Source organism: Crocodylus porosus, unplaced genomic scaffold, assembly GCF_001723895.1.
Source record: "Crocodylus porosus isolate Cpor-Errol unplaced genomic scaffold, CroPor_comp1, whole genome shotgun sequence".
In the NCBI taxonomy this organism is placed as follows: Eukaryota; Metazoa; Chordata; order Crocodylia; family Crocodylidae; genus Crocodylus; species Crocodylus porosus.
In genome coordinates this window covers 14,116,695-14,188,060 of record NW_017728943.1, presented here as the reverse complement: position 1 = coordinate 14,188,060, position 71,366 = coordinate 14,116,695, and the positions used below count along the sequence as shown (strand labels likewise).

General features: G+C 45.8%; 2 protein-coding genes across 3 annotated transcripts; both read left to right on the top strand.

Annotated features, from left to right (window-relative positions):
- Positions 1-35,509: 35,509 nt before the first annotated feature.
- Positions 35,510-42,950, top strand: CUNH3orf30 (chromosome unknown C3orf30 homolog). Of its 2 annotated transcripts, XM_019548761.1 has the most exons (4): positions 35,510-35,620; positions 38,154-38,642; positions 39,080-39,142; positions 39,929-42,950. In XM_019548761.1, the coding sequence occupies exons 1-4, from the start codon at positions 35,603-35,605 to the stop codon at positions 40,010-40,012; spliced, it is 654 nt and encodes a 217-aa protein (XP_019404306.1). In that variant the 5' UTR covers positions 35,510-35,602; the 3' UTR covers positions 40,013-42,950. The 2 variants fall into 2 exon arrangements, 1 of the variants encoding a protein (XP_019404306.1); XR_002103453.1 differs by lacking the exon at positions 38,154-38,642.
- Positions 42,951-55,475: 12,525 nt separating this feature from the next.
- UPK1B (uroplakin 1B) lies at positions 55,476-70,675 on the top strand. Its single transcript, XM_019548760.1, has 8 exons — positions 55,476-55,581; positions 62,314-62,401; positions 63,238-63,438; positions 65,418-65,492; positions 66,176-66,298; positions 66,892-67,071; positions 69,317-69,400; positions 70,428-70,675. Exons 2-8 carry the CDS (start codon positions 62,333-62,335, stop codon positions 70,476-70,478), a joined length of 783 nt encoding a protein of 260 aa, XP_019404305.1. The 5' UTR covers positions 55,476-55,581; positions 62,314-62,332; the 3' UTR covers positions 70,479-70,675.
- The last annotated feature ends 691 nt before the right edge of the window (positions 70,676-71,366 follow it).

The following is a 71,366-nucleotide window of genomic DNA, read 5'->3' as shown; positions in this document are numbered from 1 at the left end:
TTTACCAGATGCCCAAGGAAAACCCTCAGCAGCCAGAAGGAAGGAGGAGAATTTTTGGTCAAGCATTTTCTGTGATGTAGCAATAAAGCAAGAGTCACAGGTAGATAGGGGAAATTGTACCAGTTCAGCACCTCATTTATTGATTGCACCAGGAATAGTTTGCTAACATTTCCCAGGCAGGTCATACCACTGGTACTGGCAGCTGCCATGTTAGGCATGTTACTAACACATGCCAATAAAATGATAGTGCAAGCAAAATCCATTTGCATGGCATTTTCATGAATGATCAGGAGTGGAAAGCATGTATAGGATTGTTAAGACACAGGCCTGGATGTCACAAGAGCTAGTCTCTCCAGCTCTGTAACTGAAGCAGGTGACCTCACAAATCATCTTCCTGCTTCATGCCTCAGTTTCCCCATCTGTGAAATGATCTCCTTGTCACAGGCAATATGAGCCTACATTTTTAAAAGCCTCTGGGATCCCTAAATGGAAAGTGCTTTTAGAGTGTGGTATCATATCCAAGTGTATTACCATACATCCCCATTGAAAATTAATGCAGGAGAATTTATACTGTACAAGTGATGTGTCTGGGGCTGACATTCATGCTTTAAAGACAGAGCATTATTTTGAGGCAAAGACTGCAGCCACATTGCCTGTTCTTTACCTAGTGATTAATGATGACCCTCCTAATTTACTACTGTCATTTCATACAGGGTTTCACTCCTAGAAAACACCAGATCATATTCTGCATACTCTCCTTACACAGATCTCCCACTGACTTCAATGGAAAATCCAGGCCTTGCAGGATTGTGCCCAGCAGTGAGAAACTGGAGTGCAGCCACAGCTGGGAAGTGTCTCTCTCTGATTAATGCTCTCAGCCTGTATCTTGACAAAAGCAGCAAGAGGATTTGCAGTGCCTAAGCTTATCATCATCACACTTGGAGAAGGGCCCCATCCAAGAAGCACTGTAAATAAGTAAAATTTTACCAACCAATGAACTCTCTTAATTGAACGTATCCTAGTAAATTAATAACACTGCAGCAAATGTGCAACAGCTCTGCGGGAATTTTGGAGGGTATGTACTTAAGGAAGGAGTTTTCAAAGGCATCCCAAGTCTCTTATTATTCATAGGGATTTGGGTTTCTAATTCCTATGGAATTTTAGGGAGTTCTAACATGAGTGAATAAAGATCACTGATAACGTCTGATGTCAAAAGTTAAAGGTCAAACCTAACACCCTGATTCACTTTTAACCCCTACATGCCAGACAGGTGTGTGCATCTGACTGTTAATACATTCAGGATCATCAGGTTATATATACATCAAATGACCTTCACACCTCCATCCACCTCACACAGGTTCTAGCCCAGTTTATCTCACCCTGACAATGGGAGAGCTACACTTCTACAGTAAGGGTATCCTCCAGTCTCAAGAAGACCATGTGCCATAAGAGTCAGTGAGTTTAATGGTTCAATACCCATCAAGAAGACATGAAAAGCCACTTGGCTCTATTAAAGTTTTGTTTGAGTTCCAGCCCATTCTATTTCAGTCTCCCTGATGATGGAGCTGCAACTGAGCGAATAATGTAGCATGAATATTTGGTTTGATGAACTTTATATCTCTGCTCATGGACCATGTGGATAGGTGGCAGTTTCATCACTTGCATTCTTGATTAGAAATTATTAGATGGTGGTTCTTCCCGTCTTATATTTTTCTCTAGAGCTCGTATGAATATTCACGACTCATGTTGTTTTGCCTACATACAAGGTCATTCTGATTTGCATTACTTTATTTAGAGTGGTAAAGGTCCCTGCCTGGCCATTCTTAGAAAAGGCTGTGTTGATTTAGCTTAAGTCTATAGGCACTGACAAGCTAAAACTTTTCTTAAGCCTATGCTGAAAGTTATCTCCAGGCTCCTTGGCCCTGTTTGTGAGCTTCATACTTATTTACAAACCACCCTTATTTGTCATTGGTAATACATGCCAATACCTGCTTATTCCCATCTACCCTGTGCTTATTGGAAGCCATCCTACATCTACAGGGTACAAAGCCTATTCCAGGTTTCCTAGTACCATACAGAGAGGAAATCTTCTAGGAATCTACTTGTCTTTCCTCAGTGTCCCTGCAGAGTGAAAGATGTTTCAGCCTGCTGTTGGCTCCGCATGCTACTCAGTAAGGGTATTTGTACTGGACCCATTAGCTCCTCATGATAGCTTCGCAAGTGTTCATGCCCACACCCACCTGGCTTTGTGGAGTCTCTCTCATGCAGCTCTGGAGCAGGAGCTCAGAGTCTGCCACGGAGGCAACCCCAGTTGTTGCGCTGTTGGATCACATTCTTCCCAAGGGATGCCCTGATACGTACCTGCCATGTCTTGCAGCAGGGAATGCATTGGGTGTCATCACCAGTAGATGCTCCTGGGGCTCCACCTTCCCTACACACCAGCCATGCGCCAGCCTGCTGGGATGGCCGGATGATGGGTGTCCAACCCTGCTTAAGCATCACATCCCAATATCCTACTGTCTCTGGTCCTCAGTGTCCTGTCACTGTGTCAACTCTGCATGTTGTTTTCTTCTTGAGGGCTACAGCCTGTGGCCTATAGGCCATGACTTAATTACACTTCTGACACCCATCTCACGGGGTACATGGGGCGGAAAGGTGACCCCAGTGATGGGCTTAGCTGTCCACATTGAAAGTCCCTGAGAGGCCCCGGGACACTCAGCCCTCGATGTAAGTTTGGTAGTCTTTTTGCCTGGCATCAGGAGCCTTAAAAAAGGAAACCAAAACAGAATGAAATAACAGAAACTCCAGAGAGGGGCCTAAGCCTCCTCCCCACTCATGTGTCCTGCCTCCAGAGACTCTGTTATCCCTCTGCACACTCTGGTAATCTGGCTCCTTCGCCAGTCTGTGATGGGCCCCTTTAATTAGACCTGGACCCTTCCACTGGGTCCCTCATTGGCCTCTTCCTGCAGTGGTCGGGAGGCCCCTGGTTGGCACAGGAGGAGATCCTGCACTCCTTCCCTGCTGTGTTCCCCAAGCTGTTTCCTCACCGCCAGCTTTTATCCCAGCCAGGTGGCATTCACCGGTGACATCACTCTTTCATGCCAGCTCCAGCTGCATAGAAAAGTGGCTGACAAAACACATGGCGTTTCTTCTCTCCATTGCTCGTCCGGCCCAGCTGTCCCTGTTGGGGGGCGTTTGCTCAGTTAATGGGGGTCTTTTTCCTTGGCATCGCAGTGGGCTGTCCCCACCGCAACCCACAACACAGGAGGGGTATTCCGCCCCTATCTTGTCGTCCCCCTGGGACAATGCCAGGAGGCAGCCATGCAGAGGTGTGGGAAGACCGTTTGCAAGCTACAAAACCTGCAAATCTAGGAGGTGCAGAGAGTGGCAAAGTCATAGAAGTCATTTAGAAGTTGTAACAGGTGGCACGCCTCCAGGGTGGTCATAGCACCTCCTATGGCCCCACTACATGTCTTCCCACCTAGTTTTGGCCATTCTCCCTCAGACTTTAGATCCTCTCAGCCCACTGTGTCCAGGATGCTGGCAGGGCTCTGTCTAGACTTTAGCCCTTCATTACATGGAATGTCTCCCAAGCACTACACCTGTGGCCCCCACTTCTCTTTTAAGCTACCCTGAACCTTACAGTTCTTCCTCTAGTTCTGGTCACCTTGCTTGGGCATCAGCCCTTTGGCCTCAACCGTCGTTTACCTGGGCAGCCCCTCAGCCTCACCTCCCCCTTTGCCACCTTTTGGGGCACTTACCACTCTAGGCCTCCTCCTCTTGCCTGTCCCAGACAAGGTCTGGGTATTAGTCTGATTCAATACTCCAGGTTGCAGGCCAGACTGAACATGTCAGGCCCCTGAGTCCGCAACTTAAGATGCCTCTGTGTGTGTGTGTGCGTGTGCATGTGCGTATGGTCTTCACCATGCTCTCCTTTTCTCTGCACTGGGTCCCTGGCCCCACCTCACTGTGCGAGCCCTTGGATCACAGCTCTAAAATGCAGGGCACCTTACTAGCACCCTCTGTAACAGCATCCTCCCTCAGGCACCTGTTCATGGCCTCCTCCTCCTCTCTTTTAAGCCACCCTGAACCTCACAGCCAAAGCCCTGCCACTCCACTTTCTGTAAGCTCCCTTCCCCCAGCTTGCCTTCTACAACACTGCTCTCTCTTTTCTCCAGTAGCAGAAATATTTGTCCCCTGCTACAAAAACATCTGACAGAGTTGGATGAAGCACTGCCTCATGTGACTGGTGCCCTTCCTCCAAGTGCACACCAACATTTCTGGAGCAGGTGAATTGGCATCAGTGGGTGGTGGCATATTGCCCTGCAGACACGGGATCTCCAGCAGTGTCTCCAGGACATTCACGTAAGGAAAATGACCCTAATGGAGCAAGGCAAAAAGCTTGTCCCATCCTCTGTTCCCAGAGCACCTAAGGAAATTTATGCTGGTACAAAAGTGGGCTGCTGTCACTACCTGGAAACCCATTACTCTAGATAGCTGTCAGATCTTGACTAACCAGTTTGGATTAAGTCAGTTCTTGTGCTGGTGTTCATGATGGGAGTTCTGAAGCAAATATAAAAATTCATTTTCCCACAGGTAATCAGTAGCAGAAATGTACCAGAAATAATAGCTTTCAGAGAATGGGGTTTCCCTTTGCATGGGGGATGCTGATGGTACAACTGTGGGAGTCGGTGACTTGGTTAATTACAAGTTCTACTGCTCCTCTGTTCTTCAGAGTTCAGGGGACCACAGAAGAAGATGTACACACTTCAGCGTGCGAATCCCTGCAAACTACAGAATACCAAGGTTCTAAAGAGACCTGGCATTTACAGGCCTGGGCAAACTGGAACATTATTCCCTTCCAATAATACTGTTCTCAGTGGGGTGTGTGTGCCTACACATTAAATGTTTTTTTGGCAGGGGAGGTCCTATCTATCCACTCACGCCATGCTTACACAGCCATGCTCAGACTTCGTGGGGCTTCACAGAACCTTCCATTACCATCTTTGCAATTTCAGAGTGGTAGCAGGGCGTGCATTTGGAAGGCTGAAGACAAGATGGCGCTGCTTCCAAAGCTGTTGGGATGCCAGTGTAGCAAATGCTGTACATATGCTTTTGGCATTTTGTACCCTGCATAATGTCTGCAAAGCTAGAGGTATTTTCGCCTGGCATAGAACCTAGATGCTGACGGGCTTCTTTGCTAATTCATGCAGTCAGAAAGTGCCCTTGTATATAATTTGGGCCTTGGGTCAAGGGAGACCAGCAAAATTAAGAATATCATATATGCTCAGGTTAATGTTACAAATGACAGTTCTAATGCAGAATCACCTGCTAACTCATGTGCTGCTTTATCAGCTGCAAAAAATACCTTGTAACATGCTGCACTAACTTGTTACAGGGCCTGGCATTGCCAGCTGTAATTATTAGCAGTGCAGGATCTCAGAATGTACGTAAGATATTTTGTCCCTGATGAACTATATAAACCAGTGGACCAAAGCGTTGATGTTTATTCTGAAGTATCGAAGGGTAACTTTCCATGCTAGGTAGCATGGCTCCTGGGTTCCCATTTCAGTGGATTGTGTAGCTAGATTGTTGTAGATTCTCAGATCTGTTCTGATGTGGCTATGCCATCCTGTTTTATTGCAGATGAGTGGGCAGCAGCTATTGTCACAACAAGAAGAGAGCTTTATTAAGCTCACCATCTTGAACAATGAGAAGCTCAATGAGAACATTCACACCTGCCCAAAAAAACTAAATCTAAAGTATGCTTATGCAATAACTGAAGTACAAGAGAAGGAAGAAGGTAACACCTGTGATAGTTCTACCTTACCCCTCCCCCCCATTCTCTTCTCCCCTCTTACCTCCTCTTCCACATATGGTAAAGTAGGGGGCAGGTGTGGAGTGAGACGGGGTTGCTTCGTGTTCTGCTATTCCTCATAATGTTAGAGAACCAAGGGGCGGCTCTCAGCTCTACCCTTTGACTTTCTCTACAGCAGCTGGTAGCACACAGAAAGGGCTAAAGGAATGGGGCTTATTGAGAATATGGAGTGGCACCTGGGTGGAGAGGACACATGCAGTTTTATTTGTGCCTGGTTCTGCACATGGACTTTGCCCTGCATGGGAACCATCACCAGTTGGGCAGGAGGGACTGGGCCCAACGGTGGAGCCAGGATTTGGCAAAGGGGAGTGTGGGAGCAGACACCCATACTGTTGGAATGGCTACACCTTGTTCCCAGCCCCCTGCTTCCCCCTCCCCCCCCGGTCTGGACAGACCACACCAAGGTGCCTCTGGGGACTTTTTTTAAGACCTCAGAGCAAGTAAGAATCTCCTCCCTTTCCCCAGGAACATCTTCCCTTCCCTCCCCTCAAAGGCACATCCCTTCCCTTCCCTCTCCCTTCCCACTTCACCCTCTCCTGCCTGCCACTGCTGCTTTCCCTTCTGTCCTGGGAAAGCTTCAGAGCTGCTCCTCCCTGCCCCAGGCAGGCTGTGTGGCAGCTGAGCTCAGCTGGGAACACTGATGGGGCAGCAGTGGTGGGTGAGGGTGTTCCCCTTCCCAAGCCTGCTCCCACTGCTGCCACTGTCACTGCTCCTACCTGAGCCCAGCCCCCACTGCTCCTACTCTGGATCCACCCTGGCTGGTCCTGCCCAGTGGCCATTGCAACATGTGTGCTACCAGAGACTCTTGTGTCTGCCCCTGGGCTTTCAGGTGTTCAAATCTGCCCACCACCATTGTGAACAGATCTGGTTTTGCTCCTCCTGGGCCAATCCATCTAACTGATCCCACTTACTCCTCTGCCTGCCACAGCTCTCAAAGATTCATGCTGCCCCTTTTGGACAAAATGGTGTCCACAGAATGATTCCTCTTGACTTTCTGCTGAAGCACCTGCCTGCTGAGGCTTGGAAACAAGATACCTGAACCCTCAGAAATGCCTGCCAGAGAACATACCCCCATTTTGCGGGGGAGGGTTTTCCTTTGAAGTTTAATTTCCCACATTCCTTCTGTGTTACAAAACAACCGTTTGCAGTGTGTATCATTTCTAGTATGTCATCCCTGCTCATTTAGAAACTGCAAGGCCGAAGTAGCAAGTCAATATTTACCACGGAAACTGCATCATGGAAAATGGATTTTTTTTTGTTTAACTTTTATTTTAAAACCTCTAATTTGCAAAAGGCAGCAGTTTCCACCATCATGGAGATAGGTGACTGGGGGTGTGTGGAAAAAGGCTGTTTTTAAACTAAAATGTGCACTTTGCGGGAACATCCCCACCAGCCAGGGATACCACTTCTCCTCCCTGAATCAAGCCCTTAGTTCCACATATTCAGTACCTCCTATATTTTACAATATTTGGATCCATATCCATGTGTGACTATTTAGAGGAAGAGTTACCCCTTTTTTCTTTGCACCACAGACTGGCTGGAAATTCACAAGAACCAAGACCCCTTTTATACATCTTATGTGTTTGTTTCCATGGCATTTTAAGAATGTGGCTATCCCATAATGCCCTCAGCAGTATTGTGCCAAAGTCAGCCCCTCACACTCACATTCTTTCTTCCCTCTGCCCTCCTTCCCAGCTAGAAGAGCCATAGCAGTAAAGCGTAGCAACGCAAACTTCTCCAGGAAAGTGAAATGCAGCTCTGTCTCTCTCTGCTTTTCATGCTACCAGTTGGTCTAATTTCTCCTGACATTTCTTCCGTAATAGCAACAGCAACTTGTCAGGACTAATTAAGCCAAATAGTGGTCGAGTCTCAAAAGAGAATATGCATCTGCCGTGATCCGCTCCCACCTAAAAGCCAGGGCGCTCTTCCCAAGCTGGGGAAGGAGACGGGTGGAGGGACTTGCTATGGAGGGCACTCATTCAACAGCCTCGAGTCCAGATTAACAGAAAATGGCTCCGGCAGTGGAAAGAGACAACTAAGATTGCATGTGCTGGTTTTATATGAATATTCTGATCTACTCAGACAGCGTTTATAATACATGGCCCAAAGGTTGCAGCCTGCAGCTAAAGTCTCTTTCCCTCCCTGTAAATGACTGAAAGTGGGAGAAAAAATATAGAGGTTTTTCCTAGGGTATACTGTTAACTAAGCAACATAGTCTCTAAGGTAAAGTACAACCCTGATCAACTGGGTTTCAGATTAAAGACTATGACTATTTGTCACTGATAATGGGCAAGATCCTGACCTAAAGCTAAAGAAAGCCCAGCATAGCCCTGAGCAAGGATGTATCTGGCTGTCCAAAGCAAGAACTCAGCTGGCTATAGCCCAGCTACTCATAGCACACACAACCACTGGGTATCACAGAGTGTGAAGATATTCTACCATTCCCCCTTTCTCTTGTGCCAGTGGCTATGGGGCCTTGTAGGGGCCAGCTCTATGACTGTGAAGAATCCACACAGATGCCATGATCCTCCCAGCGATGGCTCTTCTGGATTGATAGAACAGCCCTGTTCTAGCATTAGAACTTGACCCTTTCTCTAGGTCTGAAGGCTTTGTTCCAAAACTGGGACACCATTTTCAGGTCTACCCAAACCTGGAGCTAGTCATGCTGGCTAAGTACAGACAGTCAAAAAGCCTGAGGCTGAATTGATTAATTCTTTGCAGGTTAGGCTAAGCTGCAAAAATTGAACCAATAAGTAAATGAACAGACATTCACTTCTAATTCAGAAAATACAGCCACATGCCTGCAGTGGCTCAAGCCAGAAAGGGGGTGGGGGGTGCTAGAACATGGCTTTCTGGTATATAGCCGGCATGAGCCGTGTGTTCGCTTCCTCTTTCCTGCTGCCTCCGAGGTCTCTGGAATTTGCAGTCCACAATCACAACAGCAGGACTCTGCAGAGTTGCTCATCACTTCCTTCTCCTGCTTCCAGGTGCCCCTGGGATTTGTCGTCCACAGTCACAGCCAGCAAGGCAGCTCTGTACTTAGGGGAAGGAGTGTTTAACCCCCCTCCCTGGCCCCAGACTCCAGCCGGGGTTTGTCTGGGTGGGGGGAGGACGAGGGCCAGTGAGGCCACTGAGCCAGCCCTCACTGCTCCAGCTAGGGAGCAGAGGGGCAGGTCCAGCCCTGCTCTCTGAAGCAGACAGGACAGCACAGTCTAGCCCAGAGCTACAGAGCATGCTGGGATGCTGGGGGACTGATTTAACTTGAATCTGGGGTCTGGGACAGAAGTTTCATAAACTGGCTTGACCTAAATCGGTTAAGTCTAATACTACATTCAACCAGGTTTATCTTAAACCAGTTTCAGCCTTTTTGAAACTGGTTTATGTGCACTGAACTTCTGTTCTGTTACAGGTTTAAATCAGTTTCTGATCACCTAAACCAGTTTACATGTAACTTCTGTCCCTAGGCCCCTCATGGGAGCAGGTGGGACACTATGCAACACACAAGAGTTGCTCCTGCTTTGAGAGGCCAAACCGGGTTGCAAGCAGTCAGCAATCTCACAGCATGTCCAAGCCCATGTTTCATCAGTGACATAGGTTCAATGGCTCTTTTGCTATCTAGGGCAATAACCATTTTCTTCATTCTTTCATTTTCTTTATTAGTACCATTGCTAAAACAAGTTTCCCAGCAGTCACACACAGGGCCACACAGAAAAGAGTCAACATCTGTCATTTAAATTTAGTGCAAAAATAAATGTGTCCAGGGCCAGGGATGTTAATGGGGTTACATGCACTTTCCCCAACAGCAACTTTGGCCCTGGATCTGCAAGATGGCCATTTTGCAAGCCTATGCAAGTATTTCAAGTAGGAGAAGAATGTTTTTTTTAATACAGGAAACTACTCTAAATAACTGGCAGCAAGTGGGCCGTAAGCAAGTCACAACCGCCTGCATTGATGACATAATTACCTAAATATTAGTGTTGGTTGACTTAAAAATACTGATTCATGAATCGGAGTCCAGCGTCCCATTTGCTGTTCATGATGCTTTATGTAGCTAACTAGAGAACCTCAGAGTAGGAAAAATGAAAGCGTTGGTTCAGAAGATTTACTTCCAAAGTCTGTTATTTATTCCCTTGTTTTAGAACGTCTTGACATTCAGTCAGAAATTGCAATTAGCTATGTGTCTTAGAAGGCCAACAACACAAATAGCAGCCAACAGCCTACTGGCAGCTTACAACTTGTTTGTCAAAATTATTTCTTATGAACAAATACATTCAAAGAATTCAGTCGCAAAAATTCAAGAACACTATAAGGGTGTTCAATCATCTATGGATTATTTACTGTGAATAGTCATTTGGCTCTATTACAGAGTAATACCAGCACAGAAATATGTAAGCTGTATTGCATAGATGCCACAAAACATAGGGTAAAAGGCTTTGGTCTTATTTACTGCCTTTGTCATATTCTTTGCAGCAAAGACCTTGTGATGACTTAGCTCTATAGTGCCCATATTTCTGCTGTCCCTTTTCCTCACAGAATTGCAACAATTGATGGGAGTAACATTATCCAGGCCAAGTTTGAGACTGAAGTGGATGGAGAATACCTACCACTGAGCAAACTTCCTAAAATGAAGAGTTTCAGCAGGTTGTAGAGGCATTTCTGAGCATGATGCTGCTACTATTACCAGAGCCATGGCTTTCATCCCATAGCATGTTATTGATATTGTAGAGAAATCCCCCTTCCCTCTGCCTTCCATTTGGGAAAATCCAGGTGACCTCTCTATTTCCCCGGTTTCTTCTCTCAGGATGCAGAAGTGAGTAAATTACCAAAAACTTAACTAGAAGTGTAGTTTACAGTAATCTAGAAGCATATCAAATGGCTATCAGGCCAGTTCTGTTTGCTCGTGGTTATTCTGTTGATACTTTTCTGACTTGTACCCCCCTCAGAAGCCTGCCCTCTTCACCCAATAAAGCTATTCATTAGCAAGCCTTGTGGTACATGTTTAAGAGGGCTTGGGCACATCTTTTTCTCCCTTTTTACAGCTGAATAAAGTAGGCTATTTTCTGTGCTTCAGGCTAATAGAAGCACTCCAAGATGCCACCATCTACAACAGAGGTCACCAACCAGTGGATCTCGATCCACCAATAGATCTCGGAGCCTCTTGGAGTCAATGCAAGGCTGGGGTGGGGGCTGAGTGCCCATGTGCATGCACACATGTGCCCCAGCTCAGCAGGTCAGTCCATGGGGGAGGGAAGGGGCAGGGGGTAGATCAAGGCCCTCACAGTGAGGGACAGTGCCGCAGAGGCAGGAGAAAGGGAAAATTGAGTGGGATTTTAGCCAGGTGGGACTTACCTGCTGGGGAGGTGCGCTCCCAAATAATTTTTTCTCCTTCTGCCTCAATCTGCCTCCCCCTTCTCTCCCTATAGATTTACCTGCTGGGTTGGGGGGCAGGGGGTGACAGAGGTGCACTGTAGATTTTTGGTTGCTTTTAAATGCCAACAGTGATCTCTTACTTAAAAAGGTTGGAGGCCACTGGTCTACAGGGCCTGTGTATCCCAGGGGGCACAGGACCCAAACAGAGACCTGAGTCCGGGTGGTGGCATCCAGCAGTTACCCCAGGCTTGTGGGTGTGCTTCAGGAAGGGGGTCAGCTGGATGTAGGCACCCCAGGGGAGGCACTCGGAGCTTGGTTTTTGGTCAGGTGCAGTGAGGTGGGTGGCTCAGCATAGGAGCGCCCCCCTGCTGGCCTGTCACAGATATGACTGATTTCAGTAAAGCAAACAAGGCTTAGAGGTCTCTTCTTTTCCCACGTGGTTCATAGAATTCAAGACTGAGTACAAATCCAAATTCTTTTCCCAGTACTGAGGAACAGCTCAGTCCACATCAGAATCTGGACTTAATTGATTCTTTAGCATAAAGACAAGTGAGATAACTATAGTAAGGTAATAGAGAGCAAAGATTTACTATATGTCAGCAGTGCAGTGGCAACTGTCTGTGTGCATGCTCTTATCCCACTGGAAGTGGCAGATAACTTATTCCTAATGAAAGATAACTGATCTACTATAACTTCCACTTCCTGTGGGGTAACAGACACTTATCATGGAACTGCCAATGCTTACTAAGTCCCTGACCCTTTTCACTGGCTATAATTTGTTCATTTATCCAGACCATTAGTTTCAGCAAGATGTTTGCTGATCAAGCAGCAGTGTTTTGTAAACTCTGCTGGACTTTCAATGATTTCCCTCACAGAGTGGCTGTGACAAAGATGCTAATCACATTCATTGCTGAGCATCCTCCAAATGTCGCTGCTTTAACCATTTCTGCCCGTCTGTTTTCTCAGTTGTTCCTATCTCCCAGCAAATGATTCTCTAAGCACTGGCCAAGTTCACGGACAACACCAAGTTATAGGGGAGTGTGGATACAGGCAAACCCAGAGAGGCTGGCAAGCTGGGCAGATTAGAACCAGATGAAGTTCAACACTAAGAAGTGTAAAGTGCTCCATCTGGGGATAAACAATCACCAGCATGCCTACAGGCTTGGTGGTGCCAAACTGACTAGCACTACAACTGAAAAAGACCTGGGGGTCATACTAAACCATAGTATGAACATGAGCTTTCAGTGGGATGCTGGAGACAACAGGGCAAACAATACTCTGGTATGCATCAACCAGTGCATCTCAAGCAAAACCAAGAAAGTGATTTTTCCACTTTATTCAGCATTGGTGAGACTGCAGCTGGAGTACTGCGCCCAGTTCTGGGTGCCGCACTTCCACAAGGACATGGAAAAGCTTGAGAGATTCCAGTGAAGAGCCACCCATACGACCAGAGGCTTGTAAGACAAGCCATACAAGGAAAGGCTGAGGGGCTTGGGTCTCTTCAGCTTAAAAAAGAGAAGGCTGAGAGGGGACTTGGTAGCAGCTTACTGCTATATCAGGGGAGTACACCAAGGGCTCGGTGAGCAACTGTTCACCAGGGCACCCTTGGGAAAAACCAAGAGTAATGGCCACAAACTCTTGGAAGACTGTTTCAGGCTTAACACTAGGAAAAACTTCTTCATAGTTAGGGTGTTGAGACTATGGAATAAGCTCCCTCCAGAGGTGGTGCAATCACCTACCCTGGAAATCTTCAAGAGGAGACTCCACTGTCACCTCGCTGGGGTTGTTGCCTTTCCTGCTTAGTGCAGGGGGGCTGGACCCAATGATCTTGTGAGGTCCCTTCCAGCCCCTAACAATCTAGGAATCTATAATACCAAGCCCTGATTGCAAACACTTCATGTTCTGACATGTCTACAAGTGCTAGGTGACTTCTGCAGTTGTTTTTGGAGACTGACAAACTGGTGCCATGTGCATGAACTGAAGATAGAAAAGACTTTAGGAATGCAAGATTTCCATTTGACTGCTGCTTAGGGAGCAATTCAAAGTACAGGACAAAAGCATGCCCTGAGTCGAGTATGCTGTTCAGAAGCTTGAAAAAAGAAATCAAGCCATCATCTTTCAGTCATCTGAGGATAGTGAACTGCAGCAGATTTCTGAGATATCAGAGAAGCACACAAAACTTAACACGACCTGAAAAAAACAAGACTTTCTTGGGAGCCGCCTATTGCCAAGCTAGCTATGTGCTAGGTGCCATGTACCAAAGCCAGACCAAAGCCTCCTTCAAGTTTTGGTGGATTATTTTCCAAGCTTGGTAAGCCACTGCATTTCCATCCATTGTTTTCAATGACACAGTACCCATCTCTGGCTGATGAAGTATGCACAGCCATGGAAGTTGAAAGATGCTATCAGGTCATTTAGTATTGTACCTTTCAATATAGGAATGTTTCTCTATCTGCAGGAGCATTGCAGACAGCTGCCATTCTGGGATTTTCATCTGAATGCAGAATGGAAGTCAGTGGGTTGCTGTGGGAGCTATTTTTTCACTGTTCTCCTTAGTTTGAAATTAGAGTAATCTAAATGGAATAATACACATTGTATTGCTCATGTGTGTAGGATGATGTAATTGACCCTGTGGCACCCAATATGGCACCTATACAATCTGCTTGTGTTGAAGATATTCTTAGGAAAACTAATACCTACTCATCTCTTTATAGTGATAGTTTACTGTTCTTCCCAAAATGAGATTTTGACTCTAGAGGTCACAGGTCACTTCTGAAAATGGGACTTAAGTGTTTGTTTGGGGTTTTTTTGATGTTTGCTTTGATCAGTTTGGGTGCAATCTGTTGAATTATCCATAAACACAGTGCAAGGCTTTTTGAATTTCAGCAACATCTCATTAGTGCCAATGAAAGCCGGATACACTGGAGCTCATGTTCTGAGTGAGGATTTAATGTTTAAATTCATGGCTGACATTGAACAGTGACAGTACCTTTTCCCCTGTTCCCAGATAAAACTGCCACCTCTAAGATGATAGTTCCTGAAACAATTCATGTGGACACTACATTCTGTTAGCTGGTTCCTAATTAACTTTGCCAAGTGCTTGGGGAAGATTCCTGATTTGAAACAAAGAGAAGGGTTTGATGCAGGCAGCTTTTGCATGAGTTTGATTCTGCCTGGACCAAATACTCTGTGCATGATGCACAGCACTGTCCACTTTAGCAACTAGTGCAAAACCTGTTTGGATGGTAGCAGCGCTTTTCAGGATCAGAGCATTCACATGCACCTTCCAAAACAGAAAATGGGAGAGAGTCTTTCAAGTCTCCCCTTGAATTGCTGCCTGTAGCCATTTCAGTAAGAGTCTTGTGGGAATCACAGAAGCTGGGATGGTTTCTGATAAACTAAGTTCTTGGAGGCCAGGAAGTAAGAACCCAAACTCCTCCATTTCACATCTGCTAGTTGTTCAGGTAGCTTCCTCTATGGAGAAGACAGTATTCTTCTTCCAGTTCTTGATATGATAGCATCTCAGAAAGCTAGGTTTTCCTGGAAGAAAATGGTCTCTTCCAGACCTCTTTTCCTATGAGTGTATTTCCTTGTTATGTGAACATAAGATGTTTAAACACTAGAACTGGTCACCTTCATTTTCTCTTAATCCTGACTAATTCTGAATTTATGTAATTACTGATGTGCCTTTGCTTTGAGCTGCTTCCTTGCATTCTGGCTTGATTTTTGAGCCAGGTTCTCACCTGCAGTTTACTGGTGTAACTCCACTAAAGAGCTGTCCTATTCTTTTTCAAAAACTGTCTAAGCCCCAGGTGGTCATGACAAACAATATAATGCACAATCATCCCAACCATTTCAAGAAATGGCCCAGGAGGGCCACACCCACAATACCATGACTTACACAAATGGAATGGGGAAGGTTGCCTTGCAAGGCAGATGAATGTAATGGATACATTTGACTGGCTGCAGTCAGCCCCCGTTGTGTACCAATACCACAAGGTTGGACTGGGGATGCATGACTGAGCAATCAGCTAAGTGAACTCTGCAGCCTGCTTCTGCCTTCCTGAAGCACTCCATGGAATTCACAGGAGCTTGGTTGTGCAAGAAAAACTGCCCTGGGCTCTGGGCAATTTAGATGGGGAGAAGTCTAAAATTTGGGAATCAGAGATCTGTCCTGACTGGATGTTATCCATATAACATTTGTTTGTGATGGTGGACGCAATTACCAGTGACAGCAGAATTCGACCTACTAAATCTGTTGTTACCCATGTCTCACCTAGAAAACACCCATTATCATTAGGGAGTTTGCCTTTCACACAGGGATGCTATCCCTTTGATTCCTCTCTTCAAAGGAGCATTGCAAACAACTCTTTAATGCACTGCCACTTCTAACCATTTAAGAGCCATTTTCCTTCTCCTGCTAACCTGCAATCTGCCTAAATATCAACAGTAGTCACCAGAAGCAGAAACTGCACAAGATTCCTTTGCACTCAGACTCTTCTCCGGGATGCTGATACCCCGCTACTTCTCCCTGTCCACAGGATCTGACAGACAGGATTTGCTGCCTTGCAACAGAGCTGCAACGACAGAGCCTTGGAGCCAGCCTACTTCAAGAGTTTAGCAGCTGGAATTTCACCTGCCTGTATAGAACAGGGTCTTGGATGGACTTTCTTGTTGCTGTATGTGACATTCGCTTGTCCTTTTCACATCTGTCACAGCCTGTTGCCAGCTCCTTGACATTATGGAGGATACAGGGAATCTTCAGGCAGGACATGAAGGAGTCAGCCTGCTGTTCTCCACAGATGTCACATCAGCCATGGTAAAGTTTGATGAGGAGTGGGGGGAAAAGAAGAAAGGATCTGGGGAGGAAAAGTGGGTTATGTCCCCCGTGCACAGAGACAAGGAATAAGGGAAGGGATAAGCTGGTGGGTTTGAAATCCTTGTAAACATCTGGACCCAAACCCCCCAGAGTCGAAAGGCAATTCGGTCTTATGTAATGATTTAGGCTTATTTCTATCAAAAATAGGCTTGGCCTGTCCAACCACAGGAAGCAGCAACCCCAACGACAGGCTGAAGCTTTGAGGCCAGGGAACCATCCATTACTAATGAAGACCTTTTGGAATGCATTTTGAAACACTCAGGATGCAATCCTCCATCACTCTGAGGAGTTCAACCAGCAGAGGCTATACTTATCCTGTCATATGACCCTTCTCAGGTGCTCTATACCAAAATGTATCCCTTTGTATCACCACCCCCTTCGCTGATTCAGTCCAGAGAGAAGCATTACCACCAACTCTAGTTTGAGCCATTTGCTGTCTGAGGAAGTCAGGTCAAAGATACTGTTTGGAGTTGTCAAGGGTGCCCAGCACACATGCCCCATTATGCCAGCTACAGTTCTAAAAAGTGCGAGGCAACATAACATGTGGGGGAAACAGAATTTGCCAGTTGGATGGCGTAATGTAACCTGTCCCTTCATCTCAGTCCAATCCCCTTCTCCATCTCTCTCAAATCTTTCTTCCAAGACCTTCACAGCTCTCCCGGAAGTGACCCTACAAGCATGACGTCTGTAGAATGCAATCGATGCAAGCATCCAGGGCAGAACTTCCTCGCATCTCTAGGCTGTTCCTTTGCCATCACGCATGCTTCAAAAATGCCCTGAACCTCAACCAAGAGTATATGAAGATTCATCAGGAATACAGCCCCCACTTCCACTGCCCCAGTGCCCCAGCTCACCCAACTGACAGACAATAAGAGACTTGTAGCCCCATGTGCAACACCCAAGAGGGTGCACCCAGTAGCCAGCACCATGCTGCTATCTGCCCCCCTCAGCCCGCTGAGCACCTGTATGAGATTTCAGAAAGGAGGAAGGGTTGGGTTTGGCTGTTTGCCATGACTACAGAGTGAGAAGAGTGAGTGTTCCTCCTGACAGAGTGAGGAACTGCGAACAAGTAACACCTCTCTAACTGGTGACAGATGTGTGCCGCTCTCTCCCCTCTCCTGCCTCCCCACCTCCTTCTCCTATGACCCCCCACACACACACACCAAACTGCTCTTTCCATCTTTTCCATTGCAGAACGCAGAACTGAGAGCATTTTTTTCAAAAACAGTTCCACTTCAATAAATTAAAACTTGAAAAATCAAAGCAGCTCCCATCTCAGAAGTAGCCAACAAGAACTGGAAAAGAAGTTGTCTAGTTCAGATCCCAAGTAACTTCCCTAAATGCAGTGGGGTTCTTCTGCATTTAATGGTGTGGCTGTAACAGTGTGGACCTTGTAATTAGTGTCATAGAAATAATAAATAAATGAATGAACATGCTAGCCCTTCAGAGGTGAACTACTCTTACTGGAGATAAAAAGTCAGCCCAGACTTTTATCAGACACTTTTGCTTTCTTCTCACACAAGCCCCTGCTTGTATAATATTTGCTATTTTGCTTCTCTCCTTCCACCCCCTTCTACTTTTATCTGTATCAAATTCATCCTTATCTTCCCAAACCCACCTTCTTAACTCATTGGGCCCTCAAAGTCTATGAGCTTATCTATGTATGGCATTTGTACTAGAAGAGGTAGGACATGACATTTAAAACCTAAGTAGTTATATTACTATAATGTTCCTTGTGACGGTGTCTTGTGTTGCTTTGGAAGGGAGTTACTATTAACCAGAAAAAAAGCACTTATTCTAAAGCAAGAAACCACCCACAAGAAGAAACAATTATACAATTTTTCCCCTTATGAATGGTGTTAGTTTCTGGAGACCGGGGGTGGGGATTTACCTTCTTTTGAGGTATTAGGATGTTGGCCACAGCTAAAGGGTTTTGACTGGGCTGCAGCTGGAATTCAAATCATTGCATCAGTAATTCAGCTAAAAAGCCTTTATTAATTCAAAAGCCAATAGCAGTTATACAGTCACTTTAAACAAGTGATTATCAACCAGGGTGCTAAGACACCTTGGGGTACTGCAAGCAGTGATGTAATTTAGGGTGGGACTGGGGCAGCCGCAGAAAAAAACGGCTGCAGCCACAACCACACAATTGCATTTGTGTCAGTAGCAACCCAAAGTAACTGCTGCCCTCATATGTGACAGGTACCCTGGGCACCTGGCCTGATCATTACACCTATGGCTGCAAGATCTTTTGAAAGATACCACAAGGTATGTGGAGATAACTGTAGCTCAGACTCATACTTGCCTGGCCACTGCCCCAGCCCCTCTGCAGGACGTAACCACTGTAATAAATAAATGAGCTTTTGAAATGGGGTGCTGCTCAATTCACAGGAGGGATGGAGGGGTGCCTTGAGTCATAGGAGGGGTATGTCAAGTCTAAAAGTGATGAGAAGCACTGCTTTAAATGAATGATCTAAAATACTATAACAAGATGCTAACCCTCCATTAAATAGCAGCATTACAATACTTACTAATGGCTGTACCCTCACAGTAATTACAGTCACAAAGCATTGGCTTGGGATACTTACAACCAGATTAGCGAGGGGGGTTCTAGCTGCCCCACATGTTGGTTACCTCCAGCAGATCAGGTCTCATACTCCACTTTAATCCCCCAAGGTTTCTTGTGACATCCCCTTCCTCTGAGTTCTAGAAACTGGTCAGAACTAGACAGACCTTCCAAAGAGACTTATTTTTTGCCTTGTAGTTCTGTGTAGGGACGATTTTAGGATGCTAGGATAAATGATAGCCTGCAAATGCAGGAGACTAGATGCCTTTTGCCATCCTGTGTTCTCAGGTATAGCAAAAGTATACTTTCTTTTATAATTATATTGGTAAAAAAATAACTTTTCCAGGTGGGTAACCCCAAAGACAAAGCCAAGTCAGTCAAGAAGGCTATAGCATAGGTTGTGGGTAAGCTAAGCTGACCCTTGCTGGAACCCTGCAATGGGAGTAAAAACTTCTGGCACTATTGGGATCCTCTTCTCCCCATCCTACCCCCCACCCCCTCCATGCTAGTGGGCATGACAGAAATAAGTTTTGTTTCAGGAAAAAAAATATTGATATATGAGAAGGGACTTGGTTTACTTCTTTAAAAAGTGCATCACCAGCATGGATGAAGCAGGACTTAAGTTTTCATCAGTAATAACAGTATGGGAGTGGGAAATGTTTCTCTAGTGAGGGATGAGTGGGAGATTTAAAACAGTCTCACCTGAGCCCCTTATTTCTCACCTTCAAAAGAGCTTGTTTTGGTCCTCCTGAAATGAAAGGAAGGAAGCTCTCGTCAGCATTCTTTGCAGCTATTGCTTTCTTCTTCAACAGGGCACAAAGGTATAATATTTCAAAGGGCAAAAATTTGGCATTCAGAACTTTAGGTATTGTCAGTTTGGGGATGAAGAACTTTATGTGCAAGCAAGTTAGGCCAATGAAGTCTTTGGCCATGAATATTTGGCTATGAGTGGCATATCTAATGGGTACTGGAAACAAGCAACCATCAGATGATGAATTCTCCAGTTTATATGTTTCTTAATATAGTGCTAATTTCTGTCTATTACCTTAGATGGCCCTTTTCATAATTTTAACATATATCAGCACTGAAACCTTTGTTACAGGCTTCTTGTAATAGTGAGGGGAACCCAAAAATGTAACCTATGTTACAGAGTTTTTGTCAAGGTGATAGGGACAAAGATCCTTGACTAGGAATACCATAATAGAGAAAAGGAAGGGACTAACTTGCCCATGGGGCAAGTTTCTTCCAAATGCCTACAAATTTACCTTTGACTTGTGTATTGCAATATGATAATTCAGGTCCTTTAATAATTTGGATCATAAATATGGTCTGATGCAACAGACCATACAGGTGACAATCTGTATCTTATAGGTAACATATTTTAGATCATCTCATTAGATATTTGAATGCCCTAACCTTTGTGAAACCTGTGTACTCAACGCTATCTTGGATCTCTGAGTCCCACAGGTGAGCAGGGATGCTTTTGCTGCAGCTCCTTCTCAGTGACTCTGGGAAACCCTCAAAAAGTCAGCTGAAGAAGGCAATGCTGAGGGCCATCCACCAGCTGAATTACTTCACCTGCTCTTAAGTTAGGAATCAAGCCTCAGGTACACCAAGGGAACAAAGTATAGCAGCACTCAGCACTTTCACACCTAACTCTTAGGCTTCCTGACTGCAACTCATGAAACTTCAGGTTCAGTTGAAGGAAGGATTCAAGGTTAAAATTAAACCAATACTCCAATTTGACTGCTCCGGACTTTGCTTACTATCACCTCCCTGCAGCTGCCATAAAATGAAGGCTCCATCACTTAAAGCTAGCCTTGGTATATCAACACACTATGCTGCAATATAGACATACCCACTGTAAATCCCAATGAGCCTGGCTGCACAAAACTATATAACTAGCATGTAAAAGATGTATGGGCTAAAGTCTCCTCTTATAAGCCCAATCGAGGGACAGTGTAATTCGTTTACCTCAGGGGGTGGCTAACCCACAACACTTGTGTCATAAATGGCTCAGGCAGCTGCTGTGTGTGGTAGACAAGCTCTGGGCACTCAGTAAAGTGGCATGCAAGTGGGGGGCCTTGAGCAGAGTGGTGGCAGGGGCAGGTCAATACTGTGAAAGGATCTGGTATCATCACCACGAGCCAGGTTAATCCTTCACTGGCCCTGTGGCTGCTTGCTGAATTCAAGACTTTGAATCCTCACTAGCCATATAAAGTAGTTGTGGGGCCAGTGGAGGGTTAACCTGGCTTTTGCCCATTACACCTATCTCACAGCAGTGTCCTGCCCCTACTTTGCTCCATGGGGCCAGAAGCTCAAGCCCTGTTGCAGTGCCCCAGGCCACAAACTTGCAGGTACACCCCTGGGGGTAGGGATCAGAGCAGCCCTCAGGGAGGGTCAGGGCTCAACTTGTGGAATAGTTACCAAAAAGAGAAAGCTTGTCTAATTTTATTCCCACCAGGCAGCTGGTCCAATAAAAGCTATCACCCCCCCCCAAAAAATCCTTGCCCCTCACATAATTCCTGGACCATCACAGCTACAACTTCACTCTAACACTACCATTACCTGGTATAAGTTACTTGAAAGGATGACAAGCAGCATCAGCTATATATTCAGCTGTAAAATTCACCATTCAAACTACCGCTAGACTAAGAGTTAGTCACAAATGTCCTTGGTGACTACAGAAGATGAGTTTTTTGCAAATTCTACAAACACTGTCCAGTCTTCCCCCTTCTCCCCAGCGCAAATAAAGGTGTTGGAAGGTCATTCCCTGGTTAACCAGGACAGAAAGAACAAAGTCTAGAGAATATAGCAATTCTTGGAACAAAGGAAGTATCTCTTTTATTGTAGCAGGATCCATTCTATATATTCCTTGTTCCTCAAGCACACTTAAAGTCGTTATTTCCCTTCCAGGAACCCAGACTGCAGATCAGGGTCAAACCCCTGCTTGAGAACCCTCCTTTCAAAAAAAGCATGTCTCATGCTCCAGTATTCTGTTCCATCCCACTCCTCAACTGCTCATCGGTCTCGATGCACCCAGCTTCTACCAGATACCAGACACAAAAGAACAGGCCCTTCTTAAAAACAACTCTCTTACCACGTAATGCATGATGATCCCAGACTCTGCCTGTCCCAGTAGCCTTGATGAATATGAATGGTTCATTAGAGTCAGCAATATCATGTCCCGTTTCTCATTTCCTGTGGGTAGGAGTTCAGTACCTATTGCTGCTAGTGTACACAAGGATATGGAGAACAGTTAAGGTAAATTAATTGAAGAGGTGAAATGAATGTGTATAAATTAAAGTGCAGTGGGCTGGGTAGGGGATATATCATCCAAAAATAAAGTGACCTGGGTTTAATCCTCATGACAATGAACTAAGGCCACTTCACTTCTGGCTTACGCACCTACTCAAAGCTTTAATGTCCTTCAATTTATGCACATTCACTTACACCTTTAGTTAATTTGCCTTAACTCTCCATGTAAATAAGCCTGGAGATGATTTGAGGTTTTTTCCACCCATGTGACAGTTCACTGTATCACAAAGTGAAATGTGTGGAATAAATTATTTGCTGTGAATGCTTCCCTCTGTTATATCTGTGAAGATCTTCCTATTATTTGATGCAGATCTCTTCCCTGATTCTAACATTCTGTCTGTTTAGACATTTTCTCACACAGCAGCTCTACATCTCCTGGTAATTGAGGGACCTTCTCCTCAGTTAAACAACAAAGTAGAAAATGTTTCTCCCCATTTAACAGATGGAAAACTGAGGAACAGAGTAGATTTAATCCCTTACCAAAAGCAACACAGGAATTTTGCATTTCAGACAGGAACTGAGCCCACATCCTTTAGTCCTGACTCAAAGTCTGATGCCCTTTCCTTCTCCCTTTGCTGTTTTTTTTCCTTATCAAACATGGCTGATGCACTTCTTCAAATCACAGCTCCATGCCAGAAATGTGGGAGAGAAATAAACAAAAGCAACAGCCATCTGCACGACTCCTGCGTGGAAACAAACCTTCCTCTCTGTCTTTCACTCCTTCCTCTTTTCCCTCCTTCTTGCTGGAGAGCAACAGGATAGCTTCCCATTAAGAAACTGAACCCAGCACATTATGAAGAGACAAAGCCAGAGCAAGAAGGGAGGCTGAGACAAGGTATTTTTAGTCACTTCGATAAATTATGGAGATGTGAAGTTGATAATTTATTGAAGAAGGGAAACGGGGGACTCTATGTAAATGTTTTCAAATGAATAATTAATGTGGCTTTCTAACATCAGGGGGTCTTTAATTAAAGCCTCTGTTAAACAAGGCAAGGCAGACAGGCCTAGCTAACAGAGGCAGCTAATTACACCTTTCCCATATATGGTGGCAATTCAGAGATGAAGCGCCGCTTGCATCCTTAAAAGAGGACAGATCCCACCTGGAGTGAGTGTAGTAATGCTGTCCAGGATAACCCAGTAGCCCTGAGGCTGGTGTGCCGCAGGTCACGTGTTAAATTTGGGTCAGCATCTGTGCCAGGTGCTGGACTAGCCTGCAGGTGCAGGGCTTCTGAGGAATACAGAAAGCAAAATGTAACCTTAAAAAGGGTGCCAGGGCACCTCCTGCTCTGCATCTGACAGTCCTCAAGGCCTTCATCTGCCCCACATCTGTCTATTCCCATGGGCCCATCTTCCCCCCCGTGCCTGCCACCCTGGGCAGTAGCTGGGGGTGTGGGTCATGAGGAGTGGAGCACAGATATAACATCCCCAGCAGTGCCATAATAGAACTAGTGATGGCTTTTACCATTACCCAACTGCTGAAAAGCCCTTTCTCCCCAGCTCAGCACCCCTCTGTGAGGCTTCAAAGAAGCCCTGACTTCTGCTCGAGCTTCTGTTTTCTTTGGTCAAGTCAGATTATGCCATCTTGCTCCTTGTTATTTTAATTCCAACTCTGGTGGCTGAGGATGGGACTTTGGGGGAAGGTTCATTACAGCCAAGGCAGAATCCAGCAGTGGCTCCATCCTCTTCCACCTGTCCCTGTAAGAGTGCAGTTCTGTGCATCAGCTGCATATCAGGCAGTGGTGGCTTTTGGACTACCTGCAGCACAACTAGCTGCCAATTGCAATACATCCGGCTGGCAGCTATGGTGGCTATTATTTTGGTGTCCCCACCTAAGTGTGTGCCCATGGCTGCGGCTCCAGTCGCTCCCCCTTAGTTACACTTCTGCCTGTAAGGAATAGTTGGGAGGAGTGTTGGAAGAGGGCTGTCTGACCTGGCACTGCATCCTTGGCGATGCAGCAAGGAAAAACAGAAGGACCTCATTGCTTCTGGACTTTGAGGACAAGAGTGGAAAAATAATGGAAAGACAGAAGTGGCTCCAGAGTTAGGACTACAGTTGACTTTCCAGCATAAACCCAACATGGGTTCCAAATCTAAATATCTACAGATGGGCCTCCAAGTTGACAGGTTAAAGATGGGTCCAAAGGGTTTTTTTGACTAAAAATCTCATCTGGAAGGAAGAGATGTTAAATTTCTTTTATGTTTTCCCTCCTTTGTAGCAAAAAGCAAGAGAAACAGAAATAAGACAGAGGAAATATGCTTCACTAGACTCCCCTAGTTTAGAGTTAGTGCCCAGGACTGTTGTTTAACTCATTTCAAAACACAAGCTTTCTTGTGTTTAAGCTTTCTCTTCAGTAGTATTGCTAAGAAACATCCTCTCTCTCTCCAGCTGCCATGACATCAAGATAATCCATACTCAGAGCAGATCTATACAACTTCCCTCCTGGCCTGCGGCCAATGCTGCCAAAATAGGCACCACGTACTCATTCCCGCTGGGTACAGCAAAGCCCAGCAATTAGGCTGAGTAGACATTTTACAGTGGCCCTGAGCACACTTTGTCTTAGACAGTTGCAGAGTGGTGCCAAAGGCACTTTGAGCTACTCAGGACTGCTCCAAACATCCAAATGGCCCAGCTGCTGTTCTCTGGTGCACTCCAACTGGAGCAAGATGACAGCACTTAGTTTGTCAGCAGGGGTCCCCAAGCTGGGACATGGCCTGACAAGCACAGAGAGGCATTGTGAGAGTCAAGTGGGGCTTTAGGGATGGAGAAGGGAGTCAAGGCAAGAAGGAAGTCAAGGAGGGTTTAGTTTAGGAATGATACGTATGTGTTTCATCACCCTGGGCCACAATGTAGTCCAGATTGTGTAGATGCTCAAAAGCCACCCAGGGACACTGATGGGGTCAAAGGGAACCATTATCTTTTCCAGCTTTCTCCATCTGGAAAAGCTCCTGGAGTTCCCCCAAGAACATTCCTGCTGCTGGAGACCACAGGGATTTCCTTGGTTGCGGAAGTCATGTTTGGGGACGCCTACTTTTGGCCTGTTAAGCAAAGGAACTAAGAGGCTGGCATTTCCACATTCTCAAGGTAGGGTAGTTTGGGTGCTTTCTCTGTGACTTTCAAAGGGTTGAGATGACTTTTTCTTTTTGGCTTTTTGTGAGTTTAGCTCTGCCTTCCCTGGATTTCAAGCACATGTTGGTTCTTTACTTGTTACTTGTTAATTGCTGTTACGTGTTGTTTGTTAAACACGCCAGTGTTCTTGAGAGGTATGATTCGTGCCTGCCACCTGAGCAAAGTTTCTCTGTAAAGGAATGAACTATAAAAAGTAGTGGAGAATACATTGTCAAGTCCAGTCCTGCAGTGATGATCTTCTGCTGCCCTCTGGAGGGGAGAGCTGGCATAGATACTAGAAGTGACTTTCTTTACTTAGTGAAAGAGTTGCTTGAGCTACACACACACTCAACTTCTATCATACTCAGCCAGTAAAAAGCTACATGAATACATACAGCTCCACTTGTGCCTGTGTTAAGCATGCTCTCAAACTGTATTGTAGCTTTGCAAGAGCTTTAGGGAATAGCACATATCCAAACATTTCACAGTCCTGCTGACCGCCACACCATCCAGGGGTCTACTATGCTGTGAAGCCCCCTGCTCATATGTCTTCCCTTTTCCCTTCTTCTAGCACATTCCTCCCTTTTCTCTTCCCCTGGGAATTTCTGAGCTCATCTGAGATTAAAATAGGACAAGTTGCTCAGAGCTTCAATTTTGAGTTTTGCTCCATTGAGCGGGAGGCCAGCTGAAGGCATTGTGGATGCTGTTTCAGTGACATTAGTTGCAGGGCCAGAATTAAAAAATTCAGACCGTTTAACAGGGTGGGCCATGAGAAGGCTGTCCCATCGTTTCATAGTTGGTAGGGTTGGAAGGGACCTCAGCAGATCATCAAGTCCGACCCCCTGCCATGGCAGGAAAGAGTACTGGGGTCAAACAACCCCAGGTAGGTGTCTATCTAGCCTCCTTTTGAAGATCCCCAAGGTAGGAACAAACACCCTTGGAAGTTGCCCTAACAGTGAAGTAGCACCTCCTGATGACTAGCCTGAACCTACTCTCAATCAACTTGTGGCTGCTATTCCTAGTTACTCCTGGTAGTGCTCGGGGGAACAAGGACTCTCCCGTTCCCCACTGGTCCCCCCTGGTGAGTTTATAGACAGCCACCAGGTCCCCTCTCAGCCTCTCTTGTGGAGGCTGAACAGGTTCAGGTCCCGTAGCCTCTCCTCGTAGGGCCTGCCCTGCTGCCCCCTGATCATGCGAGTGGCCCTTCTCTGGACCCTCTCCATGTTGTCCACATCCCTCCTGAAGTGCGGCGCCCAGAACTGGACATAGTACTCCAGCCCTGACCAGTGCCGCACAGAGGGGGAGGATCACCTCCTTGGACCTGCTCAAGATGCATCTGTGCATGCATGACAAGGTGCAACACCTTGCACTTGTCAGCATTGAAACCCATCCTGTTCTCATCCACCCACCTCTGTAACCTGTCCAGATCTAGTTGTAGCCTGTCCCTCCCTTCTAGCATGCCCACCTCTCCCCACATCTTAGTGTCATCTGCGAATTTGAACAAGGTGCTTTTCACCCCCTCGTCCAAGTTGCTGATGAAGATGTTGAACAGTGCAGGCCGGAAGACCAAGCCCTGGGGGACCCCACTGCCTATGTCCTTCCAGGTTGAAAATGACCCGTCCACCACCACTCTCTGGGTGCAGCCCTCCAACCAATTTGTGACCCATCTGACTCTGTAGGCGTCGATGCCACAGTGGCCTAGCTTTTAATGACAATGGAGTGGGAGACAGTATCAACAGCCTTCCTGAAGTCCAGAAAGGCTAAGTTCACTGCAACACCTGCATCTAAGGATTTGGTGACCTGGTTGTAGAAGGCCACCAGGTTGGTCTGACAGGACCTGCCTCTAATAAACCCGTGTTGGTTCCCCCTAAGCATAATCTCCCCTGCTGGTCCCTTTCAGATGTGCTCCTGGATAATTTTCTCAAAGAGTTTCCCCAGGACCTTGGTAAGATTAACAGGCCTATAGGTTCCCAGGTCCTCCTTCCTCCACTTTTTGAAAATGGGGACAACATTGGCCCTTTTCCAGTCTTCTGGCACCTGGCCAGAGCACCACGAGTGCTCATAAAGCCGTGCCAGGGATCCCACAATGACCTCTGCCAATTTCCTCAGCACTCTAGGGTGGATCATGAGGACCTGCTGATTTGATCACATCCATCCCCTCCAGAAGTTCCCTAACTAGGTCCTCTCTGACCCTAGGCCTGGGTGTGCCTCTCCTGAGTCCATCCAAAGTCCCGGTGGGGGGGGATGTCCCAGTCCCTGCTCAGAAAAATGAAGGCAAAGAATTTGTTAAAGAGGTCAGCTTTATCATCTGGTGCAGCCACCAGATTGCCAAGCATGCCCTGCAGGGACCCCACATTACCCAGTGCCTTCGTTTTACTCCCTACATATTTAAAAAAGGACTTCTTGTTATTTTTGATCCTGGTTGCTAGTCCTAGTTCTGTCTCTGCCCCCTACAGTCTCAAGCAATGGAGGTATAATCCTCCTTGGTGATGGCCCCTCCCTTCCATCGGGTGTGCGTCTCCGTTTTCGCTTTCAGACGTTCCTGAATGCCTTTGGTGAGCCATGGGGGTTTTTGAGCACTCTTGCCCGCTTTGATTCGCATTGGGACCATCATCCTTTGGGCTGGGAGGATTGTCTCATTAAGGAACGACCACTCATCTTGGACTCCCAACTCCCCTACCCTCTGGGACCTCAGTGCCTCTCCGACTAATCTCCTTAACACATTGAAATTGGCCCTCTTGAAGTCAAGGCCTGCTGCCTTGCTGCAGGCCTTTGACACCCTGCGCTGGATGGTGAATTTGAGTAGGTGATGATCGCTATTGCCCAGGTGGTTGCGCACCCGCAGCCCCCTCACCAGGTCATTGCCTGTGGCCAGGACCAGGTCCAGCAAGTCACCATCCACCCCACAAGCTCGGGTGCAAAAGCCACCATCCTCCGCACTTCTGCCATACGCCCGGTCTTCTCAACAGCTGAGTACTGTGCACCCATCTGAGCCTCAAGTCGACATGCCAAACGCATCGACACACAACTCTACTCAGTAATGAGGACTATCTTGGGAACTTCAATATCAACTCCAGTGCAGTGGCTACCAGTATTTTCAAACATTACTCGTCCCTCTATTTGACGGGATGCAGCAACATACAAAGAAATAATGCATATCAATAGTAATCCAGACCTTCCATTCACAAAGACCTTCAAGATCTCCCAACTCAACACATGATTTCATGAAAACCTTTTTTGGACACAAACCAAGCAACTCCTGTACTGCAACACTGAAAAATCTTGGGGAGAGCCTTGGGCAGAAAACACTTTCCCAAATAAACACCTTGTTTCTGACCCAACAATGCAACAACCAGGCTTCAACCTTCCACGGGGCATGTAGACAACCCTTAATAGGATACACACTGAATGTGGCTACCTGATGTATAAGTGGCACCTAAAAACCTTGCCTGGCTGCAACTGTGGAAACCCTGACTAAACCATGGAGCCCATAATAACATCCTGCCCCAGATACAAGTTTGAGGCAACTCTAGGGCAACACCCTAGAGTTACACTTGCTTTCCAGCAGGGCATTGGTCTGGTTAGGGAATTTGGACTTAAAACTGTGACCAAAGCTCTTGCTCCTAAAGCCATATGAAAGAAAGAAAAGAAGAAAGAGGAAGGATGGGATCTCCTTTGTTGGAGTTTCAAGAAGAGACTGGGTGGGTGTCTGTCTAGGGATGGGTTAGGAACAAGCGATTGGACTAATGATCCCTGAGGTCACATCGCCTCTACCCCAACTGTAGGAGTCTTTGACTTAGAGAACTCATAGGACACCGGCACTGCAGTATCCACACACCTCCCAAGTTTTAACACCCAGTTTCAATCTTCCCCACACCTGGTTAGTAGGCAGTGCTCTTATCTCCATTGGATGTAAGGGGAACAGAGACAGAGGCTTTGCCTGCACTGATAGTCAGGGTCATCCCTAAGCCCACACCTACCCACCGTCCACACTGCAAGAGGATCTTGAGCATATTAGGTTTGTCTACACTGTATTGGCAGCATGTTCCCACCAGGCTGTTTCTGAGCATACCCACTTCTAATGCCAGTACACTGGTGAAACCACTCCAGGGTCATCCCCAGAAGTTGCTTTTGACCACAGCAGAGTCCAAGGTCTGGCGAACAACTATGATGGGATTCCCAGGATAGAGTTCTGGATTTGGAGCATGCCTGCAGGCACCAGTCGGTAGGAAAACGCTCAGAAATACCTGGCCTGGGACAAACCACTGCTGGTGTTTATCTCAGCCCAGTGTATATGATTTTGGTGAAGGCTCCAAGGAGCAATACAGATGAGGAAGGTGACCTAGGCTGGTTGAGGGGCAACCTCACAGTTGTGCCTAAGTATCAGAGTAGGCATTTCCTAAGTGATTTGGTCACTTAGGAAGGCTCTGGCAAAATGTGGACTTGAATATAGGTCTGTCCTATCCCAGGACAGACCATTCTAAATGCCTTTCCACTTAAAGGCTCCATAGGGTCAGTGAGGAAAGTCTTGCTTAACCATCTGGACATGCTGCACAGTTGCTCTTTTTTTCTCCAGTACTGTATGCAAGAGGGGATGGAACTGTGGCCATCTGGAGCTGTTTGATGCGCCAGGCTAAGTGTGTTTCCAGGCTTAATTTAAGATTGTGTGGCCATAAGCAATTCAACCTGCTTTTTAAATTAAAATTATTATGAATATCAACATTTTCCAAAGGAATTTGTAATGGGCACTTACGGTATGTGGAATTTACACATCCCATCAAACACCAAACTAGAATAAATAAGAAATATTCAACATGCACAGGATATGAAAATAGTCCCTGAATACTTGCAAAGAACAAGTACTAACAGTGCAAGTCAGGAGCGAGTTGGGCATCATTTGATAATGAAAAAGAGGCTCCATTGGTAACCAGCATTATTTACAACGAACAGCGCAGCCAGCTCTCTCAAACGACATGTGCGTAATAACGTGGAGAACAAATGCTAGCAGTGACTTACTACACAGACAGGACAAAACCAGCATCTGGTCTCTGGTGCAGCTGCAGAAGAAGTGTCCCCAAGGGAGAGAGACTGAATCTCTAACGGTTATCTTATTTCTCTGACAATCTATTTCAGTTTTAACTCAACAGCAGGAATGATGGCTGTGGTAACACCGTGACTCCCAATAAAAGAATACGTTGCTGAGCTGCAGCTGGTGTTTTCTTATTTATCACAAAATGTTTAAGTTCCAGGCCTAGCATATGGCATGATATAAATAATAATATAATAATGCATTTTTGCTTTCGGTGCGCCTGGGCAGATGAGGCCGCGTGATTTATGTGACGTGAGCATTGTATGGAAGGCATTATTTTACTTAGAATGTTAATGTATTTAAAATGCATTTTCTGCTTTTTTGTAATCTATTCCTTTGAAAGAGTAAACAGAGTGGTGATGTATATTTAATGGAGTCATTCATCTTACTTCCTTGTACAGAATCCCAGGTCTCTAGGCCCAGCAGCCAGATCCCAGCAGCAGACATGATGTTGCAAATGAAGAGATCTGCTGTTTACCAATGAGGTCCAGGGGAAGGGAGATGCTGAAAACACAACATGGTGCTCAAAAAATACCACAGCAGGGCTGCTTGAGCCTGCCAAGGCAGTACTGACCTGTTCAGTGCAGCATAAGATGAGGGTGGCGTGGGGAGACTGGAGCCAAACACCAATCTCCATGAGAAGTCATCCTGGGGAAGAAACAAAACTTTTAACCTCTAACACTTGCCCACTTTGCCTGTAAAGCCAGAATAAATATGTACTTGGACTAAAATGAACACTACTTTATAGCAGATGCTGCCCCTATTGTGTGACAGGGAAATTACATCTTCACCTTTACAACAAAATAAATCAAAGCAGCAGCTAACAATAAGGATACCCACATTGTTCACAATAGGTTTCAGAGGGAATGTCCCAATTTATGGAAGAGGAACATTTCACACCACTCACAGCACCACAGTTTCGGGCCATCTTTCTTCCTCTGCAGTGTACCAGCAGGTCATGTTTAGCAAGTTTTCTTTGCAACCAAACAAGTTAGAAGCTTAACTTGAAAATATAATGAAAGCATAGAGGAATGTTTAACAGCCACATAGCAAAAATGAGAGCTTTGATTTTAAGACCTACCTGTCCACTTCCACATCAAGGTACTTTTATACCCTCCACCAGAGTATTCAAGGATGGGGTTTTCAAAGAAGACTGAAAAAGTCAGGCACCACAACCCGACTGAAATACAATACAAGCTGGTTCCTAATACCCTTGGACCTGACTGAAAATCCCATGACTACCCAAGTGAACACAAGCAGTGTGTTTTCCAGGTCTTCCACTTGTTCCATGGGTTGGCTTGTAAGTATGTGGTAGGTTTGTGTGAGGAGGCTCAGCTGAAGACATTTGCTTTTGCTTTGAGGTTGGGAAGATGCAACACTCTTCCAGAAATGTCTCCCAGACTCACAAGACAGTCACTGAAAACACTCTATCCTTGCTTAACGTCCTAGTTATGTTCTTGAAAAATGCGACTTCAGGTGAAACGGTGTTAAGCGAATCCAATTATGACACAGTGGTGACACATGCATTACGCATGACAGTGACCTTATCTCAGTAGAACATGGCTATCACAGGATGTCATGATGGTACAGTTTGAGGACCCTCTCACACAGTATCAGCCAGTCTCCCCTGGGAAGGGCTTTGAACATGAATACCAAGAATACCAGAATACAAGTACTCCTCACTTAACGTCATCCCGGTTAACATTGCTTTGTTATTACATCGCTGATCTATTAAGGAACATGTTTGTTTAAAGTCATGCAATGTTTGCTTATAACGTTGTTTGGCCGCCGCCTACTAGTAGGTAACTACTATGTCATAATTGGATTCGCTTAACATCGTTTCACGTAAAATCGCATTTTTCAAGAACATAACTACGATGTTAAGCAAGGAGTAGCTGTATGTGAGTTTGGAGCCTAGTGCTCTAGGCTGGTGGGTCTATGTTATTAAGATGGGCCACAGTATTCTGAAAAAACCCACACCCTTTCTAAGTTTAAAGGTCAGCCTGATCATGTGAAAGCCAGTTACAACCTGAATGGAACAGAACCTAACCCATGTCTTCTAGCTTACCATGTTTTTTAAGCCCTGGGCCTCTCCCACTCTCCTGCCCAATGGCTACCCTAGACACTCCTGCTGTTTGGCTCTGTCATGCTGAAGTATGAACTGAACTACTTCAGAAAGCCAGTTACTGTGGTAACACAGCACAGCTTTTATCTCAGTTCCTTTCATGTGCTCTTTGGGGGAAACTGGCAATCTGTTTATTTGTGTCTTCTGAGGAGTCCAGAGCACAATGCGCCAACTGTCAGGATTTGTATAGCAGGGGAGGAGAGGAGGGAAAGGACATGTCTTCCCCATGTAAGAGTACACACACACCCCTTCTCACTTTACACCCATCTGTTCCACTGTACTGCTGATGCTAGCCAGCCTCATTGGCCTTCTTCCTTTACCAGCATCTTTATGCCTGTTCCACACTGCCACGCTCATGAAACGCTTCTCTTTTTTGATTTATAAGGGCTCCTACTTTCTGGGTCTTCAACTCCCTTGTCAAGGTCCACTGCAAGACTTGCAAATAATAAGGGTAAAAGTCAGCTTGAAAGACGAGCATTAACTAACTTGTCCTTTGTACAAGTTTTTCAGGGCAGGAGCTGAGTATGAAACAGTGAAACTGTTGACAAATGAAGATTATGGTATGGGGAAGATTGACACTTGAGAGACCTTAGACTGAGAATAGACTACTACATGGAGTAAGAATGGCCACTAAATTTCACTGTATTCAAAGCTAAATGCAAACTTTAGCTCCTCTCCCTAGTTATCCTACAGCAGAATTGTCACTCACTCCAACACTCCCAACTCGATAAGAATTTTTTTTAAAAAGAAACTCACAGTTTTTCTTGCTAGCAAGGAAGGGAAAGAATATTCCTGCCATTTTTTACCACTGAGAGATATGCAGATGCTAGCATGACAGGTACTATTATAGGAAGATAGATTAAAGCAATCGATCAATCTTTTAGGACTCAATTCTACCATTTCCATGCTCTGTGCACTATTTTGTCTTTGGTTTGCCCTCTAGCATCCAAAATGAAATAAAAACTATCTAGAGGACGACTCACAGCAAAGACAGTGAGCCAAGTTCTGCTTTGGACACAACAATGGGAAGCTGGAGCAAGCCACCAAAGTCAGAGGAGTCATTCTGTGTTGACACAGACAAAACAGAGTGGAATTTAACGTATTCATTCTTCAGGCAGTGGATCACAGTAGAACTCTCCTAGTTAATGTTTCACAGGGTATTTATCCCAGCAGCAGCTGCAATACAGTTATTGGCAGGAGAGGGAGGAATAACACTGAAACATTTGGATATATTGTGAGAAAGGAGGCAAGAGGTCTAGACACGTAGAATTAATGGAACTTAATGGGACTCTGAACAGGTGAAGTATATAGGCACTACCTAAATCACCCTCAAACCCCAGGAAGCCCAAACAAGGGAGAAGCCCCAAGGCCACTGATCCCTGATACATCATGGCATAGACTGTATTTGCGCCCCCTGAGAGGGAGGTGTAGCAGATGCAGTGCCAGCGTACATCGGTGTCATCAACAGCAGCAATCCTTCAGTTAGGGGATGATCCACTGATGGGTCTCGAGGTGATTTAAGAGTCCAGTCTTTGAGCCACAGACATCCGCAGAAGTTGCAGGTCTATGCACAGGGGAGGATAGGCCAGGACTTCTCTTTTCTTTCCTCCAGTGCTTTGAGGGCTAGACGCGTTACCTCACGATGCTTGGTTGAGGTTGCTGTACCACTGGAGTTGGTTAGCAGACAGCTCCTCCCAAGTCTTGACGTTGGCATTCATTTTCTTGAAGTATGCCTCCTTATAGTGTCCTTATAGCATTTCCTCTGACCACAAGATCTCAGGCCATTTCTAAGCTGGGAGTAGAGCACTTGTTTTGGGAACTGTGAATTAGGCATCTACATACAATGTCCAGTCCAGCAAGTTGGCGCTTGAGGATCACTGACTCAATGCTGGTAACACTGGCTTCAGCACAGATGCTAGCATTTGTGCAATGATCTTCCCATTTGATATGGAGGATTTTCCAGGGACATTGTTGGTGATATCTCTCCAGGCTCTTGAGATGACAACAGTAAGTCACCCAGGTTGCGCATCTATAGAGGACAGTGGGAATGATGACTGTCTTTCCGGAGGTTGTGATGAATGAAGACATGCCTAAGCAATTTCCCAAAGGAGGCACTTGCACACCAGATCCTGTGCTGGATCTTTTCATCAATGTTCACTCTCTGAGAACGGTAGCTATCAAGGTCGAAGTGCTCAACTAGCTCCTGGGTCTTTCCCTCAATGGTAATTTGGAAAGGGGGGGTCACATTCATGGCCTGAGGAAGGCTGATACCGCTCTTTCATTTTCTCAGTGTTGAGAGAGAGGCCCCAAGTTTGGTAGGCTTCTCCAAAAAAATCCAGAGCAGTCTGGAGGTTGTCCTCTGTGTGCAAGGATGGTGCAGACATCTATGTATTGAAGATCAAGGATGGTTGTTTTGAGTGTTTTGGTCTTTGAGTGAAAACATCCCGGACTGAAGAGACCTCCATCTGTTCAGTGATCTTGCTCAATGCCAGAAGGAAGGCGGTACTTAAGGAGAACCAAGACGACTGTCAGAAAAACGGAGAACAGAGCTGGGGCGATGACACATCCTTGCTCGTGCCCAGTTCGGATGAAAACGCATCTGCCTCTGATCCGCTACATATTGCTGCTCCTACGTAGTGCCAGTGAATGCCACTATTGTAGCACCCAGGAGTCACAGGTCTCAGGGCAGCCATTTCAGCCAAACCTACCATATGAAAGTGAAGTCAAGGTCTGACTGGCCAGCCTTGAAACACAGTATACATTTTTCCGTCTCTCTCTCTCTCTCAGGGCGTTTATACCATGCTCCAGCAATTGCGCTGTAATTACAGCACTTTGCAGCGGCTCCCTGCTCGTCTATAGCCGCCCTCAGAGCCCAGCAGGCTGCTGCCATGCTGGGAGCTTGCTTTTCAGCCAGACTCCGGCCTCAGCCGGCGGCCCCGCTGCGGAGCAGAAGGGGATGCTCTGCCCCCACCCGGGCAGCACGTGGCAGGGACCTGCTCGTCAGCCCCTTGCACCACCCACATGGCCGCCGTGTTCGAGCACCTTCCGCCCGGTTCCAAAATGGCCGCTGAGGTAACGCGCGGGGCTGTCAGGTGACTTGCCTGTGTTTCTCCCTAGACACTCACCTCCACAGTCCCCGGCTGACCAGGGGGCGGGGCATCGTGGAGCCGTGCGTCCCCATGGCGACCGTCGCTAGCTGGCGGCTACGGGGCTCGCCGAGAGTCATAAAAGCCTGCGGCAGGTGGGAGGCGGAACGCGTTCCCGCTCCAGCATGGAAGGGCCGGCACAGGTAAGACCCGGGGAGGAGCGGGCCTAGCTTCCCCACCCCCACCCCCACCCGCTGCCTGGCCTGGGAGATGTAACCCGTGTGGGGTGTTGCTGCAGTATTATGATTCTAATTAGAATAATTATAATGAACGTAACCACAATTTTTAAAATTATGAGCATTATTGTAATGATTATGACCATCTTTGTCGTTATTCTCACATCCTTAATTACATGCTGTATTTTATTATTCAATATCGCACACATTACGGGGGGTGTTTATCAAGCCCTCATGCAACTAGAAACTTCAGTAATTTTGCACATACACCTATGATAGAAGCAAACTGTCAGCGACGACTGGAAGCATTATTCGTTACAGTTTTTTGGCACCGCGTAAGCTGCGCAGAGGGGCAGGATCGCATGTGCGGGTCATGACATTGCACACCAGCACCTGGAATATGTTTGCTACAGGCTACGTGTTTTCTGCAGTCCAAGGTGGAAAATCGGGTTGAGCAATGATGTGTCATGAAAGCCGGCAGTTATGTTGACGTCTAGAACTTTGAGCTGTACTGTGTCAAAACTTAATGAATGATGCTTTTGGTTGCCATTTACAGTTTGTTTCTATCATGTGTATATCCAAAGTTTATTAAAGTTTCCAGTTGCACAAGGACTTTATAAACACCCTGTATGCTATGTAGTATGTGTTTTGTAATATAATATTTAATAATGCCATAATCATTATTATTATCATCTTATATGGCAATTATTATTCTTATCATTAGCATCATTACTACATAATACATTGTTATATTTTTCTACATTTATATAATAGTTACTGTTGGTATTGTTATCATTATCATCACTGTTGCCCTTATTGCTCTGATTATTAATATTGTTACTATTCTTGCTATTACTATTCATGTTAGCATAGGGTAATAATACATAAAATAATTAAAATGAGATTATGATAAATAATGCAGCGACCGGCATTATTAATGGGGTGATTATTGTCATTATTCTCATGACTGTTGGTATTTTGTTGCTGCCCATGCGTGTCAGATACAGCCCCAAGTATAAAGTCACACTGCACAGCCAGGCAGGGCAGTGACACCTTTGGCACTGGAGCAGCATAGCTTAGTGTGGTGACTTGGGTGGAGAGTCAGGGAAGTTGCTCATCTCTGTACTTAGTTTTGCCCCACTCTGCAACTGAGGCAACCTTGTCTGTCCCCACAGTGCAGCCCTTGATGGAAAGGACAGGGGTGGTGCTGTAGCCATACTGGTTCAGGAAGCTTAGGAGAGGCAGAGGATTTCCATGGTATCTTTTGTTGGGCCAACTGTACAGGGGGCCCAGTGTTCTTTTTTTTTTTTTTCTCTTTCTGTATAGTTGGTCCAATAAAAGATATCAAAAAGCCACCCTTGCCTCTCCATGAAAAAGGACCACTGCCCTTCTGCATCCCATTTGTGTGCCAGTTTCTTCTCTGGGATGTTCCTCTTTCCAAATAAGTACATGGTATAGGATTTTCAAATTCCACACCCTTTGGTGGGTGTCTCCTGCAGTCCTTTGATATGAGGATAACCATCTTCCAGTAGATAGAGAAGTCATTGGTGAGTTTGGAGGTGACCAAAGAGGACAATACAAGATCTACGTGTTCAACTGCAAACCTGGCAAACAGTTTCAGAAGGAAGGAGTTGATCCTGGTGATGTCAGGTCAAAGCTCTTTTCTTTGCCTCTCTCACTTTCCTCCCTTCAGAGTGAGGCAAGTTTGTGATGCCCTTCTGAAAACAGTGAATTGATGAGGATAGGTGGCAGGACCTTCCTTCTCAGGAAGAAGAGGAAAGGATGAAATTTGGGCCTTGCTGAAATCAAGTGAGAGTATCTTCACTGATGTCCTGGGGCCAGGATACCACCTAGCACAGGGGAGTCAAAGTTACGGTCCACATGCCAGATCCAGGTTCTGGAGCCATATCATCTGGCCCTCAGTGCTGCCCATGGGACTCAGTGATCCACAAGCAGCATGCAGGATGTGCCAGACAACACCACACATGGTGCCTGCTTCAAGTTATATCCTGGAGCAGCAGTGTGGCTGCTATGTTCAGCACGGCCCCAGAGCAGCCGCATGCCACGCTGGGGTCATGTAACACAGTCCTCGGGGCAGGGCTTGGGATCATGCAGCACAGTCCCATGGCGGCAGCGGCTTTAGGGCAATACAGCACAGCCCTGGAGCAACAAGAGCAGGACCCGGCTGTGCCGGGCACCCATTCCAGCCACTCCAGGACACGGGTTGGATGAGTTTGATACCCCTAACCTAGCAAATGAAGAACAGGAAACATATTTCCCTGCTTAGTCATTTGACAAAGGAATGGGTGAGACCCAGTCAGGTCCCAGCCCTCATGCCAGAATCTGCTGTAGGGAAGAATACTCCTAGCTGTTGGAGCCCTATGTACAAAGGAACCCTAATCCAAGGGCAGCTGTTAAAGAGTTCAGTAGTGATGATGTATGTAATGCACAGTTCAGTGTATTTAAAACCTCCTTTACTTGTATTTGTTAAATGTCATAGCCAGAGCTTGAAGATGTCCAGGTGACTGAGGTGCAAGAGCCTGCTGAGCCTATTGTTACGGATACATCAGATGAGGACCCATCTCCCATAGTTGAATTTCCATTATCTGTGAAACCATCCCCAGAGGTTGAAACGCCTGCATCTGTGGAACAACCCCGTGTAGTAGAGTTGCCAGCATCTGTAGAACAGCTTCCTGTGGCTGAAGCACAACGATCCATGGACGATTCCTCTGTAGCTGAAACACGAGGGTCCATAGACCAGTCCCCTGCTGCCACTGCATCTGTGGACAAGTCTGGAAACATGCCACAAGCTTCCATGGACAAGTCCCCTAGAGCTATACTAAGAGCATCCATGGACCAGGCAGGCGGGGCTGAATTGAAAGCATTAGGTCATGAATTTCCTGAGATTGAACAGCCTATGGTGTATGAAGACCCCTTTGAGGTCTCCCTTATGTACATGGAGAAACATAATATTCTACAGATATTCCAGGTGAACTTTCCTTTTCCATCTCCTCGTTACAGGTATTTTCTTGGGGCTCTTAGCCTAACGTTAAGTTGCAAAGTTGCAAGCTTAACATTAAGTCAGCTGTTTCCCCAGGTACCCTCTCCATTCCTTGCCTTGTACTCCCTCAAGGAAAGACCATGGGAATGAGAAGGGTGATAATCTCCAGTGGCTAAAGGAGGCAGAATTTGGGCATCCAAGTGTTTTATTGCAGCTGGTGCTTAGGCTGTCTGTTCTTCAGTTCCCAATCTCCTGTTCTAATACTACATTTTTTTTCTTCCACCATGCTCTCGGTAATCATATCTGCAAAAAGACAGCATTGCTGCCTACAATAAAGCAGTCCATATCCTTGTACCTGTTACCTAGCCAGAATAGAGAAACTCAAAACCATGCTCTCTCTTTTTTTTTTTTAATCTCTCTCTCAGGAGATCACTGAAAACCTGGTGTACAAGAAGCCTGATGAGCCTTTGCAGTTCATGTTGCTGCAGGTAGGATAATTTTGTTGAGAGCACACAGAGACTTTGGCGACAATCCCAGCCTGGCTAACATGTGCAAAGAGAGGCATATGGCAGGGGAAGAGAGTGCTGAGGGAAAAAGTGTTCTAACAGGAAAAGACATGACAAACATAAGCATGGAGTGGTGGGCATGATGTGTGGAAAGGATGGAAAGAGCAGAGAAGAGTGAGGTAGTTGGTCCCTGGGTAACAATGGATGGTGAGGGAAGGGTATAGGTAGACATTAAGGGCTGTTTCTGTGTCTCTTCTCGTTACCCACCTGGATCCCCTCTGCCCTACACTAGGAAGTTCTAAAATCCAGGGAAAGAAATGCACGTGGAGCTAGAGCAATGGTTTTCAACTTGGAGTCCACAGACTGCCTAAGGGGTCTATGAAAACTGACTATGATCAATCAAAAGTATGTGAATACCCACACTTACAATTCAAAGAGGTCTGCACCTCCATTTGAATTTTTTTAGGGGTCCGCAACTGAAAATGGTTGAAAACAACTGACCTAGAGTAATTTGAAAGTGGAAGGGAAGGTGGGTGGATCATAGGAGATGTGAAGGGATTAGGGTAAAGACAGAAGAGGAGAAAGGATTCCTTGGCTATCCTTCCGTCAGCTAGTTACAAAGCCCTCTTCTGCTTTCAAGGGAGCCATGCCTTGCCCTGTGTCTCAGTCTACAGAGCTGGCAAGAGGGATCCTGGGGCCTGCTTCAGGCTCCATTGCTAGGGTACTGTGTGGCACCAAACTGACCTTTGTCTTTCTGCTCCTGCCTAGATACAGTCCATGATGAATGCCCAACAGCTGGGAGACTCTGGGGAGGAAAAGGAGGAAAAGCCAGATCTAGACATAATACTGTGACACCTACAGAGCAGGAAGCACTCCTTGTGGCTTCTGGCCCTGCCAAGATAAGTGTCAGCTTTGGCCTTCAGCCAGCACTGTGCGCTCACACTGTGTGGATATAAGTTTGAAAAGGCCTGAGGATATTTATACTTTCTGGTTTTATGCTGGGTGCTGGGCTTCCAGCTGCGTGTAAACTATATTACTGCACATCATTATAGATACACAGACTTACCCAACATGTCAGTGAACACCCCCCTGGACATTTCCTGCCACATCTACCACACATCATATACCAGTGTACACATCCCACAGCTAGGACTCATATCACCTCTGCATTTCTGTACATGCAAACCCCCTGACCCAACATAAACTGCACAGCTTCTGGGCTTTATGCACATAAGTTCAAAGCAGCCCTCAGACACCTCAACACATCCCTGCCTTTTCTGGTCTGCTTTGGTAGGTGACCTGTCACAAACTATCATGTAGTCATTTGCTTTTAAAACAGCTTGGAACTCCACACTAGGAGGAGCCATCTCTGTGTCTCTCTCACCAAGAGCCCCCTCTTCTCCATCTGACTCTCTGCCATCCCTGGTGACTTAAGATCACTCTCGCCTTCTGTACTGCACTGTTGCAGCATGTACAATTGCTATAAAGACAACTGTAAGGGAATGTTAAGCTTGCAGGAGCATATCTATGGCTTCTGAGCCTGTAGCTGTGCAAGACTGCTACAGCTGAATTAAAAAATGAGTGTTCAAAACCCTGAAAATTCAGAGTTAAAGCACACTTCATAAACACATAACTCAAATTATCATTATCTAAGCATTCACAATCTGCTTCAACTCTTTCCCAGAGTGTGCTTTGCATACTCATGGCAGAGCTGCTCTATAGGGGCATTCAGAGCAGTAGTTGCTGTCAGCACTTTCCAACATGAGACCAGGCCCATGTACACGTTGCCTGAAGAGTCTGGGGCCCATAGCAAAACAAGAAGCGTAATCGTTTCAACTCTGGTCTTTAATCAAAATGTATGAAAAAAAAAATCTCCTAGGAAAGGTATTACATCAGTAGCAGCAGCCACAGTGGTATTACTGTAGGGTCAGGTGAGGTAGTTTAGCTTTGTGGGTCAGTAAGCAAATGCAGCTTGGCCAAAGAAGGTTAAGTTAGTACTTGTTTCTGATTCATGCTTAGGGTGCTTCTAGGAAACAGCATCAGGAGGTTTTTGAGTGCCCTGGAGTACAGCTATAACTGAATTTCCTCCATTTTCAGCACTTAACTGTTTTGTGTTTTTAATTTCTGACCTCCTTGAATTGCAGCATGACCTAAGATGACTGGTATTTGCCTGCAACCTTAATTACCTTAAGGGTGTCTTTTGTAAGCAGGATTTCCTTGGGGTTTTTTCTTTTTAAACAATTCTGAAGGCAACTAGATAGGTTCCCACAAACCCTATGAGGTCTGCAAAAGAGGAGACTCAATCTTGCAGTCTTTAAAAATCTTGGAATAAAATATCCTTTTGGTGTGCTGGCCACATCATCTCCTGCTATCAGTCCCCATCCCTCATTCTGTGGAGTGCACGTAAGGGAAGCTTCTCCCTTACAATCTCAGAAATTCCTCAAGTTGAAGGCTTCTGTCCTGCCAAAAAATGCATTTCCACCTCTGTCAAGTGCCTCATGTTTGAAGGACTAGAGTTGGCCATTTATGGCTGGCAGTGGGGTTGTTGGAGGACAGTAGAATTAGAGTTCAAACCTCTTTCCTGCTCCTCCAGACCTCAGACCGCCTGAGGACAGGGCTTTGATTAGGGAGCATTGAATGAACAACAGAAATAGAGGAAGTCATTTGGGAACCTTTTGATGGAAAAGGCTTTTCTACCTCTTTGACCAATTTTTCTAGTGACCAGCCCATATATTCAGCTCACCCTATGCAAGGAAAAGAGCTAGAGACTTACATTTTACAAAAATGAAGCTGCAAGCCTCCAAAAATGGTGTGATCTGCTACTGTGTTTTCCTTTGTCTGATTTGCTTCCAGGTTTGCTGAAAAAAGTTCTACGTCAACCCCAGATCTAACCAACCACTTTTGAGGCTGAGCTACTATTTAGGTGTACTAACTTTGAAGACAGGGTGCAAGCTGAGCTTAAATTGGAAATGTAATTTCTGCCTTAACTCTGGAGTGGTTGTCCACTTTCCACATGTGCGCCCAAACTGGAGAGCCGTTGTTTCCTGTAGATAAGCTGCATACCTATTTTTAATGGCAAAACAGCAAACATCTTGTTCTCAGGGCTCTGCATGGAGTCACATTTCACTCTCTGAGGCTATCCTATATACATTCCCGTACCTTATTTGATACCTGTAGCATCTGGGTGTCTTCCATGAGTGCGCTGAGCAACATGACTAACATCTGTCTCATACTGTTTGTTCTTTCATCTTTGTTCTTTATGTGTATGTAGTGGTATGCATACTTTTGGCAGGGTGCCTTGTTTTTTAGGGGTTTTTTGTACTGTCCTGTTGCTGTGTGTATATAGTGGAGAAGGAGTAGAGATGGTGAGACCAAAGGCAGGCACCTTGCCCATGCAGCTGAAGGTGGTAGGGCTTGGGATGGTCATTGTTTATTCCAGCAGTCTTAGACATGAAGAATACTCTGTCTTCCACATGGAAGAGCTTCATCTTTACAGCAAAGAGTTTCACTAACTGACTTTCACAGGTTCAGTCCAGCCAGCAAATAACCTGGTAATAGCATGTGTTCCACAGTCGCTTTCTGATGATAATCACCCATGGGCAGAATCTGTAGGGAGTAACCAGAAGTTATCACGTTGGCCTCAAAATGGCTTAGATCAGCAACATGTCTGCACCCAACTTAAAATGGACCAGGCTTCTCAACAATATTAAAGGCTCATCTGAGTACAGTTTTTAATCATGTGTATAAATGTGTTATAAGTCGCCTGATTAAAGTTCCTTTGCAAAGATCACTCACTTGCTTAGTTGTCCTTTTTACATGGGGTTGAATGTATAAAGGGATCAGCTGTATATGGCATGACATGTTGCTGCTTAATAATGACTCACTGAATCTGAATCCCCAGTGCATAATGCCAGGTATAGTCTGGTGTAAATCTGTTGATTTTAAAGAAGTTATGCTAGTGTAAAACTTGAATTAGGGAGTAGTGAATCTTGAGGGGCCAAAACTGGAGTGCTGCCTTTTAACTTTTACAGATGTGATTAGCCTTATGAGGGACTCAGTGTTGCAGATTCAGGACATTTGGTGGGAACGTGTTCTGCTATGAGTGTTCACAAGAATAAAACCAAAAAAAAGGAGGTGTTTGGTAAGTAAGCATGTTCCAAAATGAGTTCTCAGGCTGTCTGCTGCATCACCCTGCTGTCAGATACTAGCACCCTGTCATACCAGTGGAGTCCTCTTTGCTTCAGCTCATGGTATGGATAAATTCTGGTCTCTATTTGAAACAGAAGGAACCCAGGGTAGAGACAGAAAGATCTTTCAGGGAAAACCCTGGAACAGCGAAGCTTAGAAGAAAGCTTAGGCTGAGATTTATGTTATATTGCTCTTAACGTCAAATCTAAGTATGCAGGTAAGTTTGAACTAAATCCATTGTGTATTTTCTCTGGAGTGGAGTGTGAATGCTACTGGCTTCCAAGGAGAATAAAACAGAACAAAGTGCTCTCTCCTAACTCATGTTAATGATCTTTGCATGCATTGGTCTCCTTATATATCTTCATCTTAATGTGGATGTAAAGAAGAATGAACCCTATCTGTACTGTGCTCAGAGCAAAGTGCAAGACCCATCTTTTCTCAAGAGAAACTTTTGCTTTTCCATATGTCACCACGAAGGGGCAGCATTACCTTTCAGAGCCATCTATCTGCAAGCCCTCAGCCAAATCAAACATTAATCCAGCTACACATAGGAATGAGTCTGTTCAGAGCTTTGCAAGCCAAACCACATTTTCACATGTCATCAACCTGGAACTGTAACCAATCCCTGAACTCACTTGAAACCTGGCCCAAGGCTCACTCCACAAAAATTCTCCAGAAATCTGGCTCGAGTTTCAGATTAGTTACCAAAATCCTAATGTGAAGTTTCACCTGCCCTGTCGTTCTATTCAAAGTATTATGGGCAGTCCCTAAGCGTCTATCCAAGCTCACTACTGGGACAAGATTTCACGAAGCCCTCATCAGTGCCCAAGAAGCCAGGGAGGGTGTATTATCATTTCAGCCCAATGAAAATGGCATGATTATTGCACATGATTACCACAATGCTGAGAGCAACAGTTTCTCCTCAAGGCAAAACGTGCCTCCCTGCCCTCCCATTCTGCAGCCTTCACTTACCGTGCTTATTAAGAGGGATGTTCAGATCCTGTGGCACAGAGCCTAGTATAGCTGCACAGATGCTCACTATGCTTGACTTCCAACAAATGCATCAGAAATTGAATAGTGACAGGCAAGCACATGCAGCTGGCAACGGTCCTCTTCCATTCTGGCACCAACTTCAGGCCTGGAAGCAGCTATTGCTAAGGGAGGTAAGATGAAAAGATGCGAGGGAACCAGGTATCCCCAAGCAGCATTTAAATACTTGTTTGCCAAGGTAAAGACAAACAGTTGGAACAATTTGCAAATATGTGTTTGACGCCCCCTGAGCCATGAGAAAAAGCAGCATGGCCAGAGTCCAGTTTTCACCATAACCAGTGAACGGTGCTGCCTGAACAGTGCAGACTGGGAAGCACATGGGCAATTTTGTTAAGAGAATTTACATTTTAGCTATAATAAGGCAATCACTAGAGCTGGGTACTGCAGCTTGACTCTCATCTGTACAATATATCTCAACTGGAATATCAGCAACAAACCACCCTACATCTCCACAACAATATGACATCTGGAACGACTTCCTGGCTACAGGTCTCTGCCAGAAACTCTTCAGTCTCCTTAAGCCCTTGTGGTCAAGGAGGCTACAGCTTTACTGCAGCATGTAACAGTGAGCAAAGGGAGACACTTCAGTAGCTCTGCTGTATTCCCTGCCACTCTTGGGAAGGAACTAAACCATAGGTACAAGACCTGCTTCTAATTTGTCAACTTTTTTTTTGCTCTTTGTTTTGCAACGTATCTAGCTATACTTGATCATGTTTGGCTAAGAGCCATTTTGGCCCAACCGGACTTTAATTCTCTTCACCCAGCTGCCTCACAGGATGCCATGGCTAAGTTGTAGCAATTGTGCTATGTATAACTGAGTCTCATGCAGTGCCTGTCTAGACTCCTGTTTACTTCCCTCTGGTCTGGCTCTCAGTAACAGTGAACTAACCTGTTCTCCAGAGCACCTGCTCCCGGCCATTCCTGGTGTCAGGCCTCTATTAGCATGTCCTTTCATTGGGGCAGGATCCTTTGACAAAGATCCCTTAAGGTCTTGCTTAGACTCAGGCATTGTGCCATACCCTCTTGGGTCTTGATTTTGGCCTCTGCTTATCAAGAAACAATTCTTTCCTCTTTTATGCCTTTTAAAGCCACTGACAGCCAGACTCACCAGGCTGGGTCATTGACATACCGGAAACCTGTGGATCTAGTTCAGACTTGTATTTCCTCTGTTTCCAAGGAAGGACCCAAACCAGCTTATCCATGTCCAGACCATCCCTTGAGAAAGTACCCAAAGTGAGATCAACCAGTATGCCTACACCACGAGCCTCATGACTCTCCAGCTGAGTTATATGGGACAAAGGCTAGAAACAGACATTGCCAAATGAAACAAAACAGATGTGCCAGGATGTGTTCCAGCACATCCAATCCATTTCATGAGTGAAACACACGTCACCCGTTGTCCCACCTGTTGATGCTGCAGGACAACAGGCGGTGCGTTCTCTCAGGGCTTGATGGTCCCAGTCCTGCACACTACAGGAATTCCCACACCAGACTGAGCCCCTCAAGCCCTGGGAGTGCCCATCTAGCTTTCTCCACTTACTGAGACACACCCCTGGGATCTCCAGGGTGTGCCTCAGTAAGCAGGGAAAGTCAGGGTTTCCCTGCTTACCAAGATGTGCCCTGGAGGTTCCAGGAGCACATCATTTCTGTCAGCAGTGGCACCTTGGCAGGCTCACCCAGGGCTTGAGGGGCCCAAACCTGCATGGGAATTCCTGGGGTGCACAGGGTCAGGCCCCTCAAACCTTCAGAGCACCTGCCAACAGCAGCTGGGGAGCATAGGCAACTCCAGGCTGCCTGTGCTCTCACTCCACAAAGTAAACAGATGCCCACTCCTAACTAGTGGCACAAATTGATACCACCTTCATCGCAGGCATTATCTGTAATGCAACAAGGGGTTTATGAGTGCTTGTATATGTGATACCATTACCATATACACAAGGCAAAAATGTCACTTTGTGTGGCTTAATGGTGTTACACTGTACATGTGCAAGAGTTTTGGGGGGTTTAAATGAGTAAGCATTGTTGCAAACTAAACTACATTCCGATGTAGTTTAGTCTGCAACAATGCATTACAGCTATTAGTCAGCTACCGGCTGTGGGAGAAGCAGGCATGCTCCACAGAAAAAAAGGATCAGATCCCTCACTACTTCTGCCTTTAGCAGGTACCTGATGAAGGCAGAAGCAGCGAGAGGCCCAATGCTTTTTTTTTTCCAGCAGAACCTGCCCACGTCTCCTGCAAGTAGGGGATGAGCTGACCCGGCCAAGCAGCCCCATAGCTGTGGAGAGCCCTGGTCCTTCCCTCCACAGTGGTGGCACCCCCAGGGGCACTTAGGAAGGCTGCTAGTGGGCCAGGTGCTGCCCCAACTTGGGGTTGGGCCAGGTGCTGCTTCCAAGCTGGGGCAGCACCCAGCCTGATACCAGCCTGCCCAGGCAGCCCAAGGAGACACCACTCCCATGGAAGGAAGGACCACGGCCCCCTGCAACTCAGGGGCCACTTGGCCTGCCAGCAGCTCTCCCCCTGGCTGAAGGCAGGCTCTGCTGAAAAAAAAAGAAAAAAGGATCAGGCCCCTTGCCATAACATGACAGAAACATAAAAACCCCTAAATTGAAATGGTGGGTTTCAATTAAAAACCCACCATTTCAATTTAGGGGACACAGAATGTAACCCTAAGGACTAAACCCCTGTCACGTGTACAAGCACTCTGTTTGCTTGGCCTTTGTGCCACCATAAAAAATGTTACGGAGGCACAAAGGCAATGATAGGAGATGTATGCTTCCACCATAAGGGGCACTTTGATGCTTGCCCTTTCATTGGAAGGGATGTACTTATTCAGGCTGTAATACTGTTGCTGTGTGCCACAGGCCTCTCCCAGCACGTGAGAGCCACAATCTTGGCTGCTCTTAACATCTGTGAACTTGCATCAGTGGAATGCACCTAGAGCAGTTTGCAAGTGCTGATGAATGATAGTGCAGCTCATTTTAAAGTATTCAGACGCCAAGAATGCAAGTCACTGATATGCTCAGGTCGCTGCCAGGGGTAGAATATAAGCTTCTGTTAAGGCAGTGGTCTCCAACCTTTTTAAGTAGGAGATCACTTTTAGCATTTAAAAGCAACCCAAGATTTACTGTGTCCCGCCACCACCCCTTACGCCATTCCCTTCTCCCCCCTGCCCAGCAGGTAATTCTGTGGGGAGGGAAGCCAGGGCAGATCTAGGCAGAAGGAGAAAAAGTGATTTGGAGGCATGCCTTCCCAGCAGGTAAGTCCCACCTGGCCGGGGCCCCACACAACTGTCCCTGATCCTGCCTCTGCAGCACTGTCCCTCACAGCGGGGGCCTTGATCTAGTCCCTACCACTTCTCACCCCCACGGACGGACCTGCTGGGCTGGGGCACATGCATGCCTTAGCCTCCGCACCCCAACATTGGATCAACTGCAAGAGACTCCGAGATCTACCAGTGGATCGAGAGCTACTGGTTGGTGACCACTGTATTAGAGGAAGCCCTGTACCAATTAATATCAGTACAGGACTTGGGGTTCACTCCCACTGATTTTATGGAGCAGGATCAAGTTGCTGGTCCTCATATCTGCTGTCAATGGTCCTTACTGATTGCTTTTCTCTAAACTAAGAAAAAAAATTAGGGTGTTGGAAGTCTTAAATTAACTTAAAAATGAGCACACTTTGTCACCAAGCAGTTACCCCATGTTCCAGGATGATCCATCCACCAGCCTGGATGGGGCAGGATAGAGAGAGATGAAGGAAACCAAGAATAGGTGAGGTAGCTCTCCAAAAGGAGCCTATGAGTATTTCATTTATCATCATCTACACGCAATGTCTATGCCCACTTCCAGAGAAGCTTCCAGTGAGGCTTCTTACCTCTTTGGTCATACAAAACCTTCTACGGAGACAGGCTTAGACTACTAGTTCTTCCCCAGCTTAGTCCCTTTTTCTAAGCTGTTTTCTCTTCTACAGCCCCTTCTTGGAACGGGTCTCCTTCTGGCTGGCCCACACTATGCCATGCTGCAGTCTTCTCTCTCTAGGATAACCTGGGTCTACCTTATGTAAGGTACCTTGTACCTTGTTCCTTCTCCTTCCAGCAACCTCTGGGAAGGATTCATGGTTAATCGGAGTCAACTTTTTAAGCTTCTTCTATGGTGACAGTTCACTTTGTTACATGCTGCCACAATTATTTGTGGGAATATGAGTAAAAGAATTCAAAAGAAAAATTAGGAAAAATAAAAGTCTTGCAAAAGCATTTACCTAACCTTCAAAAAAAATATGACCATCACTGTTCACCTGGGAAACTGCCCAAGAACAAATTCATAAAGTATGGTTTTTAGAGGAAAAAATAACCCAAAACTTTGAATCTCCTTTCTTCAGATATACTAAGGAAAGAAGATGCAAATCAGATTCGATCCAAAATACCAGGATCAGCAACATCACAGAGATGCCTCAAGCCAAGCTCTCCAGGGCACTAATTGCCAGGGCATCTGAAGAAAGAACTGTTTTACTGCCTTCCGTATTACATTAAATATATACAGACAATTCTGCTTTTTGTGACATGTTTGAAGACATATATGGAGTGGTTAGTGAGAAGATCCAGCAGTTTATTCCAGTTCTCTATAATTAACCTCAGCAAGAACTGTTGCTAATAGTATGCAATTCATCTCTTAGCACTCAGCATTGTTTAGGAAATGTTTTAAGGGATGGCATGGAGTTCCCCTGATCTCCCTAGGTGGCATTCACTTATATATTGTCTGTCCACTGAAGTTGTTTCTCCAAAGCTAGACGGTATAGAAATGACCACTGGCGGGGGAATTGCTTCAGAAAGAAAGCCATCTTCCAAGTGAAATCATGATCTTTCCTCCTATGAGTGTGGGGGGAGCTGGAGGTCAGAGGATCGGAGGTAGTGGGTGGATATGAGTGCAGAGAGGTGACCTAGCACCAGACCGGAGAGAACCTGGAAGTCTAGGTAGTTGAACAAGCGTCTGTCTCAGCAAATCCCACATCCTTCCCCTCATAACACAGATGCAATGAGAGAAGGAAAGGCAGCTGCAAGAAATCCCCTCACCTCTCAGGAGAACTGGCACACAGCCACAATACTTGGAAGACACAGACATGACAGGCCCAAGATGTAGCCTCAGAGACAAATCTGGCTCGAAGAGGAAGGGTGGTCTGTAGTCTGAGAGCAGCTGTCCTCCTTCCATGGGAGGCAGAGATGTCTAGGAAGAAAGACTCTAGTCTTAGTGCATAACTAGGGGTGGACAACCAGGACACCTACCCTGAGCCCCAGTTCAGAGATGGGCACAAGACTGGCAACCACCGCTGCCACCCAGGGCACAGAAATTATTTGTTACACTTCTGCCCACAGCACCGAATCCCTCACAACTGCACACTTTCGGGAAGGTCATTGATACACCTCATAAAATATTAACTGTGTTGGCATAGTCCCCAAGCCTTCTATTTTCACGACTTGTTTGGGTACCATGGAGACAGAAGCTTTGGGCTTCATTGCCAGATACATTAAAGTCCCTTTATGGGGCAGTTGTGAGACCTTCCTCTAGAAAGAGGAGGAGATTTTATAGCAAGAAGATAGTACCCTTCATAAATGGTCTAAGCTGATTTTAGCTAGACTGTCCAAAGTGATTTCTGTTCAGCACCACACTGGAAAGCACAAAAGCTCCTGTGGGGGGAAAAAAAAATCAGTCAGGGTGTGTAGTTAAACACATGTACCTAAGCAGTAATTGCTTGCAGACAACACCTAGAAACATAGGATTTCCAGTTTTCTATCAGTCATTTGTCTATCCAGTTGAGTGCCTTGCCTTCTGCATTGACTAATGTCTAAGGCAGGAGCAGGCAAAGTCTGGCCCACGGGCCAGATCCGGACAGCAGCAGGACTCCATTTCCCAGCAGCCCCCTGCCTGCATGGCTGGGTCCATGTTGACCCCAGCTGCAGCTACACTGTGATAGTGCAATGCTGGGGTTGCCATAGAGACCTACCCCAGCCCTGCTGGCAGGGCACCTGGCAGGGCAGGGTAGGGGGCTGCTCCACAGCTTCTGGGATCTTGCAGCGGGGACAGCACAGGCCAGGGCCAGAGCAGAGCCACAATCTGTAGCCTGCATGCTGCAGGGCCAGGGCGGAGCTCCAACCTTGCCCGGATTGTGACTCTGCCTTGGCCCTGGACCAAACTGCACCCGCTGCAAGATCCCAGCAGCTCTGGAGCAGCCACCTGCCCTGTGCTTCCAGCACTTCTGGGGCTGGTCTCCATGGCAATCCCAGCCTTGCGCTATCACAGCACAGCTATGGCTGGGGTCTCCATGGAGACCAGCCCCAGCCATGTGGCCAGGGGCTGCTGGAAAATGGAATCTGGCTGCCAACCAGATCCCACATTTTGCCCACCCCTAATCTAAGGCAAATGCAATGTATGGAGAAAAATAAAATACAGTGTACCTAGCCAATGAAGTCTGAGGGTTGGGATTTCTTTCCAAGTGATGGCCCCTTAACATGTGAGATTTTTTACCTGTTTTCTTCCCATGCAAAGCTGAAAGTGTAGTCAACAGCTTGGAAATGAGGAGAAACTTTATCTTCTTTAGAAGTAGAAGGGATGCAGGTGTAGGAATGACTCATGAGGTTCAGATAGTTTGCCTGGTGCCCTCTGTTCTCGTCATGTACAATCTCTCTCTGGATGCTGAATCACTGCTTATCTCATGGTGTGGAAGCAAAGGGAGCAGGAGGGCATGGAGGAGTTCGTCTCTGTAGTTCAGAACGTGTAGATTCCAGGATACTACCCACTGGGTCGAATGAGGTGGTTATAATCATCCTTCTCATGCTGTGATGTCCCTCCAATTATAAACATTAGAAAGCAAGGAAACACCATGATCTGGGGCACCCTTTACTTGTAACTAAATGCTCCCACAACACATTTCCAAGGTCAGTGAATTTTCTTCTGCATCCCCCCCAATAAGGAATACACTGTACACACCCCACACCCTGGCATCCCCTCTTCAGTGTAACACGCAGCCTTAGTTAACAGAGCTGCTTAACATATTTCCCCCGAAATTTCTTAGTCAACAAATGGCTTTTAAAAAAAGATTTAAATTAATTATTAAAGACTTTTAAATATTTTGTCAAAGCTCTTTATTTTGTTAAATGAAAATCAGAAACAAAAACATTTAGCTGGTGAGTAGTTTTTCAGATATTTTCCTTTTTCCTTTTATTTTCCTTTTTTCTCTTTTCTTTTGGCTGAATTCTTTCCTTTGGCTTTCTCCTTTAAAATTGAATGAAACCTTGTTTCCCTGTCATTTATAAAATAAAGAAAAACATTTAGAGATGGGAAAAATAACTCATAAAAATTGGCAGGGGAAGGAGCCCCACAAAACTGAAAGTACTTGCAACATTTTTCACTTAGTTAATTCTTATTTTTTCAACCACTATTGTTAATTCCAAATGTATATGACTCCCCCCCCCACACACACACACACACACATCCTCACCCAGTAAATAATCTGTGTGCTGGGTTGTATCAGGACAAGTGCATATTCAGGGATTTGTGTGCGCATTTGTGTTCATGCACATGCATGCCATAGACCATGAGTGAATGTGTGGGTCTGTATGTGTGTGTGTATGAAAGGGTCTAAGCATGTATGAATCCACATGCACAAGCTTGTACAAATGTATGAGTCTGCATGTGTGTAGGCCTGGACAAGTGTATGTATAGGTCTGTATGTGTGTGCTTGTGGCATGCACCTGGAAATTCATGTTCCTATGTGTCTGGATGTATGTCCCTACATCTGGACATGTAAATATGGGTCTGGGCGTGCATATAGACTTGAAAATGTATGTGTATCTAGATGTGTACTTGTATGCATTCATGTGAACGTATAGGCATGTACAGGTCTAGGTCTACAGATGCATAAGTATTTGCTTGTAAGCACAGACTTAACTTTACACAGGTACATGCCTCTGCATGCAAGTGCACTCAAACAAACACTGAGCTTTCCTTTAAAAAAATATATTCTGCCACCCTCTTTTCTGACACCAACATTCTCTCCTAATCTGATCAATGGGCCTGCTAAGCCAGTTCAGCAGAAAGCTTTCTCTATCTTAGGTAAACCACTGCGACAGCAAAGGAGCAAATGCCATCCACCCCACCCTTCTGCACCCTTTTCTACCCCAGGAAATGCCTGCCTGACACTTTGTGAATGGGATAGGATTATACCAACAGCAAGAAGGTGCTTTCTTGAAAGCTTCTGTTCCTGCTGGTGACTGGCTGGTTAAGCCCAGGTCCTCAAAAAAAATGACCTCTCCACCTTTTTTCCTTGACAGGCTCTTTCCTTACCTGCTTTCCTCAGACAGACTTCTGATGTACAGTGCCTCATTCTGGAAAGAGATGGGGTTTCCATTTCTCACCCTCTTCTCTCCTGCATCCCCTCTTGGGCTATAGCAAACCATCTTACCATGGCAGCCAACAGATGGAAGCCCGTGTTCAATTGCTGCTGCATACACTGCCTCAAGTGGGACACTTACAGCTAGGCATCCTTAGACACCACTAGGCATCCTCAACAGCCAGCTGAGAAGATCACACATAGGCTTTTCGACTAAGTTTAGACAGTCAAAAAGCCCTGGCTGAATCAGTTCAGTCTTTGCAGGTTAGTCTAAGCTGCACAGATTAAATGGAAACAGAAGTGACAGACATTTACCTTTGATTCAGAAAATTTAGCCACATGCCTGCAGTGGCTCAGGCCAGAAGATGGGGGCACTAGAGTACAGCTCTCTGACATGCAGCTAGCATGGGCTAAGTGTTTGCTTCCTCTTCCTGCTTCCCCAAGGACTCTGGGATTTGCAGTCCACAATCACAACAGTAGGACTCTGCAAGGTTGCTCATCACTTCCTCTTACTGCTTCCAGATGCCTCTGGGATTTGTAGTTCAGACTCACAACCAGCAGTAAATTTGAGGTGGGGAATGGGTGGTTAACCCCTTCCCTGGCCCCAGACCCCAGTCGGGGTTTGACTGATCTGTATCCCCAGCCAGGCTTGGGCCAGGCCTTCTCTGTGGAGCAGACAGTAGAGCCCAGCTCAGGGCTGGAAAGCATGCTGGGGGCCTGTGATTTAACTTTAACCAGGAAGGGGGTTGAGACAGAAGTTTCATAAACCAGTTTGACCCAAATCAGTTAAGTCTAATTCAGTCTACATTCTAATTAAGTCTACATTCAACCAGGTTTATCTTGAACCAATTTCAGCCATTTTGAAACTGGTTTGTGTTCACTGATCCTCTATTCTGTTACAGGTTTAAACCAGTTTCTGATCACTTAAACCAGTTTATGTGTACTGGCCTTGAAGTCTTCCTCAAAGACTCACACCCACTAGACTTTATGAAACACATTTTCTTTCCAGTATGCTGGAAGAGTGAAATGAGCCAACAGAGCTGGGCTTGGGACAGATCACTGTAGGGAGTGTCAATACCCTTGATAGTATGATGAATTGTTTTGAGACAGACATAGCCTCACCACTACCCTTAAGATGTTCTCCTACCAGGGAACCTTCCTCTGGTGAGGTGGAGGCTTTGTCTTCTTCAACAGGCACTGGAACCACAACAGGAAAATCTCATCTCACACCATAACACCACAAATGACAAATACTCTGTCCGAAAGCCTCTCTTTCCCCAGCCCTCTGCAGCCCAATGCACCCTGTGTGTCACAGAGACAGTTACTCCATGGTATGGTTAGGTCCTCTTCTACTCCTCTTAATAACAACTCAGTGCAAGCTGTTCTGGCAGCAGTAGAAAGGATTCTCCAAACTCAGATGAAACCTAAAATCCTTGCCCAGCATGCAATTGCATTCAATATAAACTCTATCATACATTCTTTGGGAGCCCAGCTTTTCTTTGGCACGTTCCCAGCTCTGGTCAGATATCTGAAGGGGTGGTTTCTAGAATACTGGACCTTCCACAATCCTCATTGACTTCCCTAAGGCTCTTTAAGTGGGGCCAGTAAATATTTTTTTTAACAGGAGTATTACTTCCTGACTTGTAATAAGGAGCTGAAAGGTCAGAGGCTCCTCTTCTCCCCAGTGTTGTATCTGTTTGTTTGGTCTTAATTTAAAGCATGAAGAAGGCCATGTCTTGTCTTCCCAAGAGTTTGCACTAGATCTGTTGGAGTTATCAGTAATGGAGATCACAGATTTTAATTGGGAAGAAATGGGGGCAGGGGAAAGAAGTTGAGATACAGCCTTTGTTCCACATGTTTCTCAGTCTTGTCCCCTCTCAGTTGACCAGCTCTCAGTGCCAGACTGGAAAGACTGACACACCTTTCCACAATGTGATTAGGGCCAAGTGTGTAAAATGAAATGCCTACAGAAGACAGGGCCAATGTGTAAAGTCATAATACTAATCCTACTAGTTCTCCTGCCATCCAGGGAGTCTTCAAGAGGAGACTAGACGATCACCGTTCTGGGGTCAGCTGACCCCCAGCTGTCTTTCCTGCTTGGTGCAGGGGGCTAGACCTAATGATCTTCTGAGGTCCCTTCCGGCCTTACAATCTATGAATTCTTAGGGGAAATGATACCTGAATGGGGGGGGGGACCCAAAAAACAAGCAAGTAAAAAAAATGTAAAACCCCACCCCAAGCATACTTGCTTCCAGCTTTCTCAATACAACGTGAAGAAATGGAGCAGAGAGCCATTAGGATTACTTCCCCTACCCTTTGCAATCCTCATTTAGTGAAGGCCCTTTTAAAGTATTCCTTTTCCCTCTTTTCTAGAACATGCTCTCAATAGACACAAATACTAATGGAAGTAACAGTTCATCAATACTTATTATTCATACGTACGTGCTATTAATTTCTCCATCATCTTTAAAGTTCAGAGATCTCTTAGGAGTGAGTCACTTGTTCATCCCTGATAGAACAGAAAATAGTAACCCCTCAGTGCTGACATTTTCAGTACAACAGCATTCCAGCACAACCTAGCATCACACAAACACTACGGTCCCATCCCAAGAGAGGAACAGGTTTGGCTAGAAATAAAGAGCTAGAACAGGTCCACTGCATGTGACGTGCACCCCACCAATCACAAACTGCTTTTCTCAAGCTCCCTGGGCCCTTTAAAATCAGGCTGAGCAGGGAGGGAGCTGCTGTGTTTTACAGGTGTGTGTGGATTTTTGTTGGCGTCAACAGCACAGCAAGGAGGGTGAGTTTATTGCCTTGGCTGCTGTGTTCCTTCTAATGAGGTTTTTGAACTACAAGTATCTGTTATACAAAGACTGAAGCTTTCATGCTTAATGGTTTATTTTAGTCCTGAAGCACTATTAAGTGAGTAGGAGTTTAGTGACTGTGTGGGGTTAACTGCAGGGGATTATTAAGGATTTCTTTTCTACCTTCAGGCTGCTTCCTTGAGATCATTATTTTAATTTTGCTCCTTGGAGGGATAGTCTTTCTCTCTCTCCTTTGGAAAAAAAAGATGATAAAGAGCTAACTGTGCTGCTAAGCATGTCAGGGGAGGCAGTGAGTTTTGCTGAGAAAGGGGAGGGGGTGAAGCCTGAAGGGGGGCTGTGGCTCAACTGAGCTAATCAGAGGAAAAAATCTCTCCCTCTTCCCATCCTCCCCTTCTAGCTTTATTTCCTAAATCCCTCATTGTTAGGATGTACTCATTAGGTGTGCCAGCGTTCTCATGAGATTTATTCCAGGGCAGTTTCTCTTTTAACAAGTGTTATTTGCCTTAATTAAGACCTATGCTTTGAGGTTGTCTGTCTCCTTGCTGGCTTTCCTGTACTTCCCAAGCTGGAATACTGTTAAAACAAGTTGTTTCACCACAGAGCTGGGTGCATTTCAGTTGGGTCAGGGTGGCAGGTTGTGCGATGAAGCTACCATGTTGAACATTTAAAAAAATCATTGATTTAAGTAATGATGAAACCATGCTTGTTAATGCACTACTCAAACTGTTCACAGAATTCAATGTGTTAGCCTATGTTCTGGTTTAAAACTTGCATCTCTCGCTAGCTCTAGTTACCTTGCATATTTTTAGTAGAAGCTGCTTCTCTATTTCCTTTCTCAAGGCTTCTGTTTTCCACTAACTCTTAATTCTCAGTCCCCCTTTAATGAAAAAAATGCATATTTCAAGCTAGTGAGAGCTCTGACCTGGTGGGGCTAAGGCTTAGCTACTCAGCCTGGGAGCCCTCTCATTGACCAGAGGGAGAAGTCAGCAACTCTCCATGACTATTACTTTGGGTGAGAGTATGAAGAGCCACACCTTAGCGTTTGTTCCACATGGCTGGCTTTTTTTTTTTTTTTCTCTCACTCGCCCCACTAAAAACACTGTTTTTTCCAGTGCTTGAAGGGACATGTTTAGTGATCTGGGCTCAGCTCACCAAAGAGAAAAGATGGTGAGGAAGGTGTGGCTCTTGCCACATCAAAATGAATGGGGCTGAGGGCAGGTTAGCATAGGGTGGGTGAGCTGCAATCTTTCCACTGCTGTGAGGCTTTCTTTAGTTATGCCTGACTGATTCTTAATGCAACTGCTGAAGCATCTGGAATCCATGCCTGAGGTTTGAATGAGCAAGAAGATAAGTGACTCCCTTGTCTCCTGCCACTTACCCCCTGCAGTAAGAATGCCTGTACAGTAACACTAAAGGGAGTGCTTAATAAGTTCAGCAGCTGCTATGAAGGCATACCAATATAATGGCTTAATTGAGGGTAAAAGTGGATGAGGTGCATCTTCCCTCCCCCCCCCCACTCCTCCTTGATTGGCTGTGCTTGCAGAATGCAACACGGCTGAGTTTCTTAAAAGATAGGGGTCATTGTCTACAGGTTCCTCCTCAAAGGCACCTGTGACTGTCTTGATACTTAGTGAGTCACCTGGGTCCTGTCTCTCTGGGAGAATTGAACACATTGCTATCTAGTTCACTGCCCAAACTGAGTGGGGATGGCTTAATTTGTCAGCCTTCAACATGAGTGGCAAATGTAGGTTGGAGAAAGTCTACAGGACAGAAAACAGAAGAGGCTGATGAAACGTGACCTAGGAGAACAGCTGAAAGAACTGACCTTTCTCTCTCTCTAGAAAAGAAAAGACCTGGGGACAGGCAGGAGGGGGGAAGAGCTGGATGTCTTTCAGTATGTAAAAGAGTCATGAGGAGAATGGCCAAAAGACTTATCCCTTGTGGATATGGAGAGCAAAAAAATATTTTAATTTGTAGCAAAAATAATCTAGGTTAAATATCAGAATAACAGAATAGTGGATCAGGTTCTCCAGAAGGTGGTGGCATAGCCTTAACAGGATGCTTTTAAGAACGGGTTGGACAAAGGTCTATCAGGAAAAGTTGATCTGATCCTGTGACGGGCTACGTGGGTATAAAACAAACAGACCCATCCCTAAGTTGCTGATAAGCAGGTTTCGGCAGTGACCCTTTTACTTTCAGCAAAAGGCTGATACAGTCTTGCCTGCTCTCTTGAAAGGACACTGGCTGCAATCTGGGTTGTGGCCAGATGTCTTCAGGTGTGGGGAGTACCAGTATAGTGAGTTGTGTGGTAGCAGTGAAGAACTAGTCTGAGCTGTGCATTTGGCTCCAAACTGTGGAGGGATCCCTAAAATGGGCAAATCCTAGGGTGCCTGTAGACATGCTGTGGAGCAGACTTGATTAACTTAGTCTGCTGGAGAATAGTAATTGCTGTTCCAGGCATCCTCCACATCTCATGAATTGGTGCCCCCCATGCTTCATTTTGCCCCCTTCCACCATTTTGAACCAAAGCTTGTTGAATAAGCTTTAGCTCAAGCATTCCCACCACCATTTTGAAGTGTGGGGGTGCTAATACATGAGATGCTGTGGTGCTATAATTAAAGCAGCTCTAATTAAAGCACCTCTTTCCCCGCCCCCCCCTCCCCCCCCCAACTCCAGAGTACATGTGAAAGTGCCCCTAGGGTCCAGCAAGAGTGTCTCTTAACAGGGATGGTGTTTGCCTTAACTAAGAATTTGATTCCATTCACACTAAGGGCCTAGATTTCCCCAGAGGTTGAGGCAACCCAGCTGTTGGCCTTCCTGCTCTTTCAAGTAGGACTTGCGCATGAAATCCACAAGCTGTCATCTGCTCTCTGTCCCACCAAAAGCTCCACTTCTCCACCCCAACTCCCTGTTCAAAGAAGTAGTAAATTGGACTGAAGACCTATCCAAACTACCAACAATTGGAAAATTTAACAAGAGGCCTCAAACTGTCCAGCTTATCCTCTACCCTGCACGATGCTTCCTCCACGTAACTGTAGTCCAAGGTCTCTTCCCTGTGCCTACTGAATTCTTTCTTGCATTCAATTTCCTTTAGAACATATCTTTCCTAGTAAATAATGGAGAGCTGGCCCATTATGCCGTGCCTGTCTTGCTACAACATCGATCAAATGGAGTATATCAATCTTGTTCATCCTGTCCTGAATACAGCCCTTTGAAAAGCTGACCCTTCTTCCACATGAAAATCCTTGCTCTGCTCTCATAGGCTTGTGTGTACAATATTTGCAGGCTAGGGGCAAGCAGGATCTGCCTAGTCACAAGTGCATCTTTATACAAACTGGAGGGGGACATTTTTTTTAAATTGAAGCTGCTGCAATTACAATGCCTGCAGCATCACGTGTATTCAGCGTCTCAGTGTTTTAAAATGGTGGCAGTGGCGCTTTTAACTAAAGCTCTTTTGACGGACTTTAGTTAAAATACCCCTGCTGCTACTTTGAAGTGCAGGGACACTGAGTACACCTGTTATGGAGGCTGCTGGAGCATGCTAATTAACATGTTCCAGCAGATGCTGTTAAATGAGTCTGTTCCCACGCATGCCGATTGGCACATGTGGGAGCAGATATCCAGCAAGTGTATAGGTGCCACTGGCAGTATTTCTAGCATTTACCAAAGAAATCTAGTTAACTAGAGAGGATGAAGGAGCTGCTGTAAGTGACAGTCCCTAAATAACTGCCTAGTTTCATGCATTTGAGCGGGGGCCCAGCTTGATGCAGACATGGCCTCTTTTGATCCTACACCTTCTCTGTAAAGCATAAAGAGCTCAGGTCAGGCACTAATGGGGATGATTTATTTCCTTTCCGCTCTGTCTCCCAATCTGTTACTAGCCAAGGAAACATTGCACGAGGCTCTTTGGAATTAAGTGTGCGAATATCAGTCCTTAAGTGCCACCACCAGATGACAACCTTAACAGTAGCTACAGACAGGTCTGTAGAAACTGTCCAACATCACCTTTGCAGGCTCTGCAGCACTGCTGTGGTGGGAGTCCTGATACAGTCTGGATGAGATGATGGTAAAATGCTTGAGGTCTCCTCTTGTTATCACTTTGGCTCCTGCAGTAGTATGGTGTTCTGGCTATGTCTGCATTTGTTGTGCAAGCACAGCAGCTGCTGTAGAGACAGCAGAAATTGGTAGGTCTAGTTACTAGGCCTGTGCGAATAGGGAACTACTTGATTTGGATTTGTCGATTTGGATGCCAGAGACTTGATTCAGAGATCAGAATCGTTTTTCCAATTTCTATTTGGCCAAATCGCTTCAGAAGATTCAGAGCCGATTTGGCCACAGGGTATAAAGGTGAATCAATTAAATATCTATAACTTTGTTGTCTTTTGGCTGACTCAGCTGAAACTTGCTAGGGTGGTAGCCTCTGCTGAGAGCATGATATGTGCCATGTTTCAAGGTGATGGGTGCAGGGGGTTCTGGGAAACTGCACCTCAAACTGCAGACAAGCAAAACTCATGACATGGGTAACACTGTGTGTGTGTGTTAAGGCGCAGCAAGGTGAAGGGTGCAGGCATACTAGCCCCTGCTGAGGCCATGAAGCCTGCCAGCTGTCGAGGAGATCGTTGCAGGGGGGTTCTGGGGCCCTGCACCCCTAGCTGCTGACGGGCAAAACTTGTGACATGGGTGCTTGTGCAAGGATTTAGGGTGCAGTTTCCCTCAAACCCCTGTACCTATCACCTTGAAACTTGGTATGTATCATGCACTCAGAAGAGGCTTCCATCCCTGCAAGTTTCATCTGAATCAACCAAAAGACAACACAGTTACAGATATTTCATTTGATTTTCCCCATTATACCCTATGGCCAAATCACTGAATCTTTTCCGAATTGATTTCAGAAGGCTTCCAGTGATTCGATTCGGATTTGTAGATTCAGCATCTGAATTGTGATCCAAAGCTTTGCACAGCCCTACTAGTTGCACTTTATCCCTGATGTCTTTCTGTGTTCTGTCGTCCAGAAAACTTCCTGTAACTTCCTGGCAGCCACACTGAGGACATCTATGGAGAAGATGACCTTGTATCTCTCTTAATAGTGGGCATCATGGCCTTGTCTGTGCTAATGCTTCTAAAACTTCCCAGGATGGTTTTCTGAAGTGAGGAAACCTGACAAAATGTTAGGTCTCATAATTTCTCTAGGAGAGGAGGGATTGAGTCACCTTCTCTTGTTTGCACCCTGGATCAGCTGTAGCTCCATAAAACCATAGTGGTGTTTCTGTTCTTCCCTGCCCACCCCTGCTCCCCGATGGAGGGACTCTACATGGGAATCCTGGCTGGATTCCTCCAGAGAGGTTGGCCCTGTGGCCATTGCCTCTGGAGAGCACGCGTTCCATGAAGAGTATTGGGCCCTAGGGTGACGGTACAATGTCATGATGAGCATGTCTGGAATGCTACCCAGCTTGTTTTCCTTGTCCCATCCGTAACTGGCTTGGCATCTCCATGTTTGCACACCTGTCCTGTTTTGGGTGACTACATGGCTTCACATTGGGAACTGAAGATGACCCCTAGCTAGGAGAACACTTGGGGTGGAAATGGACCCCAAGTGGGGTGGCTCAAAGCAAATGGTCATCCATATTCTTTGTCACCACAATATGTGGTCATGCCAAAAAGGTAATAATAACTTGTGTTGCTTTATTGTGGTAGATATCCACTCATCTTATGGCAGGAGACCAAAGGGAGCCTGGAGCTCCCTATGCTCTGCAACTACCCCAAGCAGGTGCTCCAGGGACTTGAGCTGATTTCTGTGCACTCTGGGAATTCCTGGGAAGGTTTAGGATCCTCAAGCCTTGGGAGCTCCTGCCTACTTACCAAGATGCACTCCTCGGGTGTGCCACGGTAAGGGGGGAAAAGTCAGGCTTTCCATGCTTACAGCCCTTGGGGTCTCCAAAACGGGCAGTTCCAGAGACCACAGCAGCCACATCTCTGTATACATTGTTGGAAAAAGGCTTATAGAGATGGGGATGAGTTGCCAAGAGAGATGTGACAAGGATGTATATGCTAACTATGAACTAAAGCCCCAGAGACTTCTGCTTTGAACAAAGTTTTATGGAAGAGGAATGGGAACAGGTGGTGGAACATAATGGGTTTCTATGAAATTGAAGCTAGTGTAATGCAGTTGGGAGGAAGGAAAATGGGTTACAGACTGAACAGCATGATCTAAGGGCACGCTGCTTCCAAGCAGAAGGGCAAGTTATGTCCAACACGGGCATTGCCATTCTGGTTTACACATGTACCCCAGCCACTAGTGTAGCTGTGCTGGTGTCAGTAGCCCTTCTGCAAGGGGGATTATGTTGTGCTAGTACCTTGTTAATGATGGAAATCTCATTCTAGATTTAAGCTCAAGCCACCAGCAACCCACAAAATGCTGGTGAACTCCCTGTGAGCTAGGGATGAGAAGCTTGGATTGCTCTGCCACTTGCTGCTGTTAGCCTAGGTAAAAATGTAGTTGGACCCAACATGGAAGGGTTGCATTTTATAGTTTTATTTAGGCTGCTGCCTGAATATTTCCTATAACTCCAAGGCAGGAGAAAGTAAGTGAAGGTTGATGGCATCCTGGCTGATGTCTCTTCTCCTCCCCTCCCGCCCCAGGATAATTTCGTTTTCTAGTCTAAACCTGTTGGACTTGTTCTGATTTGCTATTATTTTCCCTCCTCCAGGTTGCATGAAGTGTTGAAGATGGCAAAAGGTGATAATGGTGTGCGCTGTTTTCAAGGTCTGCTAGTTCTAGGCAACGTGATTATTGGGGTAAGTGGCTCAGGGATGTAAGGGACAGTGAGCTTGTATGAGGGCCTTGCTTTTTACAAGGCAAATCCCAGCAATGGACTCATTCTTTATATGAACCCTTGTAATGTAAGAAGCCTAATATAACACTACATGAGAGAAACCTGAACAGACCATGTAAGCAAATGGTTTCAGATGTCTATGACATGGAAGAGAGGGTAATATGACCTGAGGAAGAAGCAAAGGCTCAAGTACCTTATCTAGAAGAATAAGCTTAAACACGCATTCTGTTTAAGCCTGATCCCTTTTGCTTTCCAGACAGATGCCTTCCTTTTTTTAAATCATCAGTGTAAGTGTTCCAATCCAAAATGTACACTCAGGGTCCAAAGACTTGTGGGAACGGGGGTTTGGGATAGGAGAGCACTTAAAGCATGTTTCCATTGCAGCTGTAGTAGATTCCAGCTGGGACAGCCCTAAGCAAGCCATACACATCTGTTCCCACACACATGTTCTAAACCTGGCAGTTTGCTGGTGAGGTCACTGCAAAGGGAGAATGTCCCCTCGAGACTGGGTCTCTAAGGTGCTTGCAAGTAGTCCCTGGGGATGACTTCAGAGCTTCCTGTATACCAAGTTGAATATGTGGGAGCAGAGGGGAAGGAGGAGGCTGAGCTTCCTTGGGGCTATGCTGGTAGACATGCAGCTGGTATAATACAGACCTGCTTGCCGTCTCTACGTCCAGTATGATAAAACCTGCGCTCATAAGAGACAAGGATTGAAAAGAGCTTTCCTTGGAAGTGGTTGTGGTGTGGCTTTGAGCTGGTCTGGCCTGAACTAATGGGATTCTGATTTCTGGTTCTCAGTTGTGCGGCATTGCACTGACAGCAGAGTGCATCTTCTTTGTGTCGGATCAGCAGACTCTGTACCCTCTGTTGGAAGCCACAAACAATGATGACATCTATGGCGCCGCCTGGATTGGCATATTTGTTGGCTTTGCTCTCTTCAATCTGGCTGTTCTTGGTATCGTTGGAGTAATTAAGTCAAATAGGGCAATGCTACTGGCGGTAGGTGGTGTGATATGGTGTTCTCCAAATCTTCTATCTGCTAGCCTAAGCCTATAGTAAGACCTCCCTATATGTGCATGTGTTTAGCAAACAAAGCTAGATTGAGATAATTTGGTGAGGGAGGAATCTTTCTTTTTGTTCCCCTTTCTTTCTTTTTCAGTAGGTATTCTAATAACCTTTTAAATGGTTTTGTTCTTTTTGTTGCTCTCCTGTCCTATCAGGATTTTTTTCTCCTCTTACTGTGAGCTGCTCCGAGTCTTCACTGAGAAGGATGACATAAATTGAATGAATGAATAAAAAGCAATTAAAGGCCTGGCTTGCTGTTACTGATAGACTTGACAACTAGAACTCAAAGGCTACCCCTTCCTGGGGATGTTGGCAATCCTAGGCTGTGAGAGGGAAGAAAGGAATTCCTACCAGGAGAAGGGAGGCAAGCGAGAGACTCATCTGCCAACAAGTGGCACACCTCCACATTTGGTTCTTGGTCAGGGGTTCCATGATGGATTCCATGGCACCAAATCCACAATCTACCAAAAGGGCAAAAGAGGGAAACTTCTTATTATGATTGTAGTTTTGAAGATGGGGAGGTGCCCACATCCAAAGGGACTCCCCCTTCTCGCCTACCTCAGCTTTACTTGGAGTTAGATGGAGATCTGGGCATGGGACAACCTTCCCCCACCTCTAGAGGAGGCAGGCACTGCATGCAAAATCCTGCGACAGCCTTGCAGTTGTCTGAACCATGTTGTTCTTGGACAGTGGGCTTGCCCCTTGCAACAACTTCTGGTATGCCAGAAATTGAGGAACAAGTTGTGGTGCAAACGCTTCACATGGTCTCAGAGAAATACAATTGATATGGCTCGGTCATTTAGTGTAAACTCCTAGTAAGTGCTCAAGCTCATGTCCTTCTTAATTTCCATTGGTTGACATAAAATAATGACCAGGTTCCTTTTAAAGTCATATTGCCTAGCTGCTATAAAGAAACTTTTTCCCGACCAGAGGCTTTGGAGGACAAGTGCTTTGGAGCTATTGGACTAGCCATGGACTAGTATTCTCAGGTAGTGCTTATCAGATTATTAATCAATGGGTTCTTATACAAATTTGTTCAAAATAGAGGGGGGGGGAAAAAAGCGGAGCTGTATCTGCACTGAGGGCAGCCCAGAATCTCTGGCAAACCCCTCCAAGAAAGGATAACTTCCTATTCCAGGGCAATGGTGAATCACTAATGCCATGGTGAGATTACCTAAAGGGGTGAGATCCCTTTTGGAATGCTGTGTGCAGATCTGGTCACCCATGTTCGAAGAGAGGGAAACGGAAGAGATTGCTAGGATCATTGGGGGATGACGAGCTTATCATAAGAGGAGGCTAAAGCAGTACTTGATTAGTGTGGCAAACTCAGGGGCTAGAATGGGATCTGACTGCTGTCTATGAGGGGTAAACGCCAGAAAAGCAAATGCGTTCTGTCCTCCAGCCTAAGGCTGGCACAAGAACAAAAGGCTATGTATGAACTGAAGCCCCTAATCTTCAGAGTGGTGGTCATTAGAAGGTTGTCCCAAAACAGAGTCCTAGTTGCTTAGAATTAAAAGCCTACCTGATGCCCTGGTTTAAGGCCCACCAGTTTCTGCATTCAGTAGCACATAAGGGAGTCCTGTGGCCAGCATCAGGTCCTGCCTTTTGAGTGTCCAGCTTAAATGACCAGAGCCCTATTTCCAGGTGGGTCAGCTTAGATAACCTTTGGTAGGAGCATAGAGTAAGGTTTCAACTGCCACCTCTAGAACTGTAGCAGGATGTCCTGATTACTGTTGCCCCCCTGCCTTTCCCCTGAAACTGGAGTCATAAGAACAGAAACTTCTCTTATGGAGCTTGGGATATTCAGCAGGGGGTTGGACTTGGCCCTGGGGGAGTCTGCCAGTCCCTTGACTTGCTTCCTAGTATCTTGGGTCTGAGAGATAACAGTACCTTCTGCTCTTGCTGTCTCCCAGTATATCATCCTGATGTTGATCACATATGCCTTTGAGACGGCCTCTTGTATCACAGCAGCAACTCATCGAGACTTTGTGAGTATCTGTTTCCCCATGCATATTCTCGCTAGAGAGTGCAAGTTGAAAAGGGTGGAGGGGTAGTGTTAACAGCTTCTGGTACTTCTGTACATCTTCCAGGCAGAAGGAAAAGAAACCCAGGGAGGGCTAGTTACTTTAGATAGTAAGGGCTGAACCAGTGGAAGGATGGTGCAGTCTCTAGAGTGTGTTTATACCATTCCTCCAGTCCAGGAAATGGGGTGCTCTATTCATGCACATTAGGATTGAATGCTGACAGAGCCTTTTGTATGACATTTTTCAGATAAAGATTGACAGTGCTGTTGTAGGGGGCAGAGGGAAGACATGACTTGATGTGGGGGGTGGGAATAAAACTGGGTTCTCACAATTGATGACGGGGTAAAACACTGCCTATGTTAACTTCTACATTGGAATTAATCGCAATAAATTATCTGTCCGTGCCTTCTCTCAAGGAATTTCTCTGAAGACATTCAAAAGCTAGACTTCAGGATCTGTCGGTTATGCCAGATTAATTTTATTTGTTTTGGTTTGTTTTTTTAATCCAGTCTAACACTAGAAGTTAGGAAGACTTGTTGGCCCCAAACACTGCATGGCTCACTTCCAATGGGGCCAGACCCCCTCCACCCCTTTTTCTCTGTACCTCCTAACAAGATGTATGCAACCTGTCCTATTCTATATTGTAGTTCACTCGCAATCTCTTCCTGAAGCAAATGCTGGAGAAATATCAGAACCCAGAGCCACTCAACAATGATGACAGGTGGATGAGTGAAGGGGTCACGAGGACATGGGACCGCCTCATGCTTCAGGTAATTAACTTTTAATTTAAAAACAAATGAAAAATGGCTTGCAATAACAGATGGTATCCAAGCTCCTCATGTCTCTAGAATTTCACACCTACACTGTAGACCAGTGAATTTTATTTAATTTTTTCCAACCTGTGTCCTGCAGACCCCTAGGGTTGCTTAAAGGCTCTACAGAAAATGACTATGATCAATCAAGTGTGTGAATACCCACACTTACAATTCAGAGGGGTCCACGCCTCCCATCTGAATTTCTTTTTTTTAAGGGTCTGTAAATGAGAGAGGGCTGTGGCTTTTAACCTAAGCCCTTTCAATAACATTAATCCAATTTCAGTCCCTACTGACCTAATCTCAAATGATGTCTTTTCTTATCCCTCCAGCCTTTCAATCTTGCTGGTCTTCAAGATAATGCTTTTAGTATCTCCAGTACTGGCCAGTGCTCTGCATTCCCACACCCACAAATGCATTTATCACCTGTGATGTGAGCTAATATCCATAGGATGGCATCAATTTTGTGGAGTATTGGGGGTGGGTCCCAGATCCTGTATAATGCCAAAGCCTTGTCTTTTGTAAAGAACTTCCCTCTCTCTCAAATCCAGCATGAGTGCTGTGGTGTGAATGGCCCGTCTGACTGGCAGAACTACATGTCCAAGTTCAGAAGCATTAACAGTGATTCAGAATTCCCTTGGCCACGCCAGTGTTGTGTCATGGATATCCAAGGAATCCCTTTCAATTTGGATGGCTGCAAACTAGGAGTCTCTGGCTACTACAAGGATAAGGTAAGAGTCCCTCTGCATATCTGATGTTCAATAACTGGTTATCTTGTTGAAGTGAAATTGCATTAATCAGTGATATGCTGGGGAGAAGATGATGGTTGACACAGTGCAATTCATTTCAGTGGGAGCTGGAAGCCCAGACCTGCAGATTGAGAACTAGCTATCAAAGAAAGATAAGTATTCAGAATTTCTCCATATTACCATGCCCAGAATAGAGGCATGGCGCGTTCCTGATGGAGTGGTGGAACACAGTGGATGGATGTTGTCCCAATGGAACTGATAGGCAATGGTTCCAGACATAGTTCAGTCCAGCCCCATGGTGCTCAGTGGGCATTACATTTGAAGGATGGCTGGTGTTTTAACAAGATATTGATGTTCTGATTGAGGCTGTGGCAGAAAATCAGATGTTTTCTCACAGAATCATAAAATATTAAGGTTGGAAGGGAACTCCAGGAGGTCATCTACTCCAACCCCCTGCTGAAAGCAGGACCAGCCCCAACTAGATCATCCCAACCAAGGCTTTGTCATGCCGGGCCTTAACCTCCAAAGATGGATATTCCACCACCTCTCTAGGTAACCCATTCCAGTGCTTTACCACCCTCCTAGTGAACAAGTTTTTCTTAATAGACAACCTAAACCTCCCTTGCTCTAACTTGAAACTGTTGCTCCTTGTTCTGTCATTTGTCACCCACTGAGAACAGTCCAGCTCCATCCTCTTTGGAGCCCACCCCCCTTCAGGTAGCTGAAGGCTGCTATTAAATACCCTCCTCAGTCTTCTCTTCTGCAGACTAAATAAGCCCAGTTCATGGACTGAGCTATCCTAACACATCTCACTGGTAACTCAGATATGTAATGGGCAGTGAGGCAACTTAGAATGTCTATTTTGCTAAGCTCTTTTGTGGACTTGGCAAAATCATTTCTAATGTGGCAGCCTAGTCACAGAACATGGATCTTCCTTTCTGTTTGGAGGAGTTGAAATGACCAGGCTAGTGTGCAGCCTCCAAAAAACTGGCCTTTGTGTGGCTACCAGGAAGAAGGGGGTGGAAAAACTTGTACCATTCCTGGCAAGTGTTTCAGAAACCTGAAGAATCTGAAATGGATTTCCTTCTAGAAAGAGATCCACAGTATGAATTTGGAGTTTCTGCCAGCTCTTAAGTAGAAGTCCTGGGTAGCAGGGGTGACATGTGGGGATGCACGTGGCAGTGCATCCCTTGCAAAAAAGGTGCCACCAACACCACAGGCACTGCCAGCAGGCAGTTGCTGCTCACCACCCTGGCACTGGCACCACCAGCGGTATCTGCAAGTGGTCCCTGATCACCCCTGGCCGCTGCTGCCAGTGGCACCTGCGGGTGGTTGCTGACCCATGGTCAGCACTTGCCACCCCCACCACTGCCAACAGTGCTGGTGATGTCTGTCTGTGGGAGCTTCCCGCTGCCACCACTGCGCTCCCATTGCCAGCAGCACAGCCATGCCCCCACCCCCAACTGCTGGGGGCATGTACCATTCATGCTGAGTTGGGGAGGCTCTGAAAGCTGTTTTCTAGTTCAAAGCTTGGTCCTGGGTTATAACTAAACTGCATTTGGCTGGAGAGCTTGGTGGCAACATGGTGGAGCTACTTGTGGCAGGGTAGCTCCTGTAAAATACTACCATGTTGCAATCTCCAGAGTAAGGGGAGTATAGGGTGCCTCAAAACCCTAGCTCCCGCTGCCTTGTAGGTGCTTCTGGGTTCGGGAGAGGCTAAGGGACAGCATCCTGACAAACATACCTTCACTGAGGAGTTGGGCAGTCAAGAGTTCTTGTCTGAGTTCTGGCAGAAGCTATAGCCATCAAGGCACTGACTGTCTAGATTTGGTCTGGCCTTTGAATTTTGTCTCAATGGTCTAAATGGGCATGATTAGGTCTTGGGTAGCTTCCACACCTCCATATTCTTGCCTACGTGTACACGTTTAAAGTTTTGGTGTGATTTGGTTGCAGGACTCTACAAAACTAATTCATCAGACACCTGACTAGACCTCTTATATGTACACCATGATTCAGACGATCAATGGTTGCCTATGGGTTCAAAACTGAACATCTTGACAGACGGCTGTGATTCAGCGGCATGTTCTATTTGCTTGTAAATGCCTTGACACCTACCTACCTCAATGTGGTCCCTGGAAAGGGGATCCTGCTGCTGCTTTCCGAAATATCTGAGCTTGCATGTGGCTGGTACAAGCTCTAACTCCCCTCTTGCTTGTGACTCCCACAGGGTTGTTATGAGCTTATCGCTGGACCAATGGACAGACATGCCTGGGGTGTAGCTTGGTTTGGCTTTGCCATTCTCTGCTGGACTGTGAGTACTAAATCTGCTTTTCCCCCCCCCCCCCACTGTTCTCCCAACATAAGGGTGAAGAGTGTGGTTTGGGTGAAAGGGCTGCCACCTAGAGAACAATTCTTTCAACCATGCAGTCTTTCCAAGTGGATGATAATGGGAGTATGCAGGGAGGGCCTCTCTTCCCTGCCCTTGTTTTGAAGGGTGGTTTCCAGATAAAGCGGTTCTTCAGGCCTCTGTCCCAAAAATAGTCCCACTTCTAGCCCATTCGCTGTGCAAAGAGGGTCAGTGGTATTTAGGGTTAATAGCAGAGATATATGTCCAGTTTAAGCACAGCCGGCTGAAACTGAAGGACCTCTGCTAAGGCAAGTAAGCTATGCTGGGCATAAGTTTTTTAGCAAGGGGTTGATTGCACAGCCCATGAAGTGAAACTACTTGCATGAACAACCTAGCTCCATTTATTCCATGCACACCTAGATGGGGAGGGATGCCAAGAGCATATTTGTTCAATGCAGATGTTCACTTAGATGACTGTCGCTCCATAATGGCCTCCCAAACACTTTTTTTGTTGGGGGCGGAGGTCTCTCGTAGAGAAGCATCCACTTACCTTTGGTGGACACCTCCAGTACAAGGGTACTATGTGACAGCTTCCAGCTTCAAAGCTGTCTGGGCTGGAGTCGTGCAGTAACTGCAGAAACAATGCTATTTGTGTTTGGGGAATAGATCATCCTCGTATGACCTAGTATCATAGAAAATGGGTCACCAAAAACCTTTTACATAATCCATAAAACAAGCATGAGAAATACTTGAACAGCAGATAAATTCTAAACTGGTTTTAAAACTTTCCATAAAAACCACAGAACCAAATAACTTGTTCGTTTTAGCTTCTGTATCAAAGAGTTAAAGTCCTCCATACAGACTTTCAGATTCCTATAGTTCCTTGGAGCTGATTCTGTTACAGGAATCCTTGACCTAATTCAGTGGAAAGCTGACAGTGAAGAAAGCTTTTGAGAGAGCGTGCCACTAAACAACCTCTCTTTCCTTTCAGTTCTGGGTTCTTCTCTGTACCATGTTCTACTGGAGCAGAATTGAATATTGAAGGCGCAGCATCTTCCAAAAGTGGTGCATAGAAGAAGCATTAATTTTGATATCTCCATATTCCCTCTGTATTGGGGAGGATTTGAGGCTCTAGGTTATTTTCCCCTTCCATATACATGCTTCCCCAAACACCTAACAGATGAGTCCAATGAGCTGACACCTCCACAAAGGAAACTCCTCTCCCTAGACTCTTTTTGAGGTGTGTTTGTTTTTTTTTTTTGTTGTTGTTGTGTTTTTTTTGCAGCTTTCATGCCTGTGAATGGATCCTCTTTCTCTCCTCCTCCCTCACTGTTTTGAAGCCTTTTTGAAAATGAGGTTACAAGAAATGATCTAATCCTTCTGGTGATGGCTTTAGAAGGGGAATGGCCTATGTATATACTTGCTCCAGAAAACCCTTCTCTGTAAACTAAGACTATTGTAAAAGACATCTGGAACAAATGAGATGCAAAAGACTTGTATAAGGTACAGGAAAAATACTGGGAACTCCTCTGACCAGTAGATATGGATACTGCTGCCTTTATTCCCTGCAAGAAAGGGGAAATTTAGGCACAACACTGCCAAAAAAAAAACAGCCCCTCTCTGAATGCATCTTAATTTCAAGGTTTGGTTTGCCAGCTTAATTGGAAACATACCTGTGTCAACAGGTAGAAAATGACATCAAAGATGAAAGTTACTAGTCAGTCCATTCCAAAGGTAGTTCTCCACAGTGCAGTATGCTCCCTACATTCAGACCTACTTCTACTCACTGGCTAATTAATACAAACCTATTTGGTATAGATTAACCACCACTGTAATTCTTCATTTCCTAAGAGTAGGACTCATTCAGGGAACAACAAATAATTTTTGCCTTGATGAAGAAAAATCTTGCACTGAGATGTCAGAGGGGAAT

Excerpts from the sequence above, each read along its gene's own strand:
- CUNH3orf30 (XM_019548761.1), top strand. Across the intron at positions 38,643-39,079 it reads ATATTCTACAGATATTCCAG|GAGATCACTGAAAACCTGGT; the intron begins GTGAACTTTCCT and ends TCTCTCTCTCAG. Across the intron at positions 39,143-39,928 it reads TGCAGTTCATGTTGCTGCAG|ATACAGTCCATGATGAATGC; the intron begins GTAGGATAATTT and ends GCTCCTGCCTAG.
- UPK1B (XM_019548760.1), top strand. The coding sequence starts at position 62,333 with ATGGCAAAAGGTGATAATGGTGTGCGCTGTTTTCAAGGTCTGCTAGTT. Across the intron at positions 63,439-65,417 it reads ATAGGGCAATGCTACTGGCG|TATATCATCCTGATGTTGAT; the intron begins GTAGGTGGTGTG and ends GCTGTCTCCCAG. Across the intron at positions 67,072-69,316 it reads CTGGCTACTACAAGGATAAG|GGTTGTTATGAGCTTATCGC; the intron begins GTAAGAGTCCCT and ends TGACTCCCACAG.